Here is a 72,089-nt window from a genome sequence, read left to right as displayed (position 1 = left end):
GGTAAACTCCTCTGACAAGGCACTAATAGTGTCTTTCTTCACACAAGGGAGAAAAAGTGTTATCCAAGAGGAAAGACAGGGCTGAGATTTTGAGCAAAGTGAGCTTAGCTGGATGAGATTCTGATTATCCCAAAACTCTCATCACACAAAGACCCTAAAGTCTCTCAAAACTGAATCCTCTGTCCAATTCTTCCCCATTCTCTCTCTCCCAAAAAGTAGGAAAAAATAAAAAATTCAGATTTGTGTTACACCCCGTGATACACCCAAACAGACTCCTGTACCCTGTTTTACTTCCCTTTGAGCAAGTGTATTTTTTTCCACCAATTCCTGTTCCAGTGCCAATGAAGACAAAAGACCTCCCAATACTAACCCCCTCCTTTTTTTTTTTTCTTTTAATGAGAGGATAATAGGTCTAAAACTGTTCTTATTCATGGTGAAAGATCAGAGGGCTCAACTTGAGATCCTGTTTCAAGTTGCATTTTACCATTTAAACCTGTTCTTATTCTTAATCCAGCTTCCCTGGTGGCTCAGCTGGTAAAGAATCCGTCTGCAATGAGGGAGACCTGGGTTTGATCCCTGGGTTGGGAAGATGCCCCTGGAGAAGGGAAAGGCTACCCACGCCAGATTTTTTAAAAAGCTCCTTCTTTCTACAAATTGGAATTAACAATCTGGTAAAGAAGAACTGGAAACATGATTGCCAGGAGAAATATCAATAACAGATGATACTCATGCAGATGACACCACCCTTATAGCAGAAGGTCAAGAGGAACTAAACAGCCTCTTGGTGAAAGTGAAAGAGAGTGAAAAAGCTGGCTTACAACTCAACATTAAAAAAACTAAGATCATAACTTCAGGTCCCATCACTTCATGGCAAATAGATGGGAAAACAATGGAATCAGTAACAAACTTTATATTGTGGGGCTCCAAAATCAATGCAGATGGTGACTGCAGCCACAAAATTAAAAGGTACTTGCTCTTTGGAAGAAAAGCTATGACAAACCTAGATAGTGTATTAAAAAGCAGAGACTTTAGTTTGCCACCAAAGTCTGTATAGTTAAGCTATGGTTTTTCCAGTAGTCACATATGAATGTGAGAATTGGACCATAAAGAAGGTTGAATGCTGAAGAATTGATGCTTTTGTGCTGTGGTGTTGAAGACTCTTGTGAGTCCCTTGGACTGCAAGGAGATCAAACCAGTCAGTCCCAAAGGAAAGCAACCCTGAATGTTCATTGGAAGGACTGATGCTGAAGCTCCAATACTTTGACCACCTGATGTGAAGAGCCAACTTATTAGAAAAGACCCTGATGCCAGGAAAGAATGAAGGCAGAAAGAGAAGAGGATGACAGAGGATGAGATGGTTCAATGGCATCACTGACTCAATGGGCATGAGTTTGAGCAAGCCCCAGGAGATGGCGAAGGACAGGGAGGCCTGGTGTGCTGCAGTCCATCGAGTCGCAGAGTTAGACATGACTGTGGAACTGAACAACAGAAAAAGGAGAACTATAATTGATTGCCTACCAAAGCATCCAACATCTACGTTGAACAGGAATATATTGGGTTGGCCAAAAGTTTGTTCAGTTTCAAGTAAAAAGGCCCATTTTTCATTTTCATCAGGAAATTTATATAATAGTGTATTCACTGGCCAAGGGTTTCCCTTATGCCTCAGCTGGTAAAGAATTCACCTGAAATGCAGGAGATCTGAGTTTGATCCCTGAGTTGGGAAGATCCCCTGGAGAAGGGAAAGGCTACCCACTCCAGTATTCTGGCCTAGAGAATTCCATTGACTGCATAGTCCATGGGGTCGCAAAGAGTTGGACACGACTGAGCGATTATCACTTCACTTTCCTTCACTGGCTAAATAAACTTTTTGGCCAACCCAATATTACAGGAGCCCCTCTTTTCCACAGGGACTATGTTTCAAGACCCCTAGTGGATGCCTGAAACTATTGATCATATATACTGTGATTTTTCTTATTCATTCCTATGGTAAAGTTTATAATTTTGGCACAGTAAGAGATTAACAGTAACTAATAATAAAATAGAACAACTATAACAACATGCTGTAATAAAAGATATATAAATGTAGGCTTTCTCTCACACAAAAAGTATCTTATTGTACAAATTTAATGCCTTTTCCATCATAATTAAGCACTTATCCATAATTATGGCCATAATGTTTGCAGTTTGAGGGGAGGCAGCAAAACTAGCACAAATTTCTTTTCCCTTCTTCATATACAACTTTATCTTTCTTTATTAAGTCGATAACTTTTCACCAAAAGGAGGCATGTGATTACTTCTCTTTGGCATATCTGAATTGTCAGCATCGCTATTTTTGCAATTTGGGGGTCATTATTTATTAAGTGAAATAAAGGCTACTCAAACATAAGCACTGCAACACAGGTACTTTTAGCCTGGTAACTAAGACAGGTACTAAGTGACGAAAGAGCAGGACATGCTGGATAAAGAGAAGACTCATATCCAGGGTAGGATGGAGCCAGACCCTGTAAGATTTCTTCACACTACTCAGAAAAATGCACAGTTTAAAACATGAATTGTTTCTGGAATTATTCATTTTAATATTTTTCAGACTGCAGGTAACTGAAACCTTGGAAAGAGAAAGTGCAGATAAGGGGGAGAATGTACAATGTATTCAATATGGTGGGATAAACACAGAGAGATGAATCATACTTCAGTACCCAACCTACCTACCACAAACCCAAAAGTGACCCAAAACAATCTATTTTACATCTAAATTGCAAAATTCCACGAATAAATCCAATAAGACCGTCAAAGTTTCATATGAGAAAAATGAAAATACATTATTGAAACCCACAAGGGAATGGTTAATAAATGGCACACCTGGATATTCATTTTCCCAAATTAATCTGTTCCTTGAATTCATTATCAATGGCATTTTTGAAACCTGACAAGCTGATTCTAACATTCCCATAGAAAAATAAATGTGCTAATATACCTAACAAGATTATGAATAAGAACAAAGATGAAAGCTACCAAATTAAAAAAAAAAACTATAAAAATGCCATAATTAAAATACTATATCCCTGATGCACAGATAGACAAATAGGTTAGAAGAATACAGTAGTGAGTACACAAAAGAACCCATGCACACATGGGAATATGTATATAAGATGCATGGCATTTTAAATAAATAGAATAGTTGAAGTACTCAATAATTGCCAAGGAGAATGTTGGCTATTCCTACCACACTAAAAAGCAAACAAATGCCATTAAATAAAGGCATAAAATCCTAATGCAAATAGTAAAATGTGAAAATAATTCTATATTAAAAATATATGAACAGGATATAAGATCATGCACACAGTTGAAAGATGTTGACTGAAATAAAAAACTTACAATATTTATAAAAAAATTTTAACATCCACAATATAGTATATAAGAAATTTTTCAATAAAAACAAAAAATGTTTAATTAAAATATACTTTTGGCATAGAGGAAAATGCAATGGCCACTTAGTAAAGGAATATTAATTAATACATGAATGAAATTAAACTTTATTGATAATCAGAGAAACATTGATTAAGCAATAAGGATAAATTACTCATTACTCATTAGAATGGCAAAAATTAAAAGCATTTAATAATGTTCACTATTCAGTTGTGAGAAAATAAGCATTCTCACATATTGCTAGAGGGAATGTTGGAGGGAATTTTCCACCATCTATCAAAATTTTAAATCTACTGACTCTAACTTAATAATCTCACTTGGAAGAATATGGCCAACCAATATTCTGAGCATTTGTGTACAAAGACACATTTATAAGTGTTCACATAGTTTTATTGTAGAATTGTTTGTAATATTAGAGAATTTTAAACAACCCAAATATACATTTACAAAGATGGAGACAAATTTCTATTTTGGAATGCTAGACAGCAATTACCAAAAATCCAAGCTACAACTATGATGATTTCATAAAAGATCTGTGGGGAACAACATGTAGTTGAGAAAGAAATTCTCATGAAATAAGTGTACTGTGCATATTTACTCCATAATCTTCTGAATCATCTCAAATTTTTATAGTCACCATGTACTGAAGTATTTATTTCACTGTGCCTTAACTAATTAAAAGGTCACAACTAATCAGAATTGTTTTTGAGTCCTGATATTGATCCTGGTACACAATAGTATTGATTTTGCACCTATCATCAACATTTATTAAGGAGGCTAAATTCCACCCAATTTCAAAATTGTGTCAATGTTAAAATATGAATATCTCCCAATAAAATAAGTATCTCTTAGTCCCAAACTCTTTAGTTTTATTGTAAAATCCAGAAGATTGCAATGTTAAAACAAGAAAAAAATATTCATTCATCAACTACATGCCCCCCAAGAGATCAGAAACCTCACTACCTTCTCCACAATTGTTTCTTCAGCACCAACAGAGGGCCTGGTGCTTATAGGAGGCCAATATTTTCTTAAGTAAATATAAATAGAATGAAAGGTGCTGCTGCTGCTGCTAAGCCTATTCCATCATGTCCGACTCTGTGCGACCCCATAGACAGAAGCCCACCAGGCTCCCCAGTCCCCAGGATTCTCCAGGCAAAAACACTGGAGTGGGTTGCCATTTCCTTCTCCAATGCATGAAAGTGAAAAGTGAAAGGGAAGTCGCTCACTACCCTTTTTATAAGACTTTATAAAATAACAATATTTTGTTTCTTGTACTCCAATTATTTCTCTTGAGATTTGTAGTTTCTATTACTCTCCTTTATTGTGCTAAGTTGCTTCAGTCGTGTCCAACTCTATGTGACCCTATGGACATAGCCAACCAGGCTCCCCTGTCCATGGGGATTCTCCAGGCGAGAATACTGGAGTGGGTTGCCAAGCCCTCCTTCAGGAGATCTTCTCAACTCAGGGACTGAACCTGCATCTCTTATGTCTCCTGCATGAGCAGGAGGGGTCTTTACCACTAACACTACCTGGGAAGACCACTTTCATTTTAAATTATTAGCATCTTATTAGAAGTCTTCAAGAGGAGCTGTGCCTTTTGGGTTTCACTTCTAAGAAACACTTATAAGGCCTAATACTTGGAGTATTTACCTATATTTACCTAATACTTGGAGTATTACCTAAATTACAAGTATTTTTAATATCCTATTTTCCTCTAAACAAAAGCAGCATTAATTAGAAGATTTATTAAATACTTTTAACAGGTATATTAGCTAACTGATGAAGATGTGTTTACACGTTGCTATCAGAGTAGGTTTCATTGAACTGGGTTTGGCCAGAAATTTTTTATTTTTAAAAAATTTATTTATTTTTAATTGGAAGATAATTGCTTTATCACATTTGTTGGTTTCTGCAATACATCAAAATGAATCAGCCATAGGTAAATATATGTCCCTTCCTTTTTCAACCTCCCTCCCACTTCCCACCCCCATCCTACCTGTCTAGGTTGTCTCAAAGCACTGGATTTGAGCTCTCTGTGACATACAACAAAATATCACTGGCTATCTGTTTTACACATGTTAATGTGTATGTTTCAATGCTACTATCTCAATTTGTCCCACCCTCTCTTTCCTAACTACAAAGCCTCTTGATGAAACTGAAAGAGGAGAGTGAAAATGTTGGCTTAAAGGCTCAACATTCAGAAAACTAAGATCATGCCATCTGGTCCCTTCACTTCATGGGAAATAGATGGGGAAACAGTAGAAACCATGTCAGACTTTATTTTTTAAAAGACACTTACTCCTTGGAAGGAAAGTTATGACCAACCTAGAAAGCATATTGAAAAGCAGAGACATTACTTTGCCAACAGAGTTCTGTCTAGTTGAGGCTATGATTTTTCCAGTGGTCATGTATGGATGTGAGAGTAGGTCTGTGAAGGCTGAGCGCTGAAGAATTGATGCTTTTGAACTGTGGTGTTGGAGAAGACTCTTGAGAGTTCCTTGGACTGCAAGTCCATTCTAAAGGAGATCAGTCCTGGGTGTTCTTTGGAAGGACTGATGCTGAAGCTGAAACTCCAGTACTTTGGCCACCTCGTGCGAAGTGTTGACTCATTGGGAAAGACTCTGATGCTGGGAGGAATTGGGGGCAGGAAGAGAAGGGGATGACAGAGGATTAGATGGCTGGATGGCATCACCAACTCGATACACATGAGTTTGGGTGAACTCCTGGAGTTGGTGATGGACAGGGAGGCTTGGCGTACTGTGATTCATGGGATTTCAAAGAGTCAGACAAGACTGAGCTACTGAACTGAACTGAACTGAATTCCTTCCTCTCCTTGGGCTGTGTCCACAAGTCTGTTCTTTATCTCTGCATCTCCATTGCCACCCTGCAAATAAATTCATCAATACTACCTTTCTAGATTCAGTGTATATGTGTTAATATGTGATATTAGGTTTTCTCCGTCTGCCTTACTTCACTCTGTATAATAGGCTCTAGGTTCGTCCACTTCATTAAAACTGAATAAAATGTGTTCCCTTGTATGACTAATATTCCACTGTGTGTATGCACCCCAACTTCTTTATCCATTCATCTGTAGATGGACATCTAGGTTGCTTCCATGTCCCAGCTACTGTGAATAGTGCAGCAATGAACACTGGGATATATGTGTCTTTTTCGACTATGATTTCCTCAGGGCACAGTCAAATTTTTAATAAGATTTTATTTTTATATTGTGGTAAAGAATCAAGAGCTTGCTTCTCTCCTCCAATTTTCTACCTGAGCCAATAAGAAAGGGGAAATATATATGTATATATGTGTGTATATAGATATATATAGATAGATAGTAGATAGATAGACAGATAGATAGATAGATAATATCAGTTCAGTTCAGTCGCTCAGTCATGTCCAACTCTTTGCAATGCCATGAATCACAGCACCCCAGGCCTACTTGTCCATTACCAACTCCCAGAATTCACTCAAACTTATGTCCGTCAAGTTGATGATGCCATCCAGCCATCTCATCCTCTGTCGTCCCCTTCTCCTCCTGCCCCCAATCCCTCCCAGCATCAGAGTCTTTTCCAATGAGTCAACTCTTCGCATGAGGTGGCCAAAGTATTGGAGTTTCACCTTCAGCATTAGTCCTTCCAATGAATACCTAGGACTGATCTCCTTTAGGATGGACTGGTTGGATCTCCTTGCAGTCCAAGGGACTCTCAAGAGTCTTCTCCAACACCACAGTTCAAAAGCATCAATTCTTTAGCACTCAGCTTTCTTCACAGTCCAACTCTCACATCCATACATGACCACTGGAAAAACCATAGCCTTGACTAGACAGGTCTTTGTTGGCAAAGTAACGTCTCTGCTATTGAATATGCTATCTAGGTTACCTTCCAAGGAGTAAGTGTCTTTTAATTTCACGGTTGCAATCACCATCTTCAGTGATTTTGGATCCCAAAAAAATAAAGTCTGACACTGTTTCCCCATCTATTTCCCATGAAGTGAAGGGACCAGATGGCATGATCTTAGTTTTCTGAATGTTGAGCTTTAAGCCAACTTTTTCACTCTCCACTTTCACTTTCATCAAGAGGCTTTTTAGTTCCTCTTCACTTTCTTCCATAAGGGTGGTGTCATCTGCATATCTGAGCATATATACACACATATATGTGTATATGGGGCTTCCAAGATAGCACTAGTCGTAAAGAATCTGCCTATCAATGAAGGAGATGGAAAACACTCAGGTCCGATCCCTGCATCAGGAAAATCTCCTTGAGTAGGAAAAGGCACCCCACCCCAGTATTCTTGCCTGAAAAATTCCATGGACAGAGGAGCCAGCCATGCTACAGTCCATGGGGCCCCAAAGAGTCTGACACAACTGAGTGACTGAGCACAATGTGTGTGTGTGTGTTTGTGTGTTTGTGTGTATGTGTGAAACCAAGACAGTATTGTTCTCCTAGAAACAGATGGTGCAGACACCAAGTTCTGTGATCGTTAGTATAACGTCACCAAGGCTTCGGATGAGCTGGAAAAGAAGAGGAACAACCCCTCTATGGTATGTTCCAGTGCTAAGGAAAATACTCTTCTCTTATCATCAATTTAAAGTACACTGACATTGAGAAACAAATAACACTTATCTTTGAGATGTGTTCTTACTTAAAATATCAGTTCATAAAGTAATTAGTGAGTCTGTGCTCTCTGTATTGAGAAAGCTGACCTAGAACTGAAGGATACTCATTCACCATTTCTCATCAGACAGGATGATGATATTAGGATACTAGGGAGAAAAAATATTAATCAGTGCTCACTTGAGCTAAAGTTTAGGGCACTTACAGAAAGTGGAAGGCTCTGGAAATTGTTAGGAGTAAAATCTCTTCCTATGAAAGATACAATTTTCCTTAAGATGTAATTGAAGTCTGGTCCCTCTTCCTTGTGGGAGGGCATAAGGATGTGTTACAGAAAGGAATTTATTCGGTCCAAAGCCCCACACCCCAAGGCAGGCTAGGCAGCAAAAAATAGGAAGGAGCAAACTAGTTAGTAAGACCAGCCTATGGGTGAGCAAAGGTGATGCCTTGGAAAAAGAGGAGAGTTAGAAAGAGCAACAGACATCTAGGTTGCTCTTCCGTTCAGTTGAAATCTGTATTATTTTTATTAAAAACAGCTATGAGCAATAAAACTTAGAGAGTACCTCACTGTTCTCATGTTTTCCTCATCTGCAAAAACACCCGAATCAAAACAAGTGAAACACCCTTGAGAAGCAGCTCAACACTATTCTTAGAATTCCTTTCTCAATACATACTTTGAGAAATCTGCAGGTACCCAACTGAATAAATCTGAGTTAAAGTCCTTGATAGAGAATAAAGAACAGAGGTGTCCTTTTCAAGTCACTTTTATGACTAGCCCCAAACCTTGACTACAAGCTCAGAGTTCATACCAATGATTAACTCAGGAACAAAACTCCTCTACAATATTAATTGATCTAATAAAATATTCTTCCTAAGGCTACTTTTCACACGTTCATTTTATTATCAAGTAGGCAACCAGTCATAGGAGTTACAATTCTTTTTTTTTTTTGTATCCATTTTCTGGGATGAAGTAATAGATAGCATGATGAGCTAGCCCTTTATAACATTGCTGCAGAGAAGCTAAAAAAAAAAAGTTATATCACAGAAGGTATCAAGGTGAGATCCTAATTCATAGAGTTGTACATATTTTCAGAGGCCTAATGGCAACCCACTCCAGTGTTCTTGTCTGGAGAATCCCAGGGACAGGGGAGCCTGGTGGGCTGCCACCTATGGGGTCACACAGAGTCGGACACGACTGAAGCGACTTAGCAGCAGCAGCAGCAGCATAGTCTGTTTGTCTGTATCTTTTCTTCAGCATTTGGCTTCTCCTAGGCTGGTGGTGCAGAGGTTAAAGCGTCTGCCTGCAATGTGGGAGACCTGGGTTCTATCCCTGGGTTGGGAAGATCCCCTGGAGAAGAAAATGGTAACCCACTCCAGTATTCTTGCCTGGAGAATCCCATGGACTAGGAGCTTGGTGGGCTATAGTCCACAGGTCGCAAAGAGTCAGACACAACTGAGCGACTTCACTCACTCACTCAGGCTTTTCTAGCCTTAATTATAGCCTTCTGATTTAAGCGCATGTTTTTAAACTGTTGAAATATAAAGGAGCTCCATTTTAAACCACAAAGGACTGGCCAAACCTAGTAGTAAACATAAGACATTAGGCAAATGATAATCAATACTACACTCGAAAATTAATGTTTATAGATTTATATCATTTCTTAAGGGCTTTCCAGGTTGCTCAGTGGTAAAGAATCTGCCTGTCAATGCAGGAGACACAGGTTCAATCCCTGGGTTGGGAAGATCCCCTGGAGAAGAAGATGACAACCCACTCCAGTACTCTGGCCTGGGAAATCCCATGGACAGAGGATCCTGGCGGGCTACAATCCAGGGGTTCGCAAAAGAGTTGGACATGAATTAACAACTAAACAACGATCATTTCTTACAATGTGGGAAAGTTAGCCTGATCGCTTTCTCTGCTATACGGCACTTTCATGGCTGGCTCAGAAATTTAAAGTTGTGTTATATTTAGTACATGCTATGCAAGAAAAGTCTTCTAAGATTTAGAGAACAAGGCCGCTATCTGGAGAAAACACAGGGTGACTTTGTTTTCTTTCTCATGACAGAGTCCACAATGACCTGAGGCAAATCTCATAGCATACACTCTCCAGTTTGTTTTCCAAACTCCACCATCCCCTGCAATGAATGAAAGGGATTTGCAATTAATTAGCTTTGGCAAGCCCATGGCAATGCTATTCTGAAATTACATTTTCTAATAAACTCCTAAAGAATGGTTTGTTGACCTGCCTCTAAGCAAAGGTCTGGATATTGCTCTTTAAATAAAGAGACAGTCTGTCTGTCCATCTTCAGAATCTTTGTAACTGATCTCCCTGTGGTAATGACTCAACTTTTATTTTAAGTAAAGAATTGAAATGAATGAAATCTGTTACTTTGGGGGTGTGAGCCTTTCTCTGAAAATTCAGGTTTGTTCTGAAACCTAGCATGTTCAGTCACTAAGTCATGTCTGACTCTGCAATCCCATGGACGGCAGCATGCCAGGCTTTGCTGTCCTCTGTCTCCTGGAATTTGCTCATGTCCAACATAGCATATGTATGAATAAAAGTAAAAGTAATACCTATTCAATCATCTGCTCTGTGACATTGAAAATCCATCAGGAAAGTGATGAAGTTCCATGAACCGTTTGGCTCTTCTTTGTCATAGATCAACATCACTTTTTTCTCCCAAAAAGTTTAATTTATTTTGACTACAGGAGAAATAGTCACATTTACTCTGACTAGAGATCATTTTTTTGGATGGGAGGAAAGTAAATTCTCACGGATCCACCACAAACACCTCTTTAATTCTATTTATGCTTCTGTTATTTTCTACATTGATTTTTTAAACCATGCACAAAATCTTGGAACCCTATGCTACCTTCAAAAACACACTATTTTCTCTCTCCATTGTCATTACCTATGTAGTTTTATTATCTTCTCATCCAGTTATTAAAGTACTCTCTATAAATTCTCTTGTACAACCATCATATAATTTATGAAAAAAAAATTTTTCCATCTTGAAACTCAAAACAGGTAGCATTTGAAGTGTTGAGTGTCATACATTTAACAAAATCATCATTTTATTGCTGTCCCTCTGCTCATCATTAGTTGTATGAGAATACTCAAAAATATATTCCTAATGCAGAGGTCTGTTACTTATCATTTTAGAAAAACAACAGTGGAACAAAAATAAACTAGCTTCACCAATTCAATTTTAACCTGGTGGGGTGTGAGTGCACACCGAATGTCATCTAAAAACTATTTTCCAAGAAGAAATGTTGCCTAAATGATTAAACAGAACAAGTATGTCAGCTAAGTGTTAGGAGCTGCTAATCAAGAAGAAAAACCTGAATGGATTTCCAAATTTCTTGGTCATAAAACTTCCAGAGAAGAGAGCTTTTTCATAAGGCATGAGGGAGAACATTAAATGATCACAAAAATGTTCACCTTTCTAATCCCACTTATTCTTAGGCTCTTTGGTTTCAAGTACTGGATAATCTGGTGAATCACAGGGAAGTGGATTCGTTGGGCCTCCAGGAGAGCTTATTTCCCTTCTCATCACACACGTGGCTGCATTTCTAGGGCAGACAGAAGATGATGCTTCTAGGTGCTCTCTTTAGGATACTTGAGGAATAACTGACCCTGTGAAATTAGCAGAAGTTTCATCAGAATTGGTGTTTCATTTTCTTCTCTTCCAAAATTATTATTTCCTATCTTATCTGCTTCCCTTAGCAAAATGTATCTATACCATGGCTAGAAATGTACGTAGGCAGAAAGATAAGGAGTAAAAAGAAAAAAAGAAAAAAAAAAACAAGACTGTCAAATATTCAAATTGACACTTTGCCGATAGACAACTCTGTTCTCCAGAATCAAGAAACAAATTCATTTTGCCAAGTTTACCAAAGATGTTACAGTCAGAATCCAATATTGGCAGTTAGGTTGTTATGACTTCGGTTGTTTTAAAAACATCCTTAAATAGGGTAAGCTTGACTGCCCTAGTGATTCTCCAGTTCCAGTGACTGGAAACCAAAGGCTCAATTGAATTTTTTCATGCTTTCTAGATGGAGACAGAGAAGGCAATGGCACCCCACTCCAGTAATCTTGCCTGGAAAATCCCATGGGTGGAGGAGCCTGGTAGGCTGCAGTCCATGGGGTTACTAAGAGTCGGACAGAACTGAGCGACTTCACTTTCACTTTTCACTTTCATGCATTAGAGAAGGAAATGGCAACCCACTCCAGTGTTCTTGCTTGGAGAATCCCAGGGAAGGCAGAGCCTGGTAGGCTGCCATCTATGGGGTCGCAGAGAGTCAGACACGACTGAAGCGACTTAGCAGCAGCAGCAGCAGCAGATGGAGAAGCCTGCCCCATCCACTCCATCCTCCAAAAATGGTCCTAGTGAAGCTTTCTCTGTGACTTAAAAGACGGATGAATAATGATGCTGTTATCAAAAGATCATCCATGCTTATAAAATCATTATACTAGTTATCTAAATTATTTCCTCAGACACTACCCAGTATTAAGTACAAACTACAATTTTGGTCACTATTTTCTGGATGTCTCCCAGAAAATGACTTCAGAACCTTGAACTGAGGTCTAATCTATTTACTATTATAGTAAAAAATAACTACCGTTTATTAAACAGTGATATTAAACTGAAATTCTCCAGGCATTGTGTCCAGTGTTTTATCCTATTTAACACTCAAAATAGCTATATGAGTTTAATATAATGATCCCCATTTTTCAGAGGAGAAAACTGAGGCATGTTGAGCTCAATTACCTTAAGTCCTAAACCACAGGAGGGATTTTAATGGAAAACTGTCTGATCCCAACTCCTATCTTTTTAAATTGTGCTTTACCCTTTTTTCTCTTCTATTTGGTTTCAAGATGACTGTTCCAGTTTGCCAAAATTGCTAGGTTATGTAAATATTGATAAATTCAACAAGGTTTTTTGCGACCAAATAAACATCAGTATCATTTGTCCAGATAAAATAAATAGAAATGAAGAGTCTGTACCAAAGAGATTAAGGGAGTTTGGCTTTTGGAGAGCCTGGTTGGATCTTTCTAAATATAAAAATTAATTATAAACGAAAGACAGTTTTATATAGCAAATTTGTGCATTCTTTCAAATTCTTATTTAATCAAGTGAAATGGACTCAGTCATGTCCAACTATTTCCGACCCCATGGATTGCAGCACGCCAGGCTTCCCTGTCCATCACCATCTCCCCAGAGCTTGCTGAAACTCATGTCCACTGAGTCAGTGATGCCATCCAACCATCTCATCCTCTGTTGTCCCCTTCTCCTCCTGCCTTCAATCTTTCCCAGCATCAGGGTCTTTTCAAATGAATCAGTTCTTTGCATCAGGTGGCCAAAATATTGGAACTTCAGCTTCAGCATCAGTCCTTTCAATGAATATTCGGGACTGATTTCCCTTTGGTTTGTTAACTCTAGACACAGTTCAAAAACATCTAACATGTATGCAGTTTCTCTAAATAAGATATTTTTAAAATTGATTTAAGAAGGTGAGAACTCATTGCTTTGAAACAACCTTCTAAATTTGATAACTTTTTAAGTAAATATTTCCATCTTTTTTTTCTTAAATATCTTTGCACATCAATTTTACAAAGTCACCTAAGCATTGCCTACAGTTTGTTTATTTATTTATGGCCAGACTCACTGCATGAGGAATCTTAGTTCCCCGACCAGGGGTTGAACCATCACCACCTGTGATGGAAGCATGGCATCTCAACCACGGAACCACCAGGGAAGTGACAATAATTCCATCTCCTTAATGACATTCAGTTCAGTTCAGTTCAGTCGCTCAGTCGTGTCCAACTCTTTGTGACCCCATGAATCACAGCACGCCAGGCCTCACTGTCCATCACCATCTCCTGGAGTTCACTGAGACTCACGTTCATCGAGTCCGTGAGGCTATCCAGCCATCTCATTCTCTGTGGTCCCCTTCTCCTCCTGCCCCCAATCCCTCCCAGCATCAGAGTCTTTTCCAATGAGTCAACTCTTCACATGAGGTGTCCAAAGTACTGGGGCTTCAGCTTTAGCATCATTCCTTCCAAAGAAATCCCAGGGTTGATCTCCTTCAGAATGGACTGGTTGGATCTCCTTGCAGTCCAAGGGTCTCTCAAGAGTCTTCTCCAACACCACAGTTCAAACTCATCAATTCTTCAGCACTCAGCCTTCTTCACAGTCCAACTCTCACATCCATACATGACCACTGGAAAAACCATAGCCTTGACCAGATGGAGCTTTGCTGACAAAGTAATGTCTCTGCTTTTTAATATGCTATCTAGGTTGGTCATAACTTTTCTTCCAAGGAGTAAGTGTCTTTTAATTTCATGGCTGCAGTCACCATCTGCAGTGATTTTGGAGCCCAAAAAAATAAAGTCTGACACTGTTTCTACATCTATTTCCCATGAAGTGATGGGACCAGATGCCATGATCTTAGTTTTCTGAATGTTGAGCTTTAAGCCAACTTTTTCACTCTCCTCTTTCACTTTTATTAAGAGGCTCTTTAGTTCTTCTTCACTTTCTGCCATAAGGGTGGTGTCATCTACATATCTGAGGTTATTGATATTTCTCCCAGCAATCTTGATTCCAGCTTATGTTTCTTCTAGTCCAGCATTTCTCATGATGTACTCTGCATATAAGTTAAATAAGCAGGGTGACAATATACAGCCTTGACGTACTCCTTTTCCTATTTGGATTAACATTTCATAAAGCCTTAGGAAATGATTGTGATTAGTTTAATTAATCAGCTGCAATAATTTAATTTTAAAATATTGACTTTGGTTTGCATCAGATGTTTGGAATTCTTTTCATTCTCAGTTTTGAAATTTGTTAGATGTGCTAGGAATAGAAGGCTCTCAATCTCTGTAGCTCAGAATCTAATTTTCAGAGACTATGAAACTTCCCTTGCTAGATGGACATAGCAGATGCCACAGTTTTTTTTTCTAATAGAAAACCACAGTATACTTCTTCAATATAATTATAAGAAATACTGATTTATTTAGAATATTAGTGGTTAGCTAAACCCTAACTTCTTTCCACCATGACACATTTTCTTCGAGAAAAGGAGTAGTAACAGAGATGGGCCAAACACAAAAACATTCAATGCAATCTGCTTGCAAAAACATATTTCTAAAGAACGCTGTACCTCTTTCTAATTTCTTAGACTACATAGAAAATAAATGATTCTAAAATGTGTATGTTTGTTCACGTCAGTTAATACACTGTGGGCTATTAATATCAAGCACATGTGCCTGGCACATCATTATTTTTAAAGTGCTTTTACATGACACAAACAACAAAACCCAAATTGCACAAACTGCAAAGAACACTTAATTGTCCCCACTTAGAGGCTGAGAATCCCGTCTTAAATATCTTACATGACTATCTTAAGAACTGAAAGTTAGGAAGTGTCAGACCAAGGATGGAAATCAAATTATTTTAATTTCTGGTGCAGAAATCTTTCCTCCACATATTATTGATTTCCTAAAAGGCTGCCAAAATTGGCAGCTCTTTTGTCCCTCCTCAAAATGGCCTTGCTGAAGCTATGGTGTTAGAGGACATGCACACTTTCCCATAATATTCCTGCTCCTCCCATGGGGAACAAGTTGTCAGTTACTTTTCATCTTTTTGCTACTCTGCCTTTTTATAGCAGCTCCCATAATTCCTCCTTTTAAATTCCTGCTACCAATTTGCTGTTGGCTCGAAATCCAATCATTAAGTGTTTAAAATAGGAATCTGCTGGCTATGAGAAACCATTTAAAAGTAAAGCATATGAGCTTGCATTTTACAGGAGATATTTGGTTGCTTTCAATAACTTTTCTGACTGAAAAGTAACCCATGCTCACTAGTTAAAAAATAAAATGTAGAAAGATCTAAATAGGAAGAATAAATATGTCATATTTAATCTCAACAGCCAGATAACTCAATATTTTAACATACTTTCCACTCTGCATATTTTAATATTATTACTATTAGTGTGATTATCATTAATGTTTTTATTATATATAAAGAGAACAGCTTATATCCTGCTTTTTTTCACTTAGAATTTAAATTGAAATATTTTCCCATGTCAATAAAAAATTTTCAAACACATTAATTTTGATTTCCACATGAACTTCATGACTTGAATATGTCACAGGTTACTTACTTTTTTCCTTGGTTCCACATAATGTTGCCATTGCTCTCATTTTTTGGATCTAATGCTATAAAAATCATTTTTGTCCAATTAAAATAGATTTCTATCTGTGAATTCATGCTCTAAGTTTATGAAAAATTTAGGCAATAGTTACAAAAATCAAATTCTTTCTTTAGCAGTTAAATAAATTTATACTCCCACAAAAAACTAAATACACTTTTTCTTAATTAGTTACTCTAGTTCTGATAATGGGTTTGTTGTTCATTCCAGGTTTACCCAATGGGTTCCAAATATCTGAGGTTGAAATCAGAGGTCTCAGAAAAGTGAGCCAGGCTTCCCAGGTGGCTCAGTGGTAAAGAATCTGCCTGCAATGCAGGAGACTTGAGCTCAATCCCTGGATTGAGAAGATAGCCTGGAGAAGGAAATGGCAACCCACTCCAGTATTCTTGCCTGAGAAATCTCATGGACAGAGAGGAACCTGGAAGACTACAGTCCATTAGGTCACAAAACAGTGGGAAATGATTTATCCACTGAACAACAAAACAACAACAACAGCGAGCTGTTACTATAATCAAGACTGCAAGGTTTTTATTACACAGCTAGAGATTTTCATTATCCTTGAAATTCAACTTTATCATTAATAATTAGAAGTGAGATTATTCATTCACACAAATACACAAAAGGCCCTGTGCTTTGAGCTGCCTTTGCAGCATTTTGGGGCTGGTACACACAACCATCTGCACACTTTCCTGCTCCACTCTTCAGATCTGAGCTGCATCCCAGAACAACTGTCTGAAATTAAATTACAATCTGTAGCTGTGCCATAGCGTAAAGTTAATTAGTCCATATAGTTGGTGAATCTGTTACAAGAAAAAAGAAGGCGATCATAAAGCAAAATTTAAAAACCATGCACATCTCCCAAACTATATATTAGGATTCATCCTAGCCTGTTCAGGCTGCTATAACAAAATATTTGATTGGCCAAAAAGTCTGTTCGATTAGGGAATCTGTTGTTCAACGGAATTCTTGACGAACATGAAAATAGGCCTTTTATTTTTTTCACTTGAAACCGAATGAACTTTTTGGCCAACCTGATACCATAACCTGAGACAGCATAGCTTATAAACGGCCAAAATGTATTTCTCACAGTTCTGAAAGCTGGAAATCCAAGATCAAGGTTCAAGAATGACTGGGTTCTGGCGAAGGTTCTTTTCCAGGCAATATCCGGCAGGACTGGGGCAGTGCAGGTCTCTGGCCTGTTAGGAACCAGGCCACACAGCAGAAGGTGAGTGGCACAAGCTGGTGAATTTCATCAGCCACGCCCAATTGCTCCCCATTGCTCCCCCATCGCTCCCATTACTGCCTGAAACATCCCCCACCCAAACCATCCCCCATCTCTGTCCCCCACTTATGGAAGGATTGTCTTCTACCAAACAAGTCCCTGGTGCCAAAAAGTTTAGGGACCGCTGCTCTAAAAGGCTGAGTCAGTGCTCTGAGTCCACAAATCAAGGGGTGATCATTGGAGGGGCACCAGGCACTTTTACCCTAGGGAGCCGCAAGCAAAATGCCGCTTCTTGTTCCCTCAGATTTATACTTCGCTGGCCTAGAAATCTTAGTTCCAGTTGGAAGGACAGTTTCATCAGAAGACACAGCAATGATCCCATTGAACTAGAAGTTAAGACTGCTACCTGGTCACTTGGGGCATTCAGGCCTCTAAAGGAAAAGGAAAGGCAAGAACGACATTGTGGCTGGGGTGATGGATCCTGACTACCAAGGGAAAGCAGGACGACTTCTGCAGTGGAGGTAAGAAAGAGTATGTCTGGAAAACAGGAAATCCCTTAGGGCAATTCTTAGTATTATCATGCCCTGTAATTAAGGTCAATGGAAAACTAACACAGTCAGGGAAGAAATGTCCAGAAGCTTTTTTCTTTTTTTTTTTATTAGAGGATTATTGGGCTTTCCAGGTGGCAGTAGTGGTAAAGAACCCACCTGCCATGCAGGAGACATAAGAGATGCAAGTTTGACCCCTGGGTTGGGAAGATCCCCTGGATGAGGGCAAGGTAACCCTCTCCAATATACTTGCCTGGAGAATCCCATGGACAGGGGAGCCTGGCAGGTCAGAGTCCACAGGGTCGCAAAAAGTTGGACTGGACTGAAGTGACTTAGCACACATGCATGTTATGTTGGTTTCCACCATGCAACAATGGGAAATAGCTACAATTTTATATATATCAGCCAAAATTATATATAACTATATATATATATATATATATATATATATATATCCCCTCCCTGTTTAGCCTCCCTCCCCACTCCCACCTCTGGCTAGGTTCCATGTGTTATATAGCAGCTTCCTAATAGCTATATATTTTACATATGAGAGTGTATATATGTCAATGTTGTTTGCTCAATTTGTCCTACCCTCTACTTCCCCATCTGGGTCTATAACTCTGTTTCCTATATCTGCATCTTTGTTACTTCCCTGCAAATAGGTTCATCAGTATTATTTTTCTAGATTCCATCAGTTCAGTTCAGTTCAGTCTCTCAGTTGTGTCGACTCTTTGCAACCCATAAATTGCAGCATGCCAGGCCTCCCTGTCCATCACCATCTCCCAGAGTTCACTCAAATTCATGTCCGTTATGTTGGTGATGCTATCCAGCCATCTCATCCTCTGTCCTCCCCTTCTCCTCCTGCCCCCAATCCCTCCCAGCAACAGGGTCTTTTCCAATGAGTCAACTCTTCGCATGAGGTGGCCAAAGTACTGGAGTTTCAGCTTTAGTATTATTCCTTCCAAAGAAATCCCAGGGCTGATCTCCTTCAGAATGGACTGGTTGGATCTCCTTGCAGTCCAAGGGACTCTCAAGAGTCTTCTTCAACACCACAGTTCAAAACCATCTATTCTTCAGCACTCAGCTTTCTTCACAGTCCAACTCTCACATCCATACATGACCACTGGAAAAACCATAGCCTTGACTAGATGGACCTTTGCTGACAAAGTAATGTCTCTGCTTTTTAATATGCTATCTAGGTTGGTCATAAATTTTCTTCCAAGGAGTAAGCGTCTTTTAATTTCATGGCTGCAGTCACCATCTGCAGTGATTTTGGAGCCCCAAAAAATAAAGTCTGATACTGTTTCCACTGTTTCCCCATCTATTTCCCATGAAGTGATGGGACCAGATGCCATGATCGTCATTTTCTGAATCTTGAGCTTTAAGCCAATTCTTTTACTCTCCTCTTTCACTTTCACAAGAGGTTTTTCAGTTCCTCTTCACTTTCTGCCATAAGGGTGGTGTCATCTGCATATCTGAGGTTATTGATATTTCTCCCGGCAATCTTGATTCCACCTTTGCTTCCTCCAGCCCATCGTTTTTCATGATGTACTCTGCATAGAAGTTAAATAAGCAAGGTGACAATATAGAGCCTTGACGTACTCCTTTTCCTATTTGGAACCAGTCTGTTGTTCCATGTCCAGTTCTAACTGTTGCTTCCTGACCTGCATACAGATTTCTCAAGAGACAGGTCACGTGGTCTGGTATTCCCTTCTCTTTCAGAATTTTTCACAGTTTATTGTGATCCACACAGTCAAAGGCTTTGGCATAGTCAATAAAGCAGAAGTAGATGTTTTTCTGGAACTCTCTTGCTTTTTCCATGATCCCGCAGATGTTGGCAATTTGATCTCTGGTTCCTCTGCCTTTTCTAAAACCAGCTTGAACATCAGGAAGTTCACAGTTCACGTGTTGCTGAAGCCTGGCTTGGAGTATTTTGAGCATTACTTTACTAGCGTGTGCATCTTTGTTACTTCCCTGCAAATAGGTTCATCAGTAGTATTTTTCTAGATTCCATATATATGTGTTAGTATATGATATTGTTTTTGTCTTTCTGACATACTTCACTCTATATAATGGGCTGACTCAAATTCATTCTACCTTCAGAATAGGAGAAAATAATTGAAAATGAAGCAACTGACAAAGGATTAATCTCCTAAATACACAAGCAGCAAATGAAGCTCAATACCAGAAAAACAAACAACCCAATCAAAAAGTGGCCAGAAAACCGTAACAGACATTTCTCCAAAGACATACAGATAGCTAATAAACATGAAAAGATGCTTAGCATCACTCATTATTCGAGAAATGCAAATCAAAACTACAACGAGGTATCAATGTACCAGCCGGCTGTATCATCACACCAGCCAGAATGGTCATCATCAAAAAACCTACAATGAATACTGGAGAAGATGTAGAGAAAAGGGAACCCTCTTTCACTGTTGGTGGAAATGCAAATTGATGAAACTGCTATGGAGAACAATATGGAGACTCCTTAATAAACTTGGAATAAAATTACCATATGACCCGGAATTCCCACTACTGAGCATATATACCTGAGAAGGCCACAATTCAAAAAGACACAAGTACTTCAATGTTCACTGCAGCACTATTTACAGAATCCAGAACATGGAAGCAATGTAGATGCCCAACAAATCAATGGATAAAGAAGATGTGGTATACATATACGATGGAATATTACTCAGCCAGGAGCTTTTAGAATGAAGGTTTGGATCACTCCATCAGGTTGGATGGCATCACCAATTCAATCAATGCACATGAGTTTGAGCAGACTCTGGGACATGGTGGAGGACAGGGGAGCCTGGCATGCTGCAGTCCGTGAGGTCACAAAGAGTCAGACAAGACTGAGCAACTGAACAACATCAGGTAAAGAACCATGATCAGGTGTTGATGGAGGCCAAGAGACTACAGAATGAGCAGTAGAAGGAGGTTGTTATAAATACCACCACAACCTTGTGAGCAGTTACAGAAATGAAGACTGTAAGCACAGTCACCCCTTGGTATGTGCAGGGGAGTGGTTCCTAGACCCCCGTGGATACCAAAATCCAAGGATGCTCAAGTTGCTCATATGAAATGGCACAGCACTGTCAACCCTTTGTGTCCATGGCTCCACATCTACTGATTCCACCAACCTTGGATTAAAATTCAGTCCATGGTTGGTTGAATCTATGGATGCAAAACAAACTGTGGATACAGATGGGGTGACTGTATTTATTGGAAAAAAAAAACTGTGTATAAATGAACCTACATAGTCCAAACCCATGTCATTCAAGGGTCAATTATATTTTCTTTTTATTTCATAATAAATATGTTTGTATGCATTTATACATACATTAAACAAATATCTCTAGATTTTTTTTCTCTTTCATTCTCTCATCTTACTGCATAAGATGTATTGACTTTATATCAGTATTTAATTAGTGTTAATTTTATATTATAGTATTTAAGTTATAGGACATCAGAAGAAGAATAAATAACACTTAAATACTTCTCCTGGGAAGAGATTAGCACATTTTTGGTTTGAATTAGGATAATTATATCATGTCAGCTGGAATCACAACCTTGCTATTGTCTTGTCTGGAGATTAAGTTTAAGGAGACAAGTGTGTGCTCAGTCGTTCAGTCATATCCAACTTGTGACCTCATGGACTGTAGTCCACCAGTCTCCTCTGTCCATGGGATTTTCCAGCCAAGAATACTGTGTGGGTTGCCATTTCCTACTCCAAGGGATATTCCCAACACAGGTCTGGAACCCAGGGATTAAACCCACGTCTCCTACATCTCCCGCATTTGCAGGGGGATTCTTTACCACTGAGCCACCTGGGAAGCCCCAACTAGATGAGTGTGAGTGCCAGTTGAGAAGGGGTGGACTTGTGATGACAGTTGCATGTTTTAGCTTGACCAGGCAAAGGGATCCCAGATAACTGGTAGAACATAATTTCTGGGTATGTCTGTGAGGGTGTCTCCAAAAGAGATTAGCATTTAAATCTGTAGACTAAGTAAAGACGGTCACCCTCAACCATGCAGGTGGATACCATTCAGTCCCTCAAGGGCCTGGATAGAACACACAGGTAGAGAGGGGGCAAATTCACTCTCTCTGTTTGAGTTAGATATCCATCTTCTCCTGCTCAGACATTAATGTTCCTGGTTCTTGAGCTTTCAGACTCAGATGGAGACTTGCACCATTACCTCCCAAGTCTCAGATCTTCAGACTTGGACTGAATCACACCACCTCTTTCCTGGTTTTTTCATCTTGCTATCAGCACATCATGGAACTTCTTGCCCTCCATAATGATGTGAGCCAGTTCCTATAATCAGTCTCTCTCTTTCCTCTCTTTCTCTTCTGGCTCTATCAACTACTCATCTATATGTTTTTGGTTCTGTTTTCCTGAAGAACCTAACATTGTCCAGGTGAGTAGAAAATCCATTTACACATTATTAATGGTTTTTCTTCATTCCATTAGCAAGTTATTGTATATACCAAACCCTAGCCATGCATAAATAATTGGGAGAAGGAGTTGACTTCTCAAACTGGAGATATTTACTTCCTCTTTGGAGAAGGAAATGGCAACCCAATCCAGTGTTCTTGCCTGGAGAATCCCAGGGACAGCGGAGCCTGGTGGGCTGCCGTCTATGGGGTCGCACAGAGTCGGACACGACTGAAGTGACTTAGCAGCAGCAGCAGAGGACCCTTTCCCCAGGATGAGGCAGATCCAGTTCCACATGTAACAGAGTCTTATTCTTAGGCCCAGTTCCATCATTTCTTTTCCCAAAACACTCTGCCAAGTGAATCCAGGACCAAAATAAGAATACCATCAACACAAAACAACTGCTCACTCTTATGATCTATAAAGTCTAAGTCATGTATTGTTAGGAACATTTCTATTTTACACTCCTGCATACATACTTTTCGTTCACTTGAAGTGATTATTTGTCTTTCTCTTTCTCTTCCCTTGGTCCTGTGCACATTTTGTCGCTTTCTCTAAGAGAGATAAACAGGTAGTTCCATCGCCTTGTACTATCCCTACGGAAAAAGTAGGGTATCTTAGGATTTCTAATTGATTTTTGCTGACTCATAATAACATTCTAAGTTATAACATAAGTGAACTATAAGTTTTAATTATCAGTTATAAGATGTAATTATGTTTTAGCATATATTTATATTATACCATAAGTTATGAACACTTTGCTATGAACCATTATGAAGTGAGAAATCCTATAATCCTTTTCTCATACTTACCTTGAGTGAGGACCACTTGAATAGTTGGTTTTGTGTGTGTGTGTGTGTGTGTGTGTGTGTGTGTGTGCATAGGTACATGCTTTGACTGAATAAGAGCCTCTATACTGAGAGGCTGAGATCTCCTCAGCCATTCTTCCTGGTTCCCCAGTGAAGTTTGGCAAGTAACCCATAGTAACTTGTCTCTAGCTATCCAAGCCCACCTGCAAATAGACACCTATTACAATGATGTGAATGACAAACGATGTTTGCAAACAGTATGGTTTATGAGCAAATGCTAATCTAATATATGTTTTTTTTCTCCTGGCTCACAAATATAGGCTGACTCTTAGGGGCTTTTGTTTATTTAAACCGAGAAGAAGAAAAGATGATGATGTATTGACAGTCTTTGGTATTTTTCCCATGACAAATGTGTGGCAGCCTTCAATTGGATCCAAGTACTTCTGTTTTTATTCTCAATCCCATCTCTGAAAATGATTACTGTATTTTGCTATTGGTCTTACACTGACTAATTCTTCTACAGAATATTGATTTCTAATTTTGTTGCTGGCAGCTCATCATTCAACTTGTAAGACACATTATTCTTTCTGGGAATTGAAGTTTCATATTATCCATCTTGATCCTTTATTCTAAGCAACATTATCTCCTTTTTTTTTTTTTTTTTTAAACCTCAGGGTTCTTTCTCTCCCTAAGGATTTAACTTCTTTAAAAATGCATGTTTCTTCATGGTATTTTTATTAATGAGGTATTAAACTTTATTACAAGGCACACAGGGGGATTGATTTGGGAGCTTGATTTTTCAGGAAGTAGGGAAAAGCCACTCGATTAACCTTAATATTGCATTAGTGGCATAAACTGCATACTCAGAAACTCCCAAGCCATAAGGAAGCCAAAAAGAGAGGTCCAGGTCTTGTTTTCATGGAGTTTTCTTCCTAGAATCACTTATAGATTTATCTTAGCACTGCGGCATCTGTTTCTCTTGAATAAAACGTGCAGGGAGAAGAGAGAAATACATTCAATCAAATGAAGAAGTTGAAGTACAGATAGGTCTACACTATCACCTGTGTTTGTAATGGTGCAGCATGCTTTACAATTCTTTCATGGTTTACCTTAAAATGAAGCGAGATCTGATTGTCAGCTGGCTCCTGGGGCCAAAAGGATGCTTTCTTCAAGGGCATGGGGAGGGAGGGAGAGGAGAGAACAGAGGACTTTTACCTTCCAAGGAATACTTCCTTGGTGGCTCAGATGGTAAAGAATCCACTGGCAATGTGGGAGACCCAGGTTTGATCCCTGAGTTGTGAAGATCCTCTGAAGAAGGGAATGGCTACCCACTCCAGTATTCTTGCCTGGAGAATTCTACGGACAGAGGATCCTGGTGGGCCACAGTCCAGGGGGTCATAGGCTGGACACTACCTAGCCACTAACACTTTTTCCAACTCTCGCTTCTGCTGGCCTTAGCAGAATGCAGTGAGTCTCCCTGTCTGCTCTCTCCCTTCCTTTACAAGCCAATCTGCACATCACTCCCACACTAATCTCCTAAAATGAAGCTTTTATCATGTCACTCCCCTGCTCAGGAACCTGTAGTGGATGATAATAATAGTATTAATGCCTCACATTAGCATAGATGTTTTCCATTTACAGAGTGCTCTCCCATTCGTTATCTCATTTCTTCCTAACAACAATCTCTTGAGTACTTGCTACAGCGTGTCTGAACTCCTTACACTGAGCACAATCTTAACACTTTCTTGACTAGTCAGTTGGGTTTCTCTCTTCTCCCAAATGAAGCCTTCAGTCTCTCCTTTGTCCCCAGACATCCTTTATGTCTCATGTTCAAGCACTGCCTTTTGCATTCCCTCTGCCCTCTGCCTGAAAATACTCCAGTCTTTTTTGCCCCAGATGAAAACCAGGAACAATGCCTGATGGCCACAGGAATCATGGTTTCTGAGGAAGGTCTGCAATAGAACACCTCTCCTTTTAGGCTTCACTCCACACAGTTTGTACATGGACACATTGGATGATTTCTTCAATTCCCATGAGTTGACCTTCGTTAGTGAAGTTGTATTTGACATATAAACTCACCCTTCTGACCATTCTCTGCATGTTTTGTTATTTTTTTGGGCCCATGTTCCTTGCAGATTCAAGTTAGGCAATGACTGGATCCACCAGGAACTTTGCTCAACCACTAGGCACAGCTCTGAATTCAGAGTTTTGTCAAGATCCTATCATGAGAAAACCTGACATATCTACTAACCTCACAGAGAATTCCATAGAAGCGCTTTCTCCTTTTATTTTTATTAACTTCAATTTCTTTCTGGAAAAGCTTTAAAATAATCAACATGATATAATCTCCCCACTTAAAACCTGAAAAACTACTGAGGTAGGCGTCTGTGATGCAGACTTTCTTAACCTCTTTCATAACCTTGAATGCCTGCATAGGGATGTCTACTTCCTCAGTCTCCCTGGGAGCTAGATTCTAGGTCAGATGAAAGCCAAAGCCAAGGCTTTTTCCTCTATAAAATTATAGCCACAGTATGCACTCCTGAGACCTTTATGAAATTATTTGTAATGGGATTGTATTTTTCAGTGATTATTCAAATTGAGTGCTAAAAGTTCATGAAAATAGATGTCTTAGAGTTAAAAAGGTGCTCATCGTTCCAGCATCTCTACATGGAAACTGCTGCTGCTGCTGCTACTAAGTCGCTTCAGTCGTGTCCGACTCTGTGCGACCCCATAGACGGCAGCCCACCGGGCTCCCCCATCCCTGGGATTCTCCAGGCAAGAACACTGGAGTGGGTTGCCATTTCCTTCTCCAATGCATGAAAGAGAAAAGTGAAAGGGAAGTCGCTCAGTCGTGTCCAACTCTTCGCGACCCCATGGACTGCAATCTACCAGGCTCCTCTGTCCACGGGATTTTCCAGGCAAGAGTAATGGAGTGGCAAAGGCACCCACGCCTTTGCCTTCTCCCTACATGGAAAAGAGTTATTTTTTTTCCAATTGCTTTGTCTTTCTCCTGATCACTCTGTTTCTCCCACTTTCCCTCTCTTCTTCCCTTGCCTTCTTAGCTCAGGTCTCCTTTTCCTCTCTTCCCTACTTTTTCTTTTTTAAAAAATTATCTATTTATGTGGCTATGTGGGTCTTAGGTGCAGCACACCAGATGTCTTTTCATTTTAGTCATCATGCAAACTCTTAGCTGCCGCTTGTGGGCTCTAGTTCCCTGACCATGGACCAAATCCACCCCCTATGCATTGGGAGCAAGGAGTCTCAGCTGCTGGACCACCAGGGAAGCCCCCTTCTTTTTCTACTTTCTTCCTTTCCTCTCTTTATCCTTTCCATCTTCCTATTGACTATGGTAAATTTGATTATGTGGGTCACAACAAACTGGAAAATTCTTAAAGAGATGGAAATGGAGAAACCAGTATGCAGGTAAAGAAGCAACAGTTAGAACCAGACATGGCACAACAGACTGATTCCAAATTGGGAAAGGAGTATGCCAAGGTTGAATATTGTCACCTTGCTTATTTAATTTGTATCAGAGTAGATCTTATGAAATGCCAGGATGGATGATGCACAAGCTGGAATCAAGATTGTCAGGAAAAATATTAATAACCTCAGATAAGCAGATGACACCACCCTTATAGCAGAAAGTGAAGAGGAACTAGAACTAAAGAATCTCTTGATGAAGGTGAAAGAGGAGAGTGGAAAAGCTGGCTTAAAATTCAACATTCAAAAAATGAGATCATGGCATCCAATCCCATCACTTCAAGGTGAATAGATCGGAAAACAATGGAAACAGTGACTGTGTATTTTTCCACCAAGATCCCCTAGTTCATCAACAAACCCAAGCAACAAAGGCAACTATTGACAAACGGCCACATTCAGTCTCCTGGCCAGGAGGGACCATTTCTGGTATGTCTCCATCCTCCCCACCATAGGCTGCTTTCCACTTCCTGTCACTGATTCCCTCTGCTGCCATCTTTCTTGATCACTCTGGTTTGTCCCCTTCAACTTTACTAGCAGAAAGATTTCTCTGCCCATTATTCAGTGTAGAACCTGTACTTTTACACCCCCAATCATCATAACATACAGAGGAAAAACAACAATCTTTGTTCCAAAAGCAAAAACTAGACTTAAACTATCAAAATCGATAATCCTACTCTTCCTTTGCTTTGTTCTTCCTAGTTTCTATGATCCCATTGACACCCTGAAGACAAGCGCATTTGTGTCTGCTCTAACCTACAGCATATTATCACCTTGCCCTGAGCCATACCCCTACTGGCCTAGGTGTCTTACCTGAGGATGTGACCTAGATCTGATCCCTGAGGGCTGTTGAATCCTCTCATCACCAAACCCTTCTCAGCCTGAAGATGCTGACCTGTTCCTTTACAAATAAAACCAGGCATTAAAAGCAAGATGCACCTAAATGGATTGCTCATGAACCAATCACAATCTTTCTTTTCCCTATTATAAAATAACACCAATTATCTACTAAGACTTAGAGTCAATAACACCTTGCAAGTTGTGATTTCCAAGGAGAAAATAGCTTCATGTAAATCTGTCTGTGGAGCTTCGCTTCAGCTGTGTAATGGTGGAACACAGAGTTAGACATTGTTTCCAGAATAATAAACTACTTTGTGTTGTAGGGGTGAGGGGTCATTTGTTTCATTTTTTAAATCTGTTTCTTTAGTGACTGTATCAGTTAGGGTTCTTCAAAAGAGAGAAGAGAGAACAGTAGGTAACAGAGAAAACTGGCCCACATAACTCGGGGATAGCAAGTCCAAAACTCATAGGGCAGCATATGACAGCCTAGCCAACTTGACACATAAGATTAACCAACAAATGATGAGTATTTATTTTAGTACCAGTTATTTAGTACCTAAAATGTCATAGGTTATTTTTTTGCTGCTTTGAGTGAGGAGTCCCTTGTAATCCTCAGTACAAGCTTATGAATTATCTGTGGCCATTTTCACTTGTGACATGAGGAAACTGATTATCTGAAAAACGATTTTTGTCCAAAGTCACAAAGACAGTCCCAGCTGAGCTATTTAAAATCCTAAAAGATGATGCTGTGAGAGTGTTGCACTCAATATGCCAGCAAATTTGGAAAACTCAGCAGTGGCCACAGGACTGGAAAAAGTCAGTGTTCATTGCAATCTCAAAGAAGAACAATGTCAAAGAATGTTCAAACTGCTGCACAGTTGCACTCATTTCACATGCTAGCAAGGTCATGCTCAAAATCCTCCAAGTGAGGCTTCAACAATACATGAACCAATTACTTTCAGATGTACAAGCTGGATTTAGAAAAGGCAGAGGAACCAGAATCAAATTGCTAACATGAGCTGGATCATAGAAAAAGCAAGGGAATTCCCCCCACCAAAAAAATTTACTTCTGCTTCATTGACTATACTAAAGCCTTTGAGTGTGTAGATCACAACAAACTGTGGAATATACTTGAAGAGATGTGAAAACTAGACCACCTTAACTGCCTCCTGAGAAACCTGTATGCAGGACAAGAAGCAACAGTTAGAAGTATACATGGAACAATGGACTAGTTCAAAATTGGGAAAGGAGTACATCAAGTCTGTATATTGTCATTCTGCTTATTTTACTTATATGCAGAGTACATCATGAGAAATGCAGAGATGGATGACTCACAAGCTGGAAAGAAGATTGCCAGGAGAAATGTCACCAAGAATATCAACAACCTCAGATATGCAGATGATGCCAGTTTAATGGCAAAAAGTGAAGAGGAACTAAAGAGCCTCTTGATGAGGGTGAAAGAGGAGAGTGAAAAAGATGGATTAAAACTCATTCATAAATAGAAGATCATGGCATCTAGTCCCATCAATTCATGGCAAATAGATGGGGAAACAATGGAAACAGAGTCAGATTTCATTTTCTTGGGCTCTAAAATCACTGCAAATGGTGACTGCAGCCACGAAATTAAAAGACTCTTGCTCCTTGGAAGAAAAGTTATGACAAACCTAGACAGTGCATTAAAAAGAAGAGACATTACTTTGCTGACAAAGGGCCATACAGTCAAAACTATATTTTTTCCAGTAGTCATGTATGGATGTGAGGGAGTTGTGTCATAAAGAAGGTTGAACCCCAAAGAACTGATGCTTTAGAACTGTGGTGCTAGAGAAGACTCCTGAGAGTTCCTTGGACATCAAGGAGATCAAACCAGTCAATCCTAAAGGAAATTAACCCTGAATATTCATTGGAAGGACTGATGCTGAAGCTAAAGCTCCAAATATTTAGGCACTTGATGTGAAGAAGCAACTCATTGGAAAAGACCCTGATGCTGGAAACGATTGAGAGCAAGAGAAGAGGGGGTGACGGAGGATGAGGTTATTGGATAGCATCATTAATTCAATGGACATGAGTCTGAGCAAACTCAGGGAGATAGTGAAGGACAGGAAAGCCTGGCATGCTGCAGTTCATGGGGTTGCAAAGAGTTGGACACGACTTAGCAACTGAACAACAAGACAATATATGGTCCAATCAGGAGTGAGACTCGAGTATACTTGACTGCAAAATGTGACAGAATGAACACTTGAGATCAAAACAAGATTCGGAGAATTCAGATTCAGATACCTTCTTTCACACTAACTAGCTTTTGAACTTGAGGTGTGTAACAGCATTATTTTCTTCCTATCTGTAATGAAGAATTTGAATTGGATCTTTTCTACAGATATTCTGTATTTCTGTTTTGGTACAGTACACGTTTTACCTGCCTCTCTTTTAGCATACAGTATTATCTTTTAAAGGGTAGACATTTCTTTGGAGTTTGGGCTGCGCTGTTCTCTTGAGCCACATAATGAAAATTTTGTGCTAGTTGATTATTCAATTACAACAGAGAAAAGACAAAGCATTATAAGGAATTATGAATCTACACACTGGAAGGAAATCCTCTGATTTTGTTTTGCCTATCACCCTTCCCATCTGTACTTGTGTTAAAATGAAACAAAATACAATTTAATGAAAAGGGAGCCAAATGAATGGAAGTAAACCATAAGCATGGCTAATGCCAGATGGTGAAATCTGTAGAGCTTCACTCAACACTTTTTTTCTCCCTAGGTATCTTGGCCCAGTATCTACAGAATTCGGTAATGGAAAGCAAGTTTTTAACACCATTACCTCCTGCTGACCCAATGCAGTTTATGAAAGAGCAGGTTGGATTCTTTTCATCTCATACATCAACTCCAGCACTGTCGGCTAAGTTCCATTTGCAGAATCTTTATTACTGCTGATGATGTCAGAGGAAGGGAACATAGCATGATTAATAGATTGCAGGTGGAATTTACAACACTGGCAGCAAAAAAAATGATCTTTTGATTTATCAACTGAGAACATCCAATATAAAAGTCACTGAGAGTGAATAAATGTGTTCAAAACTCACCAGATCACTTTAGAAATCGATTTTCTATTTATAATTACAATTTAAATGTCATTTAAAAAGCTCCCTTCCTTGCTGTTTTGCATGTATTTCTTTAGTATATTAGAATCATTTGCCTGTCTAAGGGGAATTGCTACAGAGAATTTTTATATAAGGACCTACTTCTGCTTTTGTGAAGAACTTACTCTAATTCCAAGACAATGAAGCATATTTGTATATTTGCACTGAAGTTACATGATTTTTTATGACTACTGTGCTCATTTGCTCAGAACATAATATTTTCAGAGAGTCCAGGTTTTACCCTACTTTTCTTTTTAACTTCCTCTTTAATCAAAAAGGCAGAATTTAATACCTTATTATCTGAACTAAGCCTTTTTTTCTAGAAGATCCAAATCAAGTTGGATTGTTTACTATTTACAGTAGTAGAGATGGCTAGTGTTAGGTAATGACTTGGTAAAAGGTTCACAAATTCTTGGGGTCAATTCAATTGCTTCCCTTTCTTATAACACTATTGCCTTTTAAACAGACATCCAAATCTAAGAGTAGCTAATGCTGCTTTTAAAAAAGAAACTGCAAAAAGAATAAAAGCATTACTTTTAAAGAATTCCTGGGTATTGCAAGATCAATGTGTTACTGAAAGGGCAAGAATCATGTTGAGAAAAAATATCAGTTGAAATTTTTATACAGAGTTCACTCTTAACATAACCCTAATTTGATTTTCTTTGTTGACTCTATAACAATTCATCCATTCTTATGGAGTTAGCTGAGATGGATTCTTCATTCAGTCTCATTTTTCATTCAGCTGATATTTTTGATTGATATTTACATGGTCAATTTTTCTTGTAATGGAGGATAATTTTGATAGTATCAGAAATATGTAGTACATATTAGAAAGGTCAGTTTCAGAAGATATGGAGAAAGCCCAGTAGTAGTATCAACTTCTGTGCATTAGAGATAACCTGCAGAATTCTATTATTTTTGTGGCATCAATACATTGGCCATGTTAACTTTATAAATACAGTTGCTTGATGAATTTTAAATTTTGTATCAAAACACAAAATATCCTGGATACCCAAAATAACTTTGAGAAAAAGAGCAAAACTGGAGGAATCATGCTCCCCAACTTAAGGGTATACTACAAAGCTACAGTAATCAAAACAGTATGGTACTATCACAGAAACAGATATGTAGATTGTTGGAATAGAACAGTGTACGTATAAACCCATACACTTTGGTCAATTAACCTATGACAAAGGAAGCAATAATATCTAATGGGGAAAGCAGTCTTCAATAAGTGTTGCTGGGGAAACTGTAACTACTGTTCAGTTCAGTTCAGTCTCTCAGCCGTGTCCAACTCTTTGCGACCCCATGAATCGCAGCATGCCAGGCCTCCCTGTCCATCATGATCTCCCAGAGTTCACTCAAACTCATGTCCATTGAGTCCGTGATGCCATCCAGCCATCTCATCCTCTGTCATCCCCTTCTCCTCCTGCCCCCAATCCCTTCCAGCATCAGGGTCTTTTCCAATGAGTCAACTCTTCACATGAGGTGGCCAAAGTACTGGAGTTTCAGCTTTAGCATCATTCCTTCCGAAGAACACAGGGCTGATCTCCTTCAGAATGGACTGGTTGGATCTCCTTGCAGTCCAAGGGACTCTTAAGAGTCTTCTCCAACACCACAGTTCAAAAGCATCAATTCTTTGGTGCTCAGCTTTCTTCACAGTCCAACTCTCACATCCATACATGACCACTGGAAAAACTATAGCCTTGAGTAGACGGACCTTTGTTGGCAAAGTAATGTCTCTGCTTTTCAATATGCGATCTAGGTTGGTCATAACTTTTCTTCCAAGAAGTAAGCATCTAGCTACATGTAAAAGAATAAAATTAGAACATTCTCTAACACTATATACTAAAGTAAACTCAAAATGGATTACAGAATTAATTATCAAACCAGAAACCATAAAACTTCTATAGGAACACATAGGCAGAACACTCTTTGATATAAATCATAGCAATACATAGCAATACTTTTTGGATCTATCTCCTAAAGTGAAGGAAGTAGAAGCAAAAATAAACAAGTGAAAGCTAATTAAACTTAAAAGCTTTGCACAGCAAAGTAAACCATTGACAAAATTAAAAGACCACTTACCAAATGGGAAGAAACATTTGCAAATGATAGGATCAATAAGGGGTTAACATCCAAAATACATGAAAAGCTCATACAACTCAACATCAGAAAAAAGCTCAGTTTAAAAATGGGCAGAATAACTGAATAGACATTTCTCCAGAAAGGACATGCACTTGGCCAACAGGCACATGAAAAAATACTCAGGGCTCAAGAATCATAACCATACCCAAGGTCGTCTGTAACGTCGTGTGTTATCTTCTAGGAGTTTTAGTTTTACTCTTTATATTTGGATCTATGATCCATTTTGAGTTAACTTTGGTGAAATTATATCATCTGTGTTTAGATGTTTTTCTTTTACCAATGACTATTTGTTTTTTGAAAAATCTTTTCTCCATTGTATTACCTGTGCTCTTTTGTCAAAGATCAGTTGACTATATTCATGAGGGTCTATTTCTGGATTATTATGTCCATTGATCTGTTTTTCCTTTACTTAGAGTGCCTGATTTTTCACCCCCAGTTTCCTTTTCATAGATTGAGACACTGAACCCTGCATGGTGGTGTCCTATAATTATGTTGCCATGGGAAATTTGCTCACCAATGGTCAATCCTTTAATCCAATTTTCTGTTGATGGGAGGGGCTGTGTTCCTTCCCTGTTGTTTGACCTGAGGTCAAACTGAAAGTGAAAAGAAAATTAGTCACTCAGTCCAGTCCAACTCTTTGTGACCCCATAGACTGTAGCCCACCAGGCTTCTCGGTCCATGGAATTTTCTAGGCAAGAATTCTGGACTGGGGTTGCTATTTCCTTCTCCAGGGGATCTTCCCAACCCTGGGATCAAACCCAGATCACCGACATTGCAGGAAGACTCTTTACCAACTGAGCCACCAGGGAAGCCAAACTATGGTGGAGGTAACGAAGATATGGCGACCTCCTTCAAGAGGTCCCATGCATGCACTGTTGCACTCGGTGCCCCTGAACCTGCAGCAGACCACCACCGACCCACGCCTCCATCAGAGACTCCTGGACACTCACGGGCAAGTTGCATCAGTCTTTTGTGGGGTCACTGCTCCTTTCTCCTGGGTTCTGGTGTGCACAAGGTTCTATTTCTATCCTCCAAGAGTCTGTTTCCCCAGTCCTGGCTAAGTTCTGGTGGCTCTGTGGTGGGGTTAATGGCAACCTCCTCCAAGAGGACTTATGCCATACCCAAGTCTGCTGCACCCAGAGCCCCTGCCCCTGCGGCAGCCCACTGCTGACCTGAACCTCTGCAGGAGACACTCAAACACAGTTCTGTCTAAGTGTCTGTGAGGTCTCTGGGTCCTGGTGCACACAAGGTTTGTTTGAGCCCTCTGAGCATCTCTGGCAGGTAAGGGGTTTGATTCTAAATTCGATTTCACCCCTCCTACTATCTTGCTGGGGATTCTCCTTTGCCCTTAGACATTGGGTATCTTTTATGGTGGGATCCAACATTCTCCAGTCAGCGGTTGTTCAGCAGTAAGTTGTAGTTTTGGAGTCTCGCAGGAGAAGTTCTCGCACAGCCTTCTACCCCGCCATCTTACGCTGGACTCATATCTATCACCCAGCAACTTTTGGAGGCACTCCATCCCCAAGCACTTCCCTGATGAAGTGGTGCTGAACCATGTGATATGAGAGTCCACAAGTCCTCCTGAAGGCATCTTTCAGTCATTTCAGCTCTACATGTGTAATTCTCCACAGTGCCTCCTTGTAGCTGAGGAATCTGATTCGTGACTCCTTGGCGCCCTGCTCCCTTCATCCCCTCAGCAGGGGAGTCAGAGCCCGCTCTCGCCCCCATCCCCCTCCCACCTTCCCCTCCGTGGAGTCCCTGGCTGAGGGATGTACTTTACTTTGACCAGCTGATGTGAAGAACTGACTCATTGGAAAAGACCCTGATGCTGGGAAAGGTTGAAGGTGGGAGGATAAGGGGAAAACAGAGGATGAGATGGTGGGATGGCATCACCGACTCAATGGGTATGAGTTTGAGCAAGCTCCGGGAGTTGGTGATAGACAAGGAAGCCTGGCGTGCTGCAGTCCAAGGGGTCGCAAAGAGTCAGACATGACTGAGCGACTGAACTGAACCATCAATCTTAATTATATAATTAAAATATAACTGTCTTCCTCTGAAGCCTGACCTTACACTTAACATTTAAGGCAAATGTATAAACAACTTCTTAATATTCAAATGTACAGAAGCAGTCTTTTTCTAAAAGCTGCTTTCATTTTTTGCCTCCTGGAGGACCTGGGAACCCTCATTATACTACAATTGCCAGGAATTGGTATATCTTGCTAGTACTATTGCAACAACTGTCTGCAGTAGCTGTTTCCATCAGAATGTAGCTCTGCCCAGCTGCTTGATCCTGCAGTTTCTCCTCATTCCTCCCATTGCCATTGGTAGTGATTCTGATAACACTGAGTTGGCCAAAAGGTTTTTCTGAAGACATAACAGAAAAACCTGAAAAAATTTTTTGGCTAATCCAATATAAGAATCTTGCAGATTCTTGTGGCAGAGTTTATGCATTGCCTTAAAAATTGCTTATCATAATGAATTAAAATGAGTATTCATTAGATTTCACCTGGAGACCCAGGCTTACCTTCAAGTTTTGCTAATAGCTATATATATATATTTTCCAATAACCTGGAAAAGCTACCGACCTTAGAAAAAAGTATCTAACTCTTTTAGCATTTATTTTTGAATTTTTTTTTTTTTAACAAGCAACAATGTTTTCAGGCTTTGTTTAGGTTTGTTCAAAAGACTTTGTAAGGAATGTATATGGCATATACATGCCTATGTGCTTTGAAAATTATTATTCAAGTGTGGATATTTCATTTTTATTCCAAAGACACAGAAAATGATATTATTGATTCAGTCATGTAGAAATAATTAATGATATGGTGTTTGGATATGTTTCAACTTTTTCACATTTTTTTTTTCTGTTTCTGTGAGAACTAAACGCTTCTAGAAGTATTGCCACAGGACATGGGCCCTTAGAGAATTCTTGGTCTATGAATATTCTGCCCCTCTGAGATCTTTTTGGAACTTCAGAATATATTATAAATGCTAGGAGATATTTTTATTTCAGGTAGAGCATAAACTGAAATTCAAACAGTTTTGAATGAATGACTAAAAATTAAAGAGATGTAGAGTTGCACTATTTCATCAGAGTATCTGAAAAAGAGTTTCCTGGTGAGGATGTTCTAAGTGGATTTATCACCATCTGCTCATTCAACTACCCTACTCCTTCCCAGAGTCTCAGTTGTATCAGAGTCTCCATTTGTTCATACCCACTCATATAAGAGGCTTCTATCCTGGTGGCTCAGGCCATAAAGAGTCTGCTTGCTGTGCAGGAGACCTGGATTCAACCCCTGGGTTGGGAGGATCCCCTAGAGAAGGGAATGGCTACCCACTCTAGTATTCCTACTGGATAATTCCATGGACAGTGGAGCCTGGTGGGCTATAGTCTATTGTCAACTCTCCCTGCTTCCTCTTCTAAATCTCAGAATTCTCTTGCTTCTGCATCTTCCAAGTTCACTGTCATTGCTCCTACTCATGTCCCATCACTCTGATCTAGATTATTGCATAAATTTCCGAGATCTTTTTCACTTTACACTTTGCAGCCTCCACTGCAATCAATGCTGTCAGGTTAATCTATGCAAAAAAATGCAGATCCAGATACATTTTTTTCCCCTCTTTTAAAGAAAATCATCAATATTTCTCCCTTTCCTTGAATGGAAACTTCAAACTACTTAAATATATTAATATGGTTTCAAGACCTGTCTCAATCTAATTCCCAGATAACTTTTTAACAATCTCTCAATCATGCTTTTCACATTCAATCTTTTGTCAATCATATTCCACACTAGTTGCTATTTCACTAAAATGACACTTCTGGAGCACTTCACATCAAAATTGTTCTTCTTTTCTTCCTAGTTTCTGAGTTAAGGTGAGAATTTTCTATTTAAAGGGGCTCAGAAAAATTATAAATATGTGTGGAGGAAGATCTGAATACTGTCTTTGAGGAATTCTTGAGAATCAAGGGGTTTGCTATTTTGTTGGAGTGGTTGTTTATTTGGCCTAGAAAAAATAAAATAAATTTTGAGGCTGACTTTAAATATTTAAAACATCATGATATACATGAAATAGACTAACTCTTGGTAATACAACAGGAATTGACCGAATGGAATTTATAGTAATGCAGTCTTTGATGGATTTTTTTGTTTTCCAAAACAAAGGACAGTTTTAATTGGCACTGGAAAAAAGAACATGAGCTTTTTTTTTCTTCTTTAGTCACTCAGTCATGTCTGACTTGGTGTGACCTTGTGGACTATAGCACATCAGACGCCTCTGTCCATGGAATTCTCCAGACAAGAATATTGGAGTGGGTGGCCATTCCCTTCTCCAGGAAATCTTTCCGAGCCAGGGATTGAACCTGAGTCTCCTGCATTGTAGGCTGATCCTTTACCACCTGAGCCACCAGGGAAGCCCTGTATATAAGAGCCTCTTGATGAAAGTGAAAGAGGAGAGTGAAAAAGCTGGCTTAAATCTCAACATTCAAAAAACTAAGATCATGGCATCTAGTCCCATCATTCATGGCAGATAGATGGTTAAAAAGTGCAAACAGTGACAGACTTTCTTGGGTTCCAAAGTCACTGCACAAGGTGACTCCTGCCATGAAATTAAAAGATGCTTGCTCCTTGGAAGAAAGGCTATGACAAACCTAGACAGCATATTAAGAAACAGGGACATCACTTTGCTGACAAAGATCCATATAATCAAAGCTATGGGTTTTTTTCCAGTAGTCATCTACCAATCTGAGAATTGGACCATAAAAAAGGCTGAATGTCGAAAACTGATGCTTTTGAACTGCGGTGTTGGAGAAGACTCTTGAGAGTCCCTGGACAGCAAGGAGATCAAACCAGTCAATCCTAAAGGAAATAAACCCTGAATATTCATTGGAAGGATTGATGCTGAAGCTGAAGCTCCAATACTTTGGCCACCTGATGTAAACAGCCCATTCCTTGAAAAAGACACTGATGCTGGGAAAGACTGAAGGCATAAGGAGAAGGGAACAACAGAGGACAAGATGGTTCGATGGAATTACCGATTCAATGAACAAGAGTTTGAGCAAACTGAGAGATAGTAGAAGGATAGGGAAGCCGAACATGCTGCAGTCCATGGGGTCACAAAGAGTCAGACACAACTGAGTGAATAACTGTATGTATATATGTAACACACACACAGTGCTAACCTAGTCCCTTTATATACAGAGACTAATATAATCCTCACTACTCTGTAAAATTTTTAGGAATGTTTATTGGTAAGAGCCGAGAGATTCAGAAAGGATTAAGCAACAAAGCCAAGATTTAAATTTCAAAATGGCTCACTCAGAATGAAGTGTGTGTCTTTACTCCTGGGTTCTGAGTACTTTGTATTGGAAATAAGTGAACTGCTATCAACTGCCCAGTTATAGAAGATAGGATGAAAGGGCTTTCTGCATTGACTGGAAGGAAGAAATCTGTTCTTTTTTGTTTGGGAAAAAAAAAAAAAAAAAACTTCTTTCAATGTTAAGATTTGATAATTTACTAGACTAAAAAGGTTGATATTAGTAAACAGTTCTTTAAATTTCTAGCTTGTTTTCCAAATGTATTGTTAGGAGTAGTCTTCAAATGATACTAAACAAGTTTCTGCTTTTTCCAGAGAATATTAATCTAAGGAAACTAATGTAAGCTTCCCTGTTTCTTGCTCCCACACACCTTTTCAAGGTCCTCTAGAAAAATTCACTTTAGGAGATTAATGGCAATATAATTTCATGACATCTATGATATAGAATTAGCCTCTATAATGGCACTTATATAGCTTACTCATAAAATTCAACACTCTAAACTCCGTTTCAGATTTTTCAGTGGCCTCTGTATTGTTTCCTAATGATTTCCTAACTGATGCCTTCTTTAATAATAAACGTGTCAAAAGGCTTACAAAACTTCTTCAGAGTAAAGGAAACTTCCCAGCAAGGTAAGTCATTCTTCTTTTAAATTGGCTTCAATGCTTTACAGTATACAAGTAAACATATGAATCAGAGATGATTAGCAAAAGACCATAGCCTCAAAAACTAAAAGGATAGACATCTTAAAATCTCACTTTAACCATGGTTATGTTATATAAAGCAGACCTGAAAATAGGAGCTTAGAGAAAAATAGTATATATGTGATTGTTCAGCATTTTATATAGTTTAGTACGAAAAGTAGCTCTTATCTTTTTGTAATACTACGTTTTGTAACTGAATGGCAACCCACTCCAGTATTCTTGCCTGGAAAGTTGTGTGGATAGAGGAGCCTGGCAGGCTACATAGGCCATAGTCATCACGACTGAGTGATGGAGCATACATTTTATCTTTACGTACATAGAATCATTTTCCAAGTAAAACAAACACGAATAACTAGTCAGTTCTTCAGGAATCCAAGCAACTGGGGACTGAATGATATTTATTTACTGAAAAAAATACCTGTTAACATCCAAGCGTAAAACTTGAAAGGAGGCTGGATAACAGTGGATTAAACTGGGTTTGCTCTCTTCAAGCACTTTTTCCAATATTTGCTCAACTTAATATATTACCCCATCCATCACTCCTAGCTTGATTCTAACCAAGCAGCATTTTGACCTTGACTGATACGCTAGATTGGTTACCATCTTCTCTAGGTTTAAACTTTTGTTCACATTTCAATCATTTCTGATTTGTTTGAACAAAACTTCCTTTTATGATTACACAATCTGCATTTTTTCCAAGTAAGAAAAGTTACCTGGGAAATCTTTCTAGGTGAGTTTTTTAAAAGAGATATTGATAACTTGATTTTATAATACTATTTCTCAGAAGCCTAAACCTTGATATTGGGCTGTAGTTGCATATTCCTTCCCACTGGTCAATCAGCTCTTTGGACTGTTAAGCTTCTGCTGGAGGAGGCCATGACACGGCTGAAAGCTAAACACAATAGGAAGTTCAGAGATCATCAATATTTCAGGAGAAGGAAAAGAAATAGCTGTTGCTGCAGTATTCAACATGGCACTCACTCTGCTGGCCTGAGATAAGACTTAGCACACTGTCATAAGTAAGTAAGGATCAAACAAGGTCCAAACTGTAAACTCAAATTCACTATATTTGAAAGCAAGTGTTAGATACAGTGAAGATACCTGATCCCAAAACATACTCTTGAAGGCACTGAACTGCTTTGTAATTGTCCAGCAAGTTGTATCACAACACACCCAGACAGATCATCTATGTCCAGAATTTAAACATTTCCCATGTTACATATAACATTTAACAGAACCAATTAATTGATTAATTAGTATTAAAAATCAATTATTAACTAATTAGAGGGAGTATAGCTAAGGGGTAGAGTATCTGACCGCAGATCAAGACATCCCCAGTTTAAATCTGAGTGCCTCGCTGATTTGCTCACATTTTCAGTTCCTGAAACAGAGGCTCTAATCTCAGCCCTTTCCCCTCCATGACACTTATGAATAGTAAATTAATGTACTCAGATGGTAAAGAATCCACCTGCAATGTAGGAGACCCAGGTTCAATCCCTGGGTGGGGAAGATCCCCTGGAGAACAGAATGGCAATCCACTCCAATATTCTGGCCTGGAAAATCCCATGAAAAACAGAGCATTGTGGGCTATACAGTCCATGGGGTTGCAAAGAGTCAGACACAATGGAGTGACTAACTAATTAATTGATTATCATTTAACTTATTAATTGATTATTCAGTGCCCAAATTTCAGGAATCAGTTTTTTTTTTAATTATATATATACATAAAACTAAATTTTAAATTCAAACGTGATTCATTTGGAAATCACAAGTAATAACAGTTCATTTAAGAATGATAAAAAATTTTGATTTAGTGTTTCATAGGCAGCAAACTCTTGTTGTTGTTTTTCAGTTACTGAGTCACGTCTGACTCTTTACGACCCCATGGACTGCAGCATGCCAGGCTTCCCTGTCCTTCACCATCTCCTGAAGCTTGCTCAAACTCATGTCCATTGAGTTGGTGATGTCATCCACCCATCTTGTCCTCTGTTGTCCCCTTCTCCTCCTGCCTTCAATCTTTCCCAACATTTTGGTCTTTTCTAATGAGTTGGCTCTTCACATCACATGGCCAAAGTGTTGGAGCTTCAGCTTCAGCATCAGTCCTTCCAATGAATAGTAAGGATTGATTTCTAGAAAATTCTGCTAGACTGTATTTGGTGATATTTAAGAAAGATGAAATTGTCTCTGCTTTCAAAGAATTTATAATGTAGTGCAGAAAAAAATTGACTAGAGCTTATCGTGTAATTTGAAAACATTTCTAAGGCATTAGACCATGATAATTCATAGAATTCAGTACCATGAAACAAAATGCAGTGAAGAAATCACCAGAGCAAGTGGGCTAACATAGAATTATTGGTTGCAAAGTGTTTTAGGATTAAGTATTATATAAGCTCCAATTTTTCATGCAGATCTAGCTGAGTGCAGAAGTCTAATTTTTACCACCAGACATGAGTCTTGTAGGAAATCACCAGGCTGAGTTTAGTCTCAGCCTGATCTTCCATTGGACAAATCTGAATCTGTCAAGGGCATAAGAGCTGGGATCACAGCTGGCACCATATTGCTTTCAAACTGCAAATTTCTCTCTGGCTGTATTAATAAGAGAGGAGATGAAGTGACGGTTGCAGGAGCAGACAGAAAAACTAAACTTTCAAAGCAGAGTGAATATTAATATTTAAGAATATAGTTGTACTCAGTTAAGCATAAAACATGGTGTTGATCAACTATGTCAGAAAAACAAAAGGGGTTCCACTAAACTGGCCAGTGTAACATAGATTAGGCATAAAATCAGTGCAGCCAAGGAGTGGGTTGTCAATCTCTGTAGTCAGTATTTGAGTTGATATTTGGCATACTTCTGACACTGATAGCAAAAGCAAAATGACTCTGTTAACCAAATGGAAGAATGCTCTGAGAGACATTAAACCACAGGCTACTCTTTCTTTGACCTTGACCTTGCTGTTTCTCTGTCCCCTTCATTACTGTCTTCCTACAATTCCCTCCCCCGAACCCCCAGATTCTGTTTCACTCTGACTTTTCAGTTGACTTTCCGGCTCAATTAAGTCAATTTATTTCTTCCTTATTTCTGTTTTACAGGCTCTTGCTTCTAGGCACTGAACCACTAACAGAAGTTCTTTAGCATGGCTGGAGGCTATCAAGCACTCCTGGGAGACAGAGTCTTTTCGACTACCATCCTCTTGGAGCACTTAAACATTAACTTGACGAAAATTTCCTGTAATACTCCTGTAGGCTTCAGAAGTGCTCAACCATGAATTATCCATAATTGTTTTATTTTTTCTGGTTGTAAGTGGATCGTCTATTTATAAAGTATCTATAAAGGAAACGTTTCTTAAAATTATATAAAAATGCTCAGTTGAATAAGACCAGAAAAACTTGAGCTTCTAATCAGAAAAATGTTACAGGGAGAAAGAACTTAAACTATGCCATATTTACTGGCAAAGCAAAATATAAATAAATACATACAAAAATAAAAACTAGCTATAAGGGAAATCAACACTGGAACCTGGGGCTCTTTACTATACCATTATTACTATTATTTTCTTATCATACAAGTAGTTCAAGTTATATTCATATTTTCTCAAGTTTAACAATTAAAATCTTCCTCCAATATAGAAGATGAACAAATTTAAGTTTTGAAAGACAACGTTATCCACATCACACACATAAAAATAATTTTCTGTAAAAGCTATTGACTTACATATGATGTTTGTTTCTGTCCCTGGCCTCAAAAAGGCCAAAAAGAACTGAATGAAAACTATATTATAGAAGAAAGCCTAGTCACGTTCCAACAAAACTTCCTTAGTAATTTTCTGGTAAGGACTTTAAAAAATCATTGTTTGGTCTTGAAACTAAGCATTATACCCATACCTGAAATAGAAATATAAGGGTTGGGGAAATGGAGGGAGATAATTTTTAAAAGAATTGAGAGAGATAATATATTTTATGCATCATACCTTTCAGACATTTACTTATAATTACTGGATTTGTATTTCATTCTGAACTTTCTCCTTTTAGAAATGCTCAGGAGACTAAGTTTTTTGCACTGGTATATTTAGATCAAAGCTATGGTTTTTCCAGTAGTCATGGACAGATGTGAGAGTTGGACCACATGCTGAGCGCTGAAGAATTGATGCTTTCAAACTGTCGTTCTGGAGAAGAATATTGAGAGTCTCTTGAACAGTAAGGAGATCAAACCGGCCAATCCTAAAGGAAATCAGTCCTGAATATTCATTGGAAAGATGCTGAAGCTAAAGCTCCAATAACTTGGTTACCTGATGTGAAGAGCTGACTCATTGGAAAAGACCCTGATGCTGAGAAAGTTGAAGGCAGGAGGAGAGAGGGTGACAGAGAATGATGGTTGGATGCCATCACCAACTCAATGGACATGAGTCTGAGCAAACTCCAGGAGACGGTGAAGGACAGGGAAGCCTGGCATGCCGACGTCCATGGGGTCACAGAGTTGGACACGATTTAGCAGCTGAACAACAATACTTAGATTTATCCTTTTGATTTCTTATAATTCTTTAATCAGAACTCTTTTATCTAAGTTTACTATCTGAAATACACTCAGTATACAGACATCTTATATTCATATACAAAACTGTCTTCATGTTTTAGCATTATTGATTCATGTTTAAGTATCCTTACTTCCTTTAAAAAATATAACTATATTACTTTATTTTTCAAACATTTTTATGATTATATAGTGTACATTTTTCTGAGAAAGTCAAGCAGCACATGTAACACCATGTTCTTTATTTCAAGTGGAAATTAAACTTTCTATATATAAATCTTATGTGAGTGCTGTTAGTATATACTATTTTCTTTCTTGTCTGGAATAAAAACATAAACCATAGCAACTTATCTACAAACTACCTCATCTACAAAAAATATATTCCACCTCAAAAGATTGATATGAGAATCAAGTCATATACGTCTTGAACAATTTGCAATATTGAGCAGCTTTTATAGGCTTCATAGTAATTTTAAATGAATTAAATATTCAAAAAATTGTTTTAATATAGTATGGAAATATGTGGTTGGTAAAAGAAGTTGCAGGCTATCAGAGAGGGATCAGTCCAGAATATGTGAACATATTATATTTTAATATATATATGTGGATATTGAAATATTTAGAAATTACTCATTTTGTCTACTTACAGTGATGTATCATTAATCTAGAGAGGGAAAAATATCACCACTTAAAAATATTGAACTTTTAATAACACTTCCAGGGATAAAATTTCAAAAGTCTAGGTGCTTCAAGCTAAACACCAAATTAATCACATTTCATTTAATATCAAAATAATTATTTGTATCATTGAGGTTCATTATCAAAACTAAGTTCTTTAAAACATACGTCTTCTGATCTCAAAATCTCAGTCATGTAAGGAGAGTATAGACTGTAATATCTCTTTTTTTTTTCACCAATGGGAATATAATGGTTCCAAATTGATCCTATGGCTTTCCTAGGATTAAGGGAAAGGTATGTGCAAAAGAGAACAATGCTATCTTCATCCATAAACTTTCTTTGACTTATGCCTTGGAAGCTCTATTCTGTGACATCTATTGATTCTTTAAAAAATAATTCTTCATATGAAAGGAAAATAATTATAAATATAACATTGACCCTTCCCGTCCACATTTACACTACCTATATAATTATAACAAATAAAATAAATGTGGTTTAAAGTATAAAGCTAGTCATTTTTTTGCAAAAGGGCACATCAGCATTTGTAAACTATACCAGTCAAAACATCAGTATTCATGCTTTTATTTCTTTCTGTATTAATATGAATACTCAGGAAGATTTAATAGTTAATTTAAGCATTCATTTTTTTTCTCTCCAATGCCATACTTCTTAAGATACATAATCAGATGAAAGTCTTTAGATGATATGCAAAAAGTTGAATTACTTGCTACAGCTATGCTGTTGTTGTATTTTAATTCCTATCAAAATCAACTACATGTTTCAGGCTTCCAGACAGAGAATTTTGTACCTGTTGATGATGGAAATGGCAGTGCACTTATTGGGCTTCTATGTACGAGTTTCCCTTTGCTTTCTGTCCAACCCTCAAAGCAATCACTAATAACTTAACCTAAAGTACAATGGGCTGTCAGTGCTTCCCCTCTATTAGAAGAAAATATGCCATCCATTTCCACAGAGAATAGATAATGTGAGCTGAAAATATGATAATATGAAAAGAGGCATTTATTCAAGCTATTTTATCTAATTCCATTTGACAACTGGAAGAAAGCAATATGCATTTTATCTTCCTACTGTAGATTCCTAAAGAGAACAATTAAGGCAACATATCCTGGACTTTCAACTAATAGGACAGGTTAATTAAAAGCTTTCTTTTGTGCCTATGGTTCCGTACGACAGGTTTTATTGTTGATAATGATGGTGGTGGTGACGCTGGTGTTGATCTGAGAAGAATTCTCTAATTTTGTAGGTCACTTCCAAGTTAGAATTCATGCATACTGCGTAATATGAAATCTAGAAAAATGGTACTGATGAACCTCTTTGCAGGAAAGGAATGGAAACGCAGAGGTTGGGAATGGACTTGTGGACTCAGTGTGGGAGGAAGAGAGTTGGATGCATGGACAAAGTAGTATCAACATATATACACTATTGGGGATAAGACGGAGAGCTGGTGATAAACTGCAGCGTAGCTCAGGGAGCCCGGGTTGGAGCTCTGTGATAACCTGTAGGATGGGAGGGATGGGGCTGGGGGTTAAGGAGGCTAAACAGGGAGGGGATGCATATATAATTATGGCTGATTCGCACTGTTGGACAGAAGAAACCAACAGAACATTGTAACAGATTTTAAAACAACAAAAAAGAATTCATAATGCAATTGTAGAGGCCTATTCTCAACTCCTGGCATTAAAAATGTTTAATTACTGGTGATAGAGAATAAGAAATCAAATCATAAATTGCTACTACTTTTGTTCTCTTTTTTATTCCACCAAGAAAATTGTATTTTTCCAATGTCAGTTGAAGATGGCCAACAAATAAGATTGAATATAATGTAACTAACTGCTATTTCCAGAAAACTACACAATATAATTCACTGCAGAGACATAGGATCAATTCCACTTAGCATGGGGAAGGAAGTTTGCCCAGTAGTGAAGCAGCCAACAAAGGTCCGTCTAGTCAAAGCTTTGGTTTTTCCAGTAGTCACGTATGGATGTGAGAATTGGACTATAAAGAAAGCTGAGCACAGAAGAACTGATGCTTTTGAACTGTGGTGTTGGAGAAGACTCTTGAGAGTCCCTTGGACTGCAAGGAGATCCAACCAGTCCATCCTAAACTAAATTAGTCCTGAATATTCATTGGAAGGACTGATGCTGAAAGCTGAAACTCCAATACTCTGGCCACCTCATGTGAAGAACTGACTCAGTTGAAAAGACCCTGATTTGGGAAAGATTGAAGGTGGGAGGAGAAGGGGACAACAGAGGATGAGATGGTAGGATGGCATCATCGATGGACATGAGTTTGAGTAAGCTCCAGGAGTTGGTGATGGACAGGGAAGCCCAGTGTGCTGCAGTCCATAGGGTCGCAAAGAGTAGGACATGACTGAGCGACTGAACTGAACTGAACTGAAGCAGCCATGCAAGGTATCATGCATGAGTAATACCCAGAGACTAGATAACCGTTCACGAAAAATGGTCTAACACAGAAAACAGGAATTTTTGTGGAGAATAATGGATGAACTAATTTACCCTAAAGTCCCCCTCCCACCTTGTTATCATTCTATGCTTTTATGAAATTTAATGTGCTATAAAACATTAAAACTGGTCAAGATTACTCCAAGGCACTAAGAGTTTGTGGGAAGAACTGTGTAATATAATCAACTCATATCAAGTGCTTGTATATATACCATTACTTCCCAGGCAGATCTAGTGGTAACGAAGGAATTGGCAGGAGTTCCTGCCAATGCAGGAAAAACAAGAGATGCAAGTTCGATCCCTGGTTTGGGAAGATCCCTTGGAGTAAGAAGTGGCAACCACTCCAGTATTCTTGCCTGGAAAATTCCATGGGCAGAGAAGCCTGGCGGGCTACAGTCCAGGGGGTAATAGTCTCACACAACTGAGCATGCACTCACACATATATGTCATTATATATGAATTTTTCATTTACTTTTCACTGTAGACCTATGGATTAAATACGACTATCCCCTCCTCACAGTTAATAGAGAAGGAAATTTGGAGAAAGTCACACAGTGAAGTAGAGCTAGGACTCTGAAGCCTTTAGACTCAGTCACTCTGCTTTCTGCGTTTAAAGTACTCGATGTACTCCTAATTGTTTCTGAGACATGTGATTGTAACCCTATTAAAGAATATAGCTGTTGAAGCCTCAGAGAAGAGTCTATCCAAAATAGATCCTCTTAGGCAGTCTGCCAAAAACAAAATGCCAATACCCAGGTTAACGTTTGAGCTCAGTCAGTTTATTTCAGCAATGTCTCAACAGACAGCCCTGGATGTCCCTGTGAGAAACCCCAGAAGAGGTGTCAGAAGGACCTTAAAAAAGGCCTTGGCCATGCTCTCATGAGCATTTCTAGATTCTTTCTGTGAAAAACAGGAATTTATTAGATCAGATAAAAAGCTTCCTGACCCCAATCACAGAAATCAAGTGCAGCTTGCATGTCTTCCAAGCAGCTCTTCCCAGCTGGAGACTGTCACACACTAGGCTGCTCTTAATGGATTCTCAGCCTCATCTCAGTCTTTTTCACTGAAGAATGCTCCTCAAGAAAAGGAAACCCTTTCATACTGTTGGTGGGAATGTAATTGGTGCAGCTGCAATGGAAAACAGTCAAAACACTAAAAATAGAGTTGCCATATGATCCAGCAACCCCAATCCTGAACTTATACACAGAAACAACTATGGATGCATGCACCCCAGGGCTCACTGCAGCAGTATCTACAATACCTAAGACATGGAAGCCACCTAAATGTCCCCTGACAGATGAATGGATAAAGACGTGATATGTATATTTGATGGAATATTACTCAGTCATGAAAAGAATGAAATAATGACATCTGTAGCAACATGAATGGACCTAGAGATTATCATACAAGTGATGCCATATGATATCACTTACATGTGGAAGCTAAACTATATCACAAATGAACTTATCTATGAAACAGACTCACAGACCTAGTGAACAGGCTTGTGGTTGTCCAGGCAGGGCGGGTGGGGAGGGCTGGATCGGGAGCATAAGATTAGAAAATATAAACTACCACGTTTAGAATGGATAAACAATAAGGTCCTGTTGTGTAGCACAGGGAACTATTTTCAATATTCTATTAATAGACCATAACAGAAAAGAATATAAAAATAACAAATACATATATTACGGATAACTGAACACTTAGCTGTACAGTTGAAATTAACACAATATTGTAAATCAGCCATAATTCAATAAAATATTTTTACAAAAGAATAAAAAAAAAGAATTCTCAGAATTTTTTTTTACTTAAAGCTTTTGGCTTCCATTAGATTAATATCACTGTTCATTTCCTTCCACATTTTACAAGAAGTGTATGTATCCAAAACAAGATTCTGCTTATGCAAAGTGTTTTCATGTATTCACTGTTCAGCTAGGGAAGAGTCTACCCATTCAAATTTTTCTGGAAAATCTTCTTGAGTTCCTATACTTTACAGCCCAGTTTCTGTGCCCTCTAGATTCCCTTGATTCCTCTGCCCGCCATCCTCATCCACTTGCTCAAAGAAGAGCCTCAGCTACTTCAGATGACCTCTGACTGGGGTCATCTGATACCCCAGCTGTATCGGCCTCTCCCAGGCATGGGAATGATTCTTCTACAAGACCTGCATCAAACATGCTACAGCATCAGCAGTCCTTGTGTGTAAATGGGGTCTTAGACTCTTAAGAGTCCCTTGGACAGCAAGGAGATCAAATCAGTTAATCCTAAAAGGAAATCAACCCTGAATATTCATTGAAAGGACGGGTGCTGAAGCTGAAGCTGCAATACTTTGGACACTTGATGCAAAGAACTGACTCACTGGAAAAGACCTCGATGCTGGGAAAGATTGAGTGCAAAGGGAGAAGGGGACAACAGATGAGATGGTTGGATAGCATCACTGACTCAACGACATGAGTTTGAGCAAGCTCCAGGAGCTGGTGATGGACAGGGCAGCCTGGCGTGCTGCAGTTCATGGGGCCGCCAAGAGTTGGACACGACTTGAGTGGCTGAAAAACAACAAGAGAAGCTCTGGCTTCCCCTAGCAGCTGCCTTGCACCATGTAACAAAAGGAAGCTGTGCAGAGGAGTGAATTCACTTTGTGCATATTTTAACAGATGGGCATCAGGATGAGGAAAGTGTCTGATGCATAAAGTCTTCCTTCCTCTCTGGAAGCCTCTCCCCTGACTGAGTGATTATCTCTGTTTCCTGTAAGGCTGTGCATCTTGGCAACACACCAAACTGCAATTGTAAATAATTGTTTACCCTCCCACCCTCATTCATGCAACCACAGGACTGCGTGTCTAAAGTATGAGAATGTTAACTTTGCCTCAGTGTATAATTTCTAAGAGACATTGTCTGAATGTTTTTTTGTTCTTCTTAGCCTGAAACAGTGCTTAAAACAAAGAAAGGCAAAGAGAGAAGCTTTATCAGGAGGAATGTTTGTTTATTCTATTACAAAAGCAATTTTCACAGATTTCTAAATGAAATCTGAACAATGCATAGACATATAACCTAACATTCAGTTTTCTTGTCTTGATTAAAATGTAATGAGATGATCTGTACTCCATATTTAACTAAGCATCACTAGAATTTTAAAAATAGTCTTTCCAATTTGGAGGACAAGGTCTAAAACTTTTCAACATTTTTTGCCCCTTTATTTCTCCATGTAGGTAGTGACTTCCACTTTTAAAACAGAAAATGCTGCTGCCTGAGAATTTATGTTTGTGGTGCTTTAAGGTCAACAATTTAATTTTATGTGAGCACGTTCTTTAATTTCCCTGTTCTCATTATTGCTCACTTTCACATAAAGCTAAATGTACTTTTTCACCATCAAGGCAGTAGAAAGGTTAATTTAAAGCAAGGAGAGGAAAAAAAGTTAGCACTGAACATAGTGAATCTGATTGTCTTCAATTATGTTGTTTGTTTAATCATTTTTGTCAAAATATTTTTTCTAAAACATACGGACATAAAATTAACACCCAATTACCAATCATCCTCCTCTACCTAATTCTAATATTTGGCAAATCTTCAGATTTTTTAAATTAAAAACATACATTATTTAGGGAGGTGATTCCTAAGCCCACTCATGTCAATTGTCTCATTCTCTGCCCTGAGAAATTATATTTTCAATCTCATACACAAGTTTGTGCTATTAGTACGTGTGTATTTCCACATAAAAGTGATATTTTACTTTCTTACCAATGGTGTAATAATAGAAGTATTCACTCATGTAGATAAGCAATCAGTATTTTTTGTACCTTTGTGTGGACGTGCTAAGTCGCTTCAGTCGTGTCTGACTCTTTGTGACCCCATGGACTGTAGCCCAGCAGGTTCCTCTGTCCATGGGATTCTCCAGGCAAGAAATACTGGAGTGGGTTGCCATTTGCTACTCCAAGGGATCTTCCCAACTGAGGGGTCAATCCCATGTCTCTTATGTCTCCTGCATTGGCAGACAGGTTCTTTACCGCTAGCGCCACCAAACAATAATCTAGGAATTGGATTTACAGTGAAAAGTTTGTACCCTTTGGACTTTACAGTCTAGTTGAGGACCAAAATATAAATTTCCAAATGCTGTGATAATTGCTGTTAAAAAGCAGGATAAAGAACAAAGATACTTCTCAACCATTGCGAAGAATGAAGTTTTGCCATCTGCAGGAACAGGGATTGACTTGGAGGGCATCATGGTAACACTTACGTGTGGAATCTAAAGACTACAGCAAAGGAGTGCATGTAATAAGAAACAGACTCGCTGACAGAGAAATAGTGGTCACTCATGAGGCAAGGAAAGGGAGAAGCAACCATATAGGGGTAGAGAAGTAAGAGTTACAAACTATTAGATATAAAATAAGCTGCAAGGATATATTTTACAACACGGGAAATATAGCCAATATTTTATAATAACTACAAATGAAGTATAACCTTTACGAATTGGGACTCACTACACTGTACAACTGTAACTTATACACATTGTACAACAACTCTACTTCAAAAAAGACCGAAAAAAAAAAAAAAAGAATAAGGAGTGTCAGGCTGACAGGTGCTAAAACATTTAGGCTGATGAGCAGAGATGTGAATAAAGTAGTACGGAGACACCTTTGAGTAATTAGGGAAAAGTCTTCTGGTAAAAGGTAGTGGAAATGCGCAATTGAGGCGTGCATGAGTTTAAGAATCAAAAAGTGACGGCAGAAGTAGGTGAGCCATGAGGACGTGAGGAGGAGTCAAGGGGAGGAGCCTGCCAAGGCATGTTTTGTGGCCGCGAGATTTAGTACTCTTTTCTCGCCACCTTCTATTATTTCACTTTTCCCATCCTCAGCTGGCTGACCTGAAATCTCCCCTCTAAAGCACTCCAACCCCTTCTTTGAGGGACTGAAGCTCCCGTTTCTCTGCTGGCCCCCGGCTGGGACCCACTCTCAGATCCTAGAGACGGCTCTCAGTGCCCTGCCCAGGAGCCTGCTCCATCTTAGTAGGGGAGGGACTCCTCCCTTGTCAGAGCTTTCTCATGCTCCATATCCCTCTAACTTTTTCAGTCTCCGGCCAGAGAAAACTGTTCGCTTTTAAAAGACTTCTGTGATTATTCCAGCCTACTCAGATCATATCCGTATCTTTAAGTCAAATGATCTAGGATGCCATTCAAAGAAAATATTTGATTAAATAGTCAAGGGCCAGGAATTTTGGAGGGCCATCTTAGAATCCTGACAACTGCAGCAATCATGTAATTTAAAGTAAGTAAAATTGTGATGATGTTTGTAGAACTCTGTAAATAAAAATGCTGGAATGTGAACATAAAACAAATCAAGTTCATAATGCATATTTATAAAACATGAAAGCTTTAAAAAAGACATCCATAGGCACAGTTTCATTTAATCTTTAGAAAACCCTCTGTGTTGTAGTTAGTATTATTCCTATTTTCAGATAGGGCCAAACAAAGAGTTTAAAGTATCCCAGTGAACACACAGTGGCAAAATAGATTCATTTTCATGTCTTTTGCAGCTTTCCTGGTGGCCCGGATGGTAAAGAATCTGCCTGCAATGCAGGAGACCTGGGTTCGGTCCCTGGGTCAGGAAGATGCCCCGGAGAAGGAACTGGCAACCCACTCCAGTCTTCTTGCCTGGAGAATCCCACGGACAGAGGAGCCTGGTGAGCTTCAGTCCATGGGGTCACAAAGAGTCAGACAGGACTCAGTGACTAACACTTTCACATTTCCTGTTTCTATGTAAATGTGAGAAATCTTTAGGATTGTTTAGCTTTTTCTGAAAAAGCAGACACTATTTTAAAACATAAATAATATTACAGAACAGTTTCATACTTATCCCATAAAATCACTCTCAGTTTTTACAATGTTTCATTAGAATTAAGATTGAAAATACTTAAGTAAGTGTTAGTTGCTCAGTCGTGCCGACTCTTTGCGACCCCATGGACTGCAGCCCTCTGTCAGTGAGATTTTCTAGGCAAGGATACTGGAGGGGGTTGCCATTTCCTTCTCCAGGGGATCTTCCCAACCAGGAATTGAGCCCGGGTCTCCTGCACTGCAGGCAGATTCTTTACCAACTGAGCTACAAGGGAAGCCCAACCCATCTCTTAAGTCGCAGGGAGGGAGAGAGACAAAGAGAGAGACAGAGAAAGAAGTGTTATTAACAGCAGAATGAGAATATCAGGGTTTTTTTTTTACCATAGAGAAAACAACATAATAGTTTTAAGTGTCCCATATTAGATATAGACTACTCTATACTCTACACATTTTGCCTAAGAGTATGGAGTCTCAAATGCGCAACATGAACTGTCACAGCTGTTATTTCCACTGTTTGAGAAACTACAACCCTTAAATAAACCCCATACTTCATTAGCAATGCAAATATTGCATAAAATATTTCTATGCTCCAGTTTTTTCAGATGATAAAAATTCAGGATTTTAATAAAAGGAAGACAACTAAAATATTATAAGTACAAGGAGAATGCAGGAATAAAATTGGTTTTAATTGTAATTTTTCCCCTAAAGGGACAACATTTTCCTAATGGAAAGTATGTTTAGGGATCACCAAAATTTTTGAAGTTGCCTGACGTCTGCCTGGCACCTTTGCAAAAGTTATAAAAAAGAAAAAGTTTTGGAGAAAGTTTTGAAGACTGTCCAAAGTATATGCTATAAACAATTAAAACCTGCCTACCTGTTGCTTTTAATTCTATAAATGACAGAATATTCATCAAACATAGAGAAAAAAAACATATATATGTGAATATATATTTCTTTTTTTTTTTTTCATTACTATTGAACTATTGATTACCCATCTAAGATATCTTCAAGGCATGTTCTTATGCCTTCAATCTAGTAAGATAAAGCACCATTGCAGTTTTTTGGTCAGGAGTCATAGAAGAAATAACTCCCTGGTTTCGCTCACTTTCTCTAATACTGCAAGAGTGTGTTTCGGGGAAGGCGTTTGCTGAATTGTCAGTTAGCACACATAATAGCCACATGCAACTCAAATTTAGTGGTCATTAAACACTTAAAATAGTAAGGAGGTAGTTGAAACTCTCAGTTGGCTAAATTATGATCCTGGAGCAGTCTTTTCTTTATTGCTTGCATTAGCTTCTTGTCATCATTCACAGTGAAATTCAGGTGACAATCCCTGGTGCTTCTTAAATCTTTCCTAACTACATTACTCCAGGTGTTCTGGTGGACTCCGGCACTGATCAAATCTTCCTTGAGTGTCAGGAATCATAAACTTGGAGTGAAAGTGGAATGGATCAGAATGTTTATGTTAAATGAGACAATATCTTCGTTACATAAGTTTTCTACTTTATTATCTTTTTTTTTTTTCTTTCTAAAAACAGAATGCCCCAGAAGCCAGTGTCTTTTTCTCCTGGGAGAACTATAGCATCCTTAGGAACTGGCTAAGCAAACCTACCTACTGTTTATTGAGAATTAGGTGTGCTAACAATTTGCTACAATACAATTCTGAACTTCCAGAATCTTTAGAGACAATGTGGTATGGCCGTGAGCCAACTATGCAGTCCTGTATACAGCTGCAGAGCCATCTGAGTTGTTTGTTCTTGTTGTTGACTTACTAAATCCTGTCCAACTCTTTGTGACCCCATGAACTGTAACCTGCCAGGCTCTTGTGTTCACTGGATTTTCCAGGCAAGAAGACTAGAGGGGGTTGTCATTTCCTTCTCCAAGGGATCTTCCCAACCCGAGGATTGAACCCACATTGGCTGCATTGACAGGTGTTGTTTTGTTTTTGTTTTTGTTTTTTTACCACTGAGCCACCAGGGAACCCATCTGAGTTGTTTACTCATTGAGATTTTTAACCACAATTCTCCAGAGTATCCAAAGTTTAAGACTATCCAAGTTCACGATATCACTCAGTCTACTTCCTACCAGTACTCTTGCCTGGAAAATCCTATGGATGGAGGAGCCTGGTAGGCTGCAGTCCATGGGGTCGCTAAGAGTCGGACATGACTGAGTGACTTGACTTTCACTTTTCACTTTCCTGCATTGGAGAAGGAAATGGCAACCCACTCCAGTGTTCTTGCCTAGAGAATCCCAGGGATGGGGGAGCCTAGTGGGCTGCCATCTATGGGGTCGCACAGAGTCAGACACGACTGAAGCGACTTAGCAGCAGCAGCAGCAGTGAACAATTACTTTTATGGGGTAAATATGGGAGAAAAAAAAAAGCAGAAAGCAGAACAAAATTAACAAATTAGAGGGAGCCTCCCAGTAGGTATGAAATGCTACATTAATGGAATCTATTGGAAATAGGATGTCAGTTAACTAACCCTTCCACATATGACACCTTACACAACTGAGAAAGTACAAATTGACTAACATTTGGAAGAGGTACATAACTACACAATACATCAGCTGGGTGATGACACCTTAAGGCTGTCATTCACAGGAAACTGATATTCTGAGAGGGAAAAGGGAAGACAGCACAGTGTCAGTTTGCTAGGGACAAATGTATCTATGTGTATATGTACATAGAGAGCACTAGATGACAGAAATAGATATATTTGTGTTCTTCTGTTGCTAAGTCATGTCTGAGTCTTTTTGCAGTCCCATGGACTGTAGCCTACCAGGTTCCTCTGTTTATGGGATTTCCCAGGCAAGAATATTGGAAGTGGGTTACCATTTCCTTCTCCAGGGGATCTTCCCAACCCAGGGATCAAACACATGCCTCCTGCATTGAAAGGTGAATTCTTTACCGGTAAACCACCAGAGAAATCTATATATAGATATACATGTATGTATATGTTATATGTATATATAATTAAATATATATATATAATTAAAATGCCTTTTAAAGAATTGTTAGAAAAGCTTATGGTAAGAAATTCCTTATTTGAACAGGCTTAAAACTTTTAGTATTAGGAAAAGTTTTTGTCCATGCACCCAACTAAATAAATATTAAATATATAATGGCTATCAGTTTTCAGAGAGCCAAAAATTAATGTGACAGAGCTTAATATTGCCAGTTATGGTCTTGGCAGAGTCGGCCCTAGAATTCTCATATGTTGTCCCATAAAAGGAGATTGTGGCTTGATCATTTTGTTCTATTCTGAATGACACTAGAATTTTCTAATTATGATCCCTTTTGAATCCTGCTATCATTACAGGAGAGTAGTGAGATGCCATTTATAAAACTTTTACCTTCAATGTGAAAATTATACCATTACATATAAAATACATTTACCTTTATTAAAGCTATATGAAGAGTTGTAGCCACCACTATTTTTATAAATGTATTCTGTTGTTTTTTTGAGAAATTTTAGGCTGAATATAATTCTAATGCTACTAACACTGCTTTGTAAAATTCGTATCGAAGACATGGCAAGTTTACCCAAAGATGTCTCTTTTTGCGACTGTAGAGGATGAGCTAAATTATGAATGACTACAGCAGTAATGAAAGCACCTTTAACATGCTACTAAAGCAGAGGGAGAAAAAATATCCTCTATAGCCTCTGTAATATTAACAAAGAAGCTAAAGCGTGAAAATTGTCTTCACATCTTTTGGTATGTCTTAATGATGCCAGTTCGCATTTCATCATCCAAACTCTCCATCACTTTGCAAGCAATTTAGTAGTTTTTTCATATAATTGGTCATATTTATTCCTGTGGATTTTGAGTTGCCTGCTTCATTTCCTCTGGTGGTCATTCACCCCTCACCACTACCTTGAAGAACCATGCAGCCTCTCGTAAGCCTGAGTGTCTTCCAAGGAGACAAAGGACCAAGGGCGAACTGTGAGCAGAGCTTTTCTCTGGCCCAAATCTCATTAATTAAGTGCATTCATCTAGATGTAGAGCACTTTAGTGCAACTCTGAAGGAATTCAGCATCATGAAAGAAAGTAAACATACCATTCAAAGGAATACAGAGCATATTTATGAACAGCTCTTCTGGAAGTACATTATAATCTAGAAGTCTTATTAGGCAGCACAGCACCAGGCATATACCCTATGCGTCAACAATAAGCATGATTTCAGTCAAGACAGTTTCATCAGCTAAGGGAATATCCTTCTGTTCATTTTTTTTTTCATATTTATTTTTACTTATTTACTTATTTGGCTTTGCCTGGTCTTAGGGCTTCCCAGGTGGCACTAGTGGTAAAGAACCCACCTGCCAGTGCAGGAGACATAAGAGACAGGGGTTCGATCCCTGGGTTGGGACGATCCCCTGTAGGAGGGCATGGAAACCCACTCTAGTATTCTTGCCTGGAGAATCCCATGGACAGAGGAGCCTAGTGGGCTGCAGTCCATAAGGTCTTAAAGAGTCGGACACAACTAAAGGGACCTAGCACGTATATGGGAGAAGGCAATGGCAACCCACTCCAGTGTTCTTGCCTGGAGAATCCCAGAGACGGAGGAGTCTGGTGGGCTGACGTCTATGGGGTCGCACAGAGTTGCACACGACTGATGCGACTTAGCAGCAGCAGCAGCATGTACACACACACCAGGTCTTAGATTCGGCGTGTGGTATCTTCAATCTTCATTGCAACATGCTGGATCTTTTTTAGCTGAGGCATGTGAACTCTGAGATGAGGCATATGGGATCTAGAGATCCCTGACCAGAGATTGAACCCAGGCCCCTTACACTGGGAACATGGAGTCTTAGCCACTGGACCACAAGGAAAATCCCCCTATTCATTTCTTGAAAATTTTCTTTTATTTTGAAATAATTGTAGATGCACAAGAAGTTGCAAAAATAGTAAAGTCATCTATAATCTTCAGAGAATTTTAATGACTTACACAACTATAGTACAACAGTTACTGTGCTGTGCTTAGTTACACAGTCATGTCAGACTCTTCGGGACCCTATGAACTGTAGCCCACCAGGTTCCTCTGTTCACGGAAATTCTCCAGGAAAGAATACTAGAGTGGGTTGCCATGCCCTCCTCCAGGGGATCTTCCCAACCTAGGAATCAAACCAGAGTCTCCCGCATTGCAGGTGGATTCTTTACCAACTGATCACCAGAGAAGCCCCACAACAGTTAATAGGAGCCAGGAAATTGGCATAGGTTTAGTATACAGACCTTATTCAGATTTCACCAGTTTTTACATGCAGTGCTTTGTATCTCTTGCGTGTGTGTGTTGTTCTATGCAACTTTATCCCATGTATATGCTTATGGAACCACCACCAAAATAAAGATACAGATCTGTCCATCATCCCAAAGGAACACCCCCCGCCCATGTCTCCAGCAAACACTAAACTGCTCTCCATCTCTATAATTCTGTTATTTCAAGAATATTACATACATGGATTCATACAGTGTATAACATTTTTGAAGGCAACACATTGTTTTTATTTGTCTCAATGATTTAATTGAATATATTCAAATAACCTAATGTACTCAAATTTCAATAGTATAGATGCTTCTGGAAGGAATAAATTATAGCATGACTCTATCAGCATTCTAATCACCTGAGGAGAAGTCAATACACTAGTAAAATCTGCATGTAGGATTAATATCTTCTGGAAAATATTAATACATTGTTGCTATTTAGTCACTAAATCTCGCCCAACTCTTGTGACCCTATGAACTGTAGCCCACCAGGCTCTTCTGTCCATGGGATTTCCCAGGCAAGAATACTGGAGTAGGTTACCATTTCCTTCTCCAGGGGATTTTCACAACCTAAGGATTGAACCCAAGTTTCCTGCATTGCAGGCAGATTCTTTACCACTGAGCCACAAGGGAAGTCCCTCTGGAAAATATATGAGAAGTTAAAAGCATGGCACTTCCTTGACTGCAGAATTTCCTCACCTTAGTATGTAACCTTGAGAATTCAGTCTTGAGAAGCTGGTCTGTGTAACTTTTGTGAGTGACTTTTTTCACTCAGAGTAATAATGCCCCTGAGATCCACCCAAGTGATACTGGGAATCTACAGTTTGTTCCTTTGTTTTACTGCATGGATCTACCACCGTATATATATCTAACCATTCACTCTTTGAAGGACTTGGCATTAACTGCAATTTGTGGATGTTGCTGCTATGAACAATGATGTGCAGGTTTTTTTGGACAAAAGGTTTTATTGCTCTGGGACAAATGCACAGGAATACATTTGCTAAATTATATTATTTTGTCTTTATTTAACACCTTGAAATATTTTCACAAAAACAGGCTTTTTGTCAATTCTGATTTTGCAAAAAAAAAAAACTGCATCAAAATGTTGCTTATTGTGACTACTGAGTTTTCAGCTACTGCTGCTGCTAAGTCACTTTAGTTATGTCTGACTCTGCGACCCACACACTTTTTAAAATCATGTATATGAGGGTGAGAGCCTCTCCTGTCTCATCATAGTTTCAATCCTGGGTAAAACTACATTTAATTTTATAAGAATTTGCTAAATTGCTTTCTAACATGGCTGCAAATGTGGTTGTTTTTCAGAATGGCTGGCATTCCCACCAGCTGTATGATTATTCAGCATCCTTTCCAGCATCTGGGGCCATTGAAGTTTTTTTTTTGTTTTTTTTTTCCTAGTCATTCCAATGGATCAGTAGTGATATCTCATTGTCATTTCAATTTGCACCTTCCTAATGGCTAATGCTTATTTTCCATCTGTAAACTTTCTATGGTAAGATATTTCTTCATACCTTTTTCCTATTTTCTAATGGTATTGTTTGATTTTTCGCTATGCAGTTTTGAGAATTCTTTATTGCTCTAGATAACAGTTGTTTGTTGAATTTGAGACTTGCAAATATTTTTTTTTCCCAGTTGATGGCTCTTTATCCTTTTAACACAGACTTTCACAGAACAAAATACTTTAATTTTGATGAAGTCCACTTGACCATACTCTCATTTTTGAGTCAAGTCTAAGGACTCATTGTCCAGTTCTGAATCCCCAAATTCTCATTTTCTTTCTTAAAAATTATATAGTTTTATGTTTTACATTTATTTCACGGTTCACTTAATTGTTATTTATTTTTGAATTGAGATGTACTGTAACATTGTATTTAATGTGAATATGGTGTTGATTCAATACAGTTATATATTGTAAAAATATTACCATCGTGCTGCTGCTAAGTCACGTCAGTCAGGTCCGACTCTGTGTGACCCCATAGACCGCAGCCCACCAGGCCCCAGTTCCTGGGATTCTCCAGGCAAGAACACTGGAGTGGGTTGCCATTTCCTTCTCCAGTGCATGAAAGTGAAAAGTGAAAGTGAAGTCACTCAGTCGTGTCCGACTCTTCCCGACCCCATGGACTGTAGCTCACCAGGCTCCTCCATCCATGGGATTCTCCAGGCAAGAGTACCGGACTGACTTGCCATTGCCTTCTCTGACATAGCCTTAGCTAATACTTATATTATATTACAAAGCTATAATTTCTTTTTCATGTGAAAATATTTAAGATCTAGTCTGTTAGCAACTTTCTGATTAAAAAGTGAGCAAAATAACTGAGTCCATTTTTGTATGAGATATGAAGTTTGGGTCAAAGTTGTGTTTATTTAGAACTGTATCTGAACAGGATATTGAATTATATCAATTTCACCTCTAATTTACATGGAAGTTATTACATAATTGCTATTTGACTTATGAATAAGACTAAGGTGTAATATCAATAATCTCCACCTTAATGTAATATCATTGGGACAAATTACAGGGAAATGACTTGGGGCTGTGTTTTTCAAGTTTGTGTGTTTGCTTTGAGTGATAGAATTTCTAGTAAAAAGTTAAATGTTTATCTATCTCTGCCTTTTTACAAAAAGTGAGGTTAGATCTTAGTGTTTTTTAACAGAGTTATTTAGTATGTACCTTATAAAGTTGCATTCATTTATTTAAATTTTTCCTTTGCTGCACTGGGTCTTCATTGCTTCATTTCCTCTAGTTGGGGCAAGTAGAGGTTACCCTTCATTGAACTGCTTGGGCCTCTCATTGCAGTGCCTTTTCTTATCATGGAGCACAGGCTCTAGCTGCTTTGGCTTCAATAACTGGCACACAGGCTTAGTTGCTCCATAGCATGTGGGATCTTCTCAGATCATGGATCATATCTGTGTCCCCTGCATTGGCAAGTGGATTCTTAGCCACTCTACCACCAGGGAAGTCCCTAGATCTTAGTGTTTTAAATTCCTAGATCCACTATCCTTTGATCATATTAAGAGAGGTGTTTTGTTATATATTTTAGGTTGATCTCCAACCCCTCCACAAATCTATTCCAAAAAGTTGTCAGACCCCTGAGAAACAAATTGAAATGTGCATGTATCAGAAGATTTATGCCATGATCACAACATATAAGAACTGAAGTACCCTCGATTATAAAAGGTACGTTTGTAACTCTCTAGCTATTATTTTTAAATGAGCAACAGCTATATTCATGATGTATCGGAGGCTTAAAATCCATGAATTGATAAGTCATTGGTTTCACAATAGCAAAATGGTGACCAACTTTTGGTAATGTTCTGAATAACAAGGTACAATCTGTTCTCAATTTGCACAACATCTTCATTCCTAAAAATCTACATAAAATAATACAGAAAGTATTTCTTATGCTCATTTTTAATATGAAGTTAAATTCTCAACTCAGGCTAACACAAAGAAATCTTTCACCTACATTTAGATAAATGTAGAGATACCTGAAGGAGGCAAGACTTTGCCGTACCAGTGTTTTTTACATTGCGGAATATCTAGCATTCGCAGCCTCTAATCAAATGCAAGTAATACTCCCAACAATTATTAACATCCAAGCACTCTCAAGCATTTCTTAAACTCCCCTTAAGAATTGAACAGCATCACAACTAAGAAAATTTAGCCTATTTCAAATGGTACAAAATATTTTTATTATAAGCACCAAATGTCAGCCCACTCCAGTATTCTTGCCTGGAAAATCCCATGGACGGAGGAGCCTGGTAGGCTACTGTCCATGGGGTCACAAAGAGTCGGACACGACTGAGCAACTTCACTTCACTTCACTTCAAATGATTAATCTAGACAGTGATTAGATCAGAAGGGAGCTTATAGTTTTAGTTCCCACCTTTATAGTCTCAAGCACTTAAATGTATTTATTAAAAATGTTACAACTATGCAGGCCACACAAAATATTTTTGCATGTATTTTTACAGTGGTGGTCCTAATATCAATATCACATAATTTCAACCTCTGTGTCTTCTTATTGTTGACCTGTGCTAATTGTCTTTGCTTATCAGTTGAGATTTTCATGTTTTTGTTATATGATGAGTCATTTTTTTATTTTATGAATTTTGGATATTATGTCAAGACTCTTTGTCTTATATAAATCCTACAGAGAATACTGGCATTTTGTTTTTAAAATTAACCTGATTAAGTTTAGGCCTTAAGTTCCAACTTGGCTTGTGTAGGCTGTGGTTTCAATGTCCCTTCAGTCTTCAGTCTTCTTAGGTTTCCCACTGACTCAATGGACATGAGTTTGAGCAAGCTCCAGGAATTGGTGATGGACAGAGAAGCCTGGCATGCTGCAGTCCACAGGGTCAGAAAGGGTCAGACACGACTGAAAGACTGAACTGAGATCTAACCCAGGGGTCTATTACCCACCAACCCAGATGTTTATTACCCACTGGTCAATCTCTGGCATAGATGATGACCCCTGTATAACACTGAAGACTACAAGTGTGCCACACAAAATATCAAAATCAATAAATCTTGTGTCTGTCCTCAAGAACACACTTGTTAGCCAAGTAACAAAGACAGGCATACAAGCAATTACAATGTACAGTTGATAGATATGTAGAAACTGATCATGGAAAACAAAGGAACAGAAATAATATATGTATAGTTCAACATCAGTAAACTATCTTTTTAAAATGTAGTGTACAATTTTTTAGTTTATAATTCAAATGTACATTTACTTCTATGGAAAAACTTGTTATCCAGACTGTTATATAACCTGTATCAAAACAGTTTCAAAAACTTTGACTGAGACCACCACAGATTAATCACCTGTAACAAACATGAGACCAAAGAATCTAAATTCCATGCACAAGAAACTAGTTCTAGTAGCAATTTGATCAGTAGATGCTCAGTATTTACTAGAAGAATGAATATTTTCAGGAAAAATCCAGAACTGCTTAAACACTTCTGGCTGCATGATTTATCCTACGTACCCTCCCTGTAGGCTTTATTAATCACCCCCTCATACACAGCCCAGCAAAATATCACCTTGCATAAATATATTATTTGCTGTCCTGGATTTTTTTTTTTTTTTTTTGCTATAGATGCAACATTTTTAAAGTATTTAAATTGCCTATACTTAAACTTAGACCACCTTATAGACATAGTTTGACTTCTCTATACTTGGTATAGATGTCTAAGTCCCTTTGACTCCCTAATTATATTGTGTATACATTTATGGCAATCCCAGGTGGCACTAGTGGTAAAGAACTCGCCTGCCAGGGCAGGAGACTCAAGAGATGTGGGTTTAATCCCTGGGTTGGGAAGATTCCCTGGAGAAGGAAATGGCAACCCACTCCAGTATTCTTGCCTAGAGAATCCCATGGACAGAGGAGCCTAGCGGGCCAAGGTCCATGGGGTCACTAAGAGTCAGACATGACTGAAATGACTTAGCATGCATACCTACACTTATACTTTATTTATCTCTGGTTTCTTTCAATAGTAACCTACATTGTGCCCCTAAGAGCAAGAGCAATTCTAGAGAAAAAGAGAGAGAGGAGAAGAAAAAACTGCATAGCAACCAAAGTGTAAATTATAGGTAGGGTATTAGAGTTGATGTATTTGTTCGTGTTGGTGAATATGAGATTCAGAGGGAAAAATAAAGGAAATACATTATAGTAAAGAATGAAAGAACATAGACATTTACTTCTTATTTATGACAACAAAATACATTTTCGTGTCAGAGGAAAGAATTCAGTTTCCTTTATTTAATGGTATTTGATCAGTAAGCTTTTATGTTGCATACAGTTTCCTTAGCATATAACTCCAAATTCATATAGGTATTTACTCTCCCACCCAAATGGTATTGCTAGGTGTAAACTATTGATCTGTAAGGTTTTAAAAGCACTGGAGTTTACCAATAAAACAGCAATATAAGTATTTATGTTTAATGCCTTTATTGTGATGTAAATGTGAGAATAATGCATAAGGATATCCAAAAAAAATTCTATTTACAAGTGTCTTGGTTCTAATGAGTCTAAATAGAGATAATATTTCTGGTTTGTATCTAAATGCCTAACCAGTTATTGCCCTAAAATCTTTTCTTAGGAATTTAACACGTGACAGATTTAATTCTTTGGGCTCTAAAATCATGTGGGCAATGACTGCAGCCACAGAATTAAAAGACATTTGCTCCTTGGAAGAAAAGCTACAACAAAACTAGACAGAGTATTAAAAATCAGAGACATCACTTTGCTGACAAAGGTCCGTATAGTCAAACTATGGCTTTTCCTGTAGTCCTATATGGATGGGACAATTGGACCATAAAAAAAGGTTGAGCGCCAAAGAACTGATGTTTCAAAACTACAGTGTTGGAAAAGACACTTGAGAGTCCCTTGGACAATAAGGAGATCAAACCAGTCAATCCTAAAGGAAATCAACACTGAATATTCATTGGAAGGACTGATGCTGAAGCTGAAGCTCCAATCCTTTGGCCACCTGATGTGAAGAACTGACTCATTGGAAAAGACCCTGATGCTGGGAAAGATTGAAGGCAGAGGGAGAAGGGAGGGACAGAGGATGAGGTGGTTGGGTGGCATCACTGACTCAATGGATGTGAATTTGAGCAAACTCAGGGAGATAGTGAAGGAGAGGGAAGCCTGATATGCTGCAGTGCACAGGGTTGCAAAGAGTCAGACAAGACTTAGCGACGAAGAACAAGAAGAAGAATGACTTGCCTTTTTATTTCAGTATTATTTAAATGCACTAATTCCTATTTTGTGCTAAAGGAGCTGAATATAAGTAGAATGATGTGGCCAATTTTTATATAGCATTATTTATGACAGCAAGACTTCCTTCTTCACTATCATCACACAGTGTTGCTCTGTGGCTTGAATAAATGTGCTAAGCAACTTCTCATTCATAGATCTTGCTTCTCTTTATGTTAAATGTTTAAGAATTAAGTTGCAAAGTGCTCTCATATCCAAAGGGAAAACTATATAAGAAACAAAATTAATGCATGTGACTAAAAGTCATTAAGAGAAAATAAATCATGAATGTCATAGCATAAATGCAAATATCTAACACAGAACGTACCCTCATTTCTGGAATAGATAGACTACTGCTCCAACACACAAGGGCATTGTGAAAAAATACTTGGGAAACAAGTGTATTAACTCAAAATTCTACCAAGAGATGATAAGAAAAAGTAAACAAGATCAGATATAAAAGCATTTCTGTATATAAATTATACAGAAATGCTTTTATATAATATGAAATGACAATTCAAAGGGCTTCCCAGGTGGCACTAGTAGTGAAGAATCCATCTGGCAGAGCAAAAGACATAAGAGGTGTGGGTTTGATCCCTGGGTCAGGAAGATCACGTGGAGCAAAAATGACAACCCATTCCAGTATTCTTGCCTAAAAAATTTTATGGACAGAGGAGCCTAGTGGGCTACAGTCCACGGGGTTGCATAGAGTCAGACATGACTGAAAACACACATGCATGCATGCCAATTAAAATCCTATATATATTCACTTAATTTCTCAATTAAATTTAGTTTTTCCGCTTCTTCCATCATATTTATTCTCAGTGCATGACCTGACATCCTTCTCCACTGTGAAATTTGAAGCCATTCCCACACTATTTACGTATAGACCTACAGTATCTGTATTCATGTGCTCCACCTTCTCACATGTTATAATAGATGAACATTTCCTTCACTTGAGTATTCCATCTTATTCCTTCTCATCTACTCAAGAATTTTGCCACAGCAATTCTTTCTTCTACATGATCACTTTTCTCCTACATGATTATTTTAATCAGCAGAGAAACACATTGTGTTGTTCTCTCATTTAAAAAGAGAAATCTCTTTCTGGCTGCAACAGAAGCCAGCTCAGCTCCCTATTTCTGCTCATCCAAGATCTGTCCTAACTCAGTCGATCCCATTCCTCTCTCTCCAGTTTCCTTTAAACCCACTCTATGTCAGCTATCATTCCACACTTGAATGAAGCTAATTTTGCCAAAGTCAGTTCCTTAAACCCAAGAGTCAGTTTTTAGTCCTCATCTTGCTTGACCCATCAGTACTATTTCACCTTCATCGCCTTTCCTCACTTGCTTCTTTCTTGATGCGCTCTCTTCCCTTGGTTTTCAGAACAATACACCCTCCTGATATCCTCTTACGCCACTGTCCTCTTCTTTTTGAGTATCCTTTTCTTATTCCTCCTTTGCACCCAACCTCTTAAAATCACAGTGTTCCAGGACTTGGTCCTTAATCCTCTACTCCATCTACATTCCCTGCATCAGTGATTCTGTATAGTCTCTTGGAACTGAAGGTGGTCTTTATATCAATAACTTTAAAACTTTTATCTCCAGCCCATACCTCTGTCGTGCACTTTAGAGTCCTGTGTTCAAATTTCTACTCATTTCTCCTTGCATCTCTAGTGAACATTTGTAGGTGGATATCTAATGAAAGGGGCTTCTCAGGTCGAGCTAGTGGTAAAGAGCCTGTCTGCCAATGCAGACATAAAAGACGTGGGTTCAATCCCTGGGTCAGGAAGGTCCCCTGGAGTAAGGCACAGCAACCCACTCCAGTATTCTTGCCTGGGAAATCCCATGGACAGAGGAGCCTGGCAGGTTACAGTCTGTGGGGTCATAGAGTCGGACATGGCTGAGGCGATTTAGCTCACACATCTAATGAAAATTCTGCTTAGATATTTATTAAACATTTCCATTTGGACATCTCATAAATATTTCAAACTGAACTTCTGATATCCTCCAAACTGCCTGTACCTGTATCTAAGTCAACAACTCCACATTTCTAAATCTAAATACCCAAGACAAAAATTTTGCTTTATCTTAGAATTCTTTCTTTCTTTTACACCTACAGCTGATCCTTCAAAAATTCTCTTGACTATAGTTTCAAAATATATCAACAATTTTCTCACCACTTACATTTCCACATCTAACACCCTAATGTGAAGCATCATCTTCTTTGGTTAGGATTATTACAGTAGACTTCTGCCCAGGTCCTTTCTCAAGCCTTGACCTATAAAAGTACTCTCAATAAAGCAATGAGAGTGATTGTTTCAAAAGGTGAGTTGAATTATTACATCAAGCCTACTTCAAAGTCTCCATTGGTCTCCCCATTTCTTTCAAAGTCAAAACTGAAATCCTTAGAGTAACCACATATTTCTACCTGACTTCTCTCCCACCCCATCCACCCCTCTCCATGTGTCCTCTCACTCTTGGCATCACTTTCTCCATTCTAGCAGCACTTGCCTTATTGCAGTTCCTAGAACATTCTGAGCATAGTCTTATTTTAGAGCCACTGCCCTAACTCTTCCCTGCCTGTCACTTGTGATTCTCTTTTCCTAGGTATACACTAGCAATGAAGTACCCAATGAAGCAGAAGTAGATGTGATTCAGGAATTCACTTCCTTTCTCCATGATCCAGTGAAGTTGGCCATTTGATCTTTGGTTCCTCTGCCTTTTCTAACCCCAGCTTGTAAATCTGGCAGTTCATGATTCACATACTACTGAAGCTTAGTTTGAAAGATTTTGAGCATAACCTTATCTGCATGTGAAATAAGTGCAATTGTATGGTAGTTTAAACACTCTTTGGTATTGCCCTACTTTGGGAATGGAATAAAACCTTTTCTAGTCTTGTGGCCACTGCTGAGTTTTCCAAATTTGCTGAAATATTGAGTGCAGCACTTTAACAGCATCATCTGTGAGGCTTTGAAATAGCTCAACTGGGATTCCATCACTTCCACTAGCTTAAACCATAGTAACGCTTCTAAGGCTCACTTGACTTCACACTCCAGGATGTCCAGCTGTACATGAGTGACCACACCATCCTGGTTATTAGGTCCATTAAGACATTTTTTGGTATAGTTTTTCTGTGTATTCTTGTCACCTCTTCTTAATCTCTTCTGTCTCAGCTAGGTTTTTACAATTTCTGTCCTTCATTGTGCTCATATTTGTATGAAGTGTTCTCTTGATATCTCCAGTTTTCTTGAAGAGAACTCTAGGTTTTCCCATTCTGTTGTTTTCCTCTATTTTATTTCATTGTTCATTAAAGAAGGCCTTGTTATCTCTCCTTGATATTCCCTGGAACTCTGCATTAAGTTGAGTATTGTTATTGTTCAGTCCCAAAGTCAGGTCCAACTCTTTGTGACACCAGGCTTCCCTGTTCTTCACCATTTCCCAGAGTTTGTTCAAAGTTATGTCCATTAAGTCAGTGATGCCATCCAACCATCTCATCAACTGTTGTCCCCTTCTCTTCCTGCCTTCAATCTTTCCCAGCATCAGGGTCTTTTCCAATGAGTCAATACATAGCATCAGGTGGCCAAAGGATTAGAGCTTCAGCATCAGTTCTTCCAGTGAATATTCAAGGTTGATTTCCTTCGGGATTAACTGGTTGGATCACCTTGAAGGCTAAGGGACTCTCAAGGTCTTCTCGAACACCACAGTTCAAAAGCAACAGTTCTTCAGCCCTCAGTCTTCTATATGGTCCAACACCCTCATCCATACGTGACTACTGCAAAAACCATAGCTTTGACTATATGGAGCTTTGTCGGCCAAAGGATATCTCTGCTACTTAATATGCTGTCCAGGTTTGTCGTAGCTTTTCTTCCAAGTGGAAAGCATCTTTTAATTTCATGCAGCAATCACTGTTCACAGTGAATTTGGAGTCCAAGAAATAAAGTCTGTCATTGTTTGCATGTTTCCCCATCTATTTGCCATGAAGTGAAGAGAATGAATGCCATGATCTTAGTTTTTTGAAGACTGAGTTTTAAGCCAACTTTTTCACTCTCCTCTTTCACCTGAATCAAGAGGCACTTTAGTTCCTCTTCACTTTCTCTCGTGAAGGTGGTATTATCTGCATATCTGAGGTTGTTGATATTTCTCCTGGCAATATTGATTCTAGCTTATGACTCATCCAGCCCAGCATTTTACAGGATCTACTCTGCATAGAAGTTAAATAAGTAGCATGTCTTAAAGCACTCCTTTCCCAATTTTGAACCAGTCCTTTTTTCAATGTCTGATTCCAACTTTTGCTTCTTGATGTGCAGGTTTCTCAGGAGGCAGGTAAGGTGGCCTGGTATTCCTATCTCTTGAAGAATTTTCCAGTTTGTTTGATCCACACACCCAAAGACTTTAGCATAGCCAATGAGCAGAAGTAGATGGTTTTCTGAAATTCGCTTGCCTTTTCTTTAATCCAATGAATGTTGGCAATTTGATCTCTGGTTCCTCCACCTTTTCTAAATCCAGCTTGAACATCTGGAAGTTCTCAGTTCATGTACTGCTGAAGCCTAGCTTGATGGATTTTGAGCATTACCTTGCTAGCATGTGAAATGAGTGCAATTGTATGGTAGTCCAAACATTTTGTGGCATTGCCCTTCTTTGGGCTTGGAATGAAAACTGACCTTTCCAGTCCTGTGGTCACTGCTGAGTTTTCAAAATTTGCTGAAATATTGAGTGCAGCACTTTAACAGCATCATTTTTGAGGATTTGAAATAGCTCCGCTGGAATTCCATCACCTCCACTAGCTTTTTCCATAGTAAATCTTCCTAAGTCCCACTTAACTTCACATTCCAGGATGTCTGGCTCTAGGTGAGTGATCACATCTTCATGGTTATTCAAGTCATTAAGATCTTTCTCAAACAGTTCTTCTGTGTATTCTTGCCACTTCTTCTTAACCTCTTCTGTGTCTACTAGGCCTACCTTTTCTGTCCTTTATTGTTACCATCTTGCCATGAAATGTTCCCTTGATATCTCTACTTTTCCTATTGAGTACATCTTTTCCTTTCTCCCTTGACATTCACTTCTCTTTCTTATCATTTGTGAAACTTCCTCAGACAACCTCTTTGCCATCTTGCATTTTTCTTTGGGATGGTTTTTATCACAGCTTCTGTACAATGTTATGAAACTGTCCATAGTTCCTCAGGCACTCTCACTAACTGGTACTCAGATCTCATCCCTTAAATCTATTCATTACCTCCACTGTATAATCATAAGAGGTTTGATTTAGGTCATACCTGAATGGCCTCATGATTTTCCCTACTTTCTTCAATTTAAACCTGAATTTTGCAATAAGGAACTGATGATCTGAGCCACAGTCAGCTCTGGGTCTTGTTTTTGATGACTGTAAAGAGCTTCTCTATCTTCAGTTATAAAGAATACAATCAATCTGACTTCAGTATTGACCATCTGACAATATCCATGTGTAGAGTCATCCCTTGGGTTGTTGGAAAAGGATGTTTGCTATGACCAGCATGTTCTCTTGACAAAGCTCTGTTAGCCTTTGCCCTTCATTTTGTACTGCAAGGCCAAACTTGTCTGTTTGGTAAACTTTGATGGGTATCTCTTGACTTCTTATTTTTGCATTCCAATCCCCTATGATGAAAAGGACATCTTTTTTTGGTATTAATTCTAGAAGATCTTGTAAGTCTTCATAGAACCAGTCAACTTCAGCTTCTTCAGCATCACTCTTTGGGGCATAGATTTGCATTACTGTGATGCTGAATGGTTTACCTTGGAAACAAATCCATGAATATGGTATGAATATAATAATCCCGTGAATATGTTATATTATATGGCAAGAGCACTTTGCAACCACAGGTGGACAGCCAGCATGGAAATAGGACTTCAGTCCTACAGTCACAAAGAACTGAATTCTGCTAAAACAACCTGAATTAACCTGGAAGCAAATTCTTCATCAGAGTCTTCAAAAGGAATGTAACCTCATCTGCATTTGATTCAGACAATGATATTTTAGAGTTTTTGAGCCAAGGTGATAGAGATGAGATTTTGAACTTAAAATGATGCTATAATGAAATCAAAAGTTTGAATACCATGGAACAGGCTAAATGTATTTTGCTTTGGGAAGGGACATAAATCTTGGGGGACCAGAAGGCAGGCTGTGGCAGGCAGAATTCTAGAAACAACCCTCCCAAGATTTCAGCCCCTGTGGATTTTCAAATATTAAACTAGGTACTGCTTTGAATGGATTTTGGAAATATAATTAAAGAGCCACATCAGCTAAGTTAAAATATGCAGATTACTTAGGTGAACCTGATCTAATCAGATAAAAGTCACTAAAAGCAGTGGTCTTCTATTGGTGGCAGAATGGAAGAAGACATCAGACAGGTTTGAAATATGGGAAGAATTTGGCCTTCAGGGATGGGTTTGAAGATGGAGGGAGTCACACAACAACTGAATGTGGACAGTCTCTCAAAATGGAAAGACCCTCAGCCAATATGCAGTGAGGAACAGTGCTGGACCTCAGCCTACAACTACTGGGAATGCCGTTCTACCATCAACCCAAATCCAGAGAACAATATGTCAACCAAAACCTCCCTCTATCCATCCTGATATAGGTCAGCACAATCAGAGGTGATCCCGATGTGTAGAAGTGTAGGGGGTGAAATTTCAAGACTCTTGACAGAAAGGGAATAATTAATAGACAGTCTGTTGTGTAAAACCAATTCCCAAAGGGACTTCTCTGAAAGTCCAGTGGTTAAGACCTCACCTTCCAATGCAGGGATATGGTTCAGTCACTGATGAGGGAGCTAAGATTCCATGCGCCTTGTGATTTTAAAAAATAAATAAATAAAATAAAAATATTGAGACAAATAAAAAGTCTAAAAACTGTCCATATCAAAATAAAATCTTTAAAAAATTCTGATAGGGAGTTAAAATTTAGGTAGAGTGACTATTACTAACCAGGCTGAAAAGAGCTCATTAAGCTAAGAAACACTGAGATCTTAATGTGCAAAAATTCCCTTGTCACTTAGTGGAGAGTACATTCAACACTGGAAATAAAGAATCTACTTTCTTTGCCCAACTGAGTAGAGAGTAGAGAGTAATTAAATTTTTACTTTGATAGATTAGTATAGCCAATATCAATTTGTGTGTGTCATTTATAAAAATGAAAACAAAATTACATGTTAAAAGGGTTCCTGTATCTAAAAAATAAGAGATACATGTATGCTTACATGCTAAGTTGCTTCAGTCATGTCCAACTTTTTGCAATGCTATGGACTGTAGACTGCCAGAGTCCTCTGTCCTTGGGATTTTCCAGGTAAGAATACTGGGGTGGGTTGCCATGCCTTCCTCCAGGGGATCTTCCTGACACAGAGGTCAAAACTGAGTCTCCTGCATTGCAGGCAGATTCTTTACCACTGAACCACCTGGGAAGCCCAAGAGATGCATAGTAATCTGTAAATAAAAAGATTTCAAGTATTTTGTCATGTATATTGTTTAATATGTGACTAGAAGCAAATTTCAATAAATTAACTTTAATGAAAAGTTCAGATCCTTGAAAACTGCTCTTACCTTTATTTCCCCATTTCTAAATTGAGCAAAATATTGCATGCCTATGGAGTTATATATA

Source organism: Capricornis sumatraensis, chromosome 5 (genome assembly GCF_032405125.1).
Source record: "Capricornis sumatraensis isolate serow.1 chromosome 5, serow.2, whole genome shotgun sequence".
Taxonomy (NCBI): domain Eukaryota; kingdom Metazoa; phylum Chordata; class Mammalia; order Artiodactyla; family Bovidae; genus Capricornis; species Capricornis sumatraensis.
This window is presented reverse-complemented; position numbering follows the sequence as displayed.